The sequence below is a fragment of the Panthera tigris genome, chromosome F3 (assembly GCF_018350195.1).
Source record: "Panthera tigris isolate Pti1 chromosome F3, P.tigris_Pti1_mat1.1, whole genome shotgun sequence".
Taxonomy (NCBI): Eukaryota; Metazoa; Chordata; class Mammalia; order Carnivora; family Felidae; genus Panthera; species Panthera tigris.
Genome location: NC_056678.1, coordinates 66,787,743 through 66,856,636, shown reverse-complemented (window position 1 = coordinate 66,856,636; position 68,894 = coordinate 66,787,743). Strand labels below are relative to the sequence as shown.

Below are 68,894 nucleotides of genomic sequence, written 5' to 3'. Positions count from 1 at the left end.
ACCTCGGGTAGAATTTAATAACAGGAAGATGACGGGAAATTTCCAAACACTTACGGAGGAAACGAAACAAGTCTCCGTAGCGCAAATGTCAAAGAGGGCGCCTGAAGGGAAATATCTCAACATTTGAAGTGAGCGGAAATGAACGTACAAGACATCAAAACGTGGGAAAAGACGCGAACAAGGTGCTTATGAGGAAATGAACATGATTCAAAGCATAGTTTACCAAAGGAGAAATGCTCCAAATTTATAATTTAAGCATTTATCTTACAAATCTATACAAATAAGAGCGAAACAAATGCAAAGCAAGTGGAAGAGAGGAAATAAGAAAAACGAAGGTAGAGAAAATGAAACCGAGTCATGTAATAAAACATATTGACAGAAAAGCCGACAGCGAACGTCACTGTGGAAGGCGGAAAACTGGATGCCTTCCCTTAATGTTGGGGACGAGCCAACGGTGCTTGTGCTCACCGCTCCTCTGCAGCATCTAGGGAAAGTCTCATCAGATGCACTAAGGCAAGAAAAAGAAATCAAGCAAGATATAGATTGGAAAGGGGAAAAGAAAAGCTGTCTTGATCACAGACGTTACTTATGTTTGTCTACGTAGAAAATCCCAGGAATCTACAGAAAATTCCCCAGACTCGTAAGCGAGTTTGCCAAGAGGGCAGGATAGAGGCCAACGGGGAGGGGACTGACGGGCCGTGGTACCAGCAGGATCGAACAGACACGTAACAGTTTGTGCTGCAGGCCGGGGGCGGTCACGGAGGCCCTGAGCCGGTGTGCGGGGGCAGGTGGGGCCATGTGGTCGAGCACAAGGGGATTAAGGGGGGGATGGTCCCCGGTGCCAGGGAGCCCCATCAGGATTGGGGTGGTACCCTGGTCCTGTGTACCTCATGCCCCTGACTCTCTGGTCTACACTGAAAATAAGAATCATTTCAGACTTCAGGTCGGGGCTCCTCTCTCACTGACTATGTGCAGTGAGGTTAATCATACCAACCACCTGCTATAGTTCACGTAGCCCAGCGTCCAGGAGATGCTTTTACCTGCTCCCTGCCCACCAGCAGGGGTGAGGTTTCAGGACCCCGGGGCGGGGTGGGGGAAGAGGCTTGTTTCACAACATTTACTGCAAGGTTCAGACACAGCCCGGCTCTGCCCCCTCTCCGGATGCGGATACCGTTCTCAGATACCTAGAATCGTCCTTTCAGTTGCAATCTGGATGTTTCTGGAAGCCTTAGTTCTGAGGCACGCGCAGCTGCTTGGCTGGAGGCTGGTGTGTGCGTGCTCCCTTGCAGAAGCTGAGGTTTTAGGGGCGATTAGCTCGTCTGCTTTCCTCTGATCTCGGGGGATCCACCTGCTTCCGGTGGAGCCTCAGGCTGAGCTGGGGAGACGGACAGGCAGGGACATTTGAGACCCACTTCTGTCCTGCTTGGATTACTAATTCTGGCAAATAGCAGGCCACTCTGTTCGCATGGGGGGGGGGGACGGGAAGAGGTAGAGATGGAAGGAGAGAGTTTGTGCGTCCAAGAGGTGACCTGAGGCTCAGGTAGGCGACCAGCCTCTCCTCCGAACGGAACACGCACATTCATGGCCTGAAAACACTTTCCCTCCTGTGGGGGCCGAGCCCCTGCTCTGTCTTGCCCGGCCCCTGGATTACAAGAAGGGAAGCTGGGCTGTGAGGGCAGGGAGAGAGGGCGGGGAGGACACAGTGCAGGGGTGAAGAGGGGGAGCCGAACCCACAGCCCCAACAGGCGGGAAGCACGTGTGCCAACCCAGGGTCTGGTCCTGTTTCCTCTTGAGTGAGTGGCAGAAACCGCTAAGGCTTCAGCGTCTCCGGCTTTCCTCTTGCAAGTGCGACAACAAAATAAACTTGTTGCACCCGAGGCGCTTGGCACAGGCCTGGGGCTTCAGAGGCACCGGATCTGGGCCCCTGAGCAGGAAGGAAGGAGTCCAGGGTGTGGCCCATTTCCTGAGAAGGGGCACCTGCTGTGGGTGGAGGTGGCAGCTGATGCGTGGGGGTCACCCCTGGGGGCTCTAGGGGTCCCCGTGAGGTGGGGCCCGGGTGCGGGATCAGCCGTTCAGTAGGCGGAGCCCCAGCCAGGGTGCAGGCTGCAGGGAGGGAGCCAGCAGGGTCAGGGGGACGGACCAGAGAAGGGGTGCCTCAGACGGGGCCTCACGTGTAGGGAAAGGTCCTTCTTAGACACAAGGAGCTCAGTGTCCCCCGTGGGGACAGGAGAGAGAGGGAGGCAGAGGTCAGTAAGCGGTCAGGGAAAAGTTAACTGGCAGAACGAGAACTCACTTATCAACTTCTGCTTTTTCCTGAGAAACAGGAGCCCTGCCAGGTGCCAGCACGACCGGTCAGAAGGGAGGAGGTTTCCCAGGACACGGGAAACCAGACGACGGCTGGGACCCAGGCCCTGGCTGCGGTGCGGCTCGGGCTCCCCCAGCTGTGCAGCCTTGAGACTCAGCCTTTCTGGCCTCCTGCTCCTCGTCTGCAAAGTGGGCACAAGGACACCCAGCTCACACAGTGTCTGCGAGGGCCCAGTGAGTGACGAACGAGGAGGGTGAGGAGATCAGTGCCCGTCACGGGGCCAGGACTCAGCAAGCCCTGGCTAGTGCGACTTTGTATTCTTTTACACAGCTCTCAAGCACAGACTGAGCCGGCTGGTGGTGAACCGGTCGAGGCTGGAAGTTGAGACTTCGTGTCCATGGGTCCCAGAGGCCGAGGGTCCGGACAGGACGACGGACGGGGCACAGACGTGGGGAGAGTGGGCTCCGTTGACGGTTGCCAAAGGGGCTGAGGCTGAGCGGAACCGGACCACAGCTTTGGACTCGTTTAACGACGAAGGTCCCCCTCGATCTGCCGCAATGGGTGTCTTCCGCTCAACTTGTGCACGACGCGTCCGCAGAGAGATTCGCTGAGGTTGGATGAATCCGGTCCCTGCTGAGAGCAGTCAGAGGGGGAGGGGGCACGACCAGGGCCGCAGGCATCACAGGCACAACAGAGGTGTCGGGGGGAGGCTGGATTCCCTGCTTCTTCCAGTTAAATCACCCTCAAGCCCTGGCCTGGGTGGCGGACCTCACTGTAGACTGTCGTGAGCGGTGTCTCCTGTTCGAGATGTGGTTCCCCCGAACCCTGGAACGCAGACAGAGGGTTCCTGCCACAGCTGAGGGACAGAGGGGCCCCAGAGGGACCCGCACAGATGCCATGCCGCTCACCTGACCTCCCCTCAAAGCGCCCAGCACTGCACGGACCCCGTGTTAACTCTGCACTGTCTCGAGAGGGATACAGAGGCAACGAGGCCAGAAACTGCTGATCCCTGGGTTTGACACACCCACACCCAGGCACAGGGACATGGGAGAACCCAGGCTGACCGCCTCGCCCGGCCTTACCTGGTCCCTGCTCTCCCTGGAAGTCTGCTGGCTCAGCTCTGCATACTGGATGCCATCATCATGGTCCCTGTGCTCTTCCTGGGACCCTGCACGAGAGTCCCACCGATGGAGCTTGAATCTGAGCCTTGGAAACCTGTACCCTCCCCCAGCATGCCCCCCTCGGTCACGCCCACACCCACCAGCCTTCTGCAGGGACACCCCTGAGCAGCAAGACGCAGGGGGAAGGGAGCTGAGGGTCAGTGGGGGCGGGGGGAGGTACGTGGGCACGGGAAGGAGAAGTGCACCTGCCTCTCCCAGGCTCCAAGCTCTGCTTCCTCCTACGTGAGCACAGAAGGTACAGTCCAGCTCCGAGGATCAGCAGCACGACCACAAGAGCCCCCAGGATAGCTGGCAGGTGGGCAGACCCGTCCGGCCCATGTGGACCTGTTTGCCTCCCACACAGACAGTGAAGAAGGATGAGACAAGAGACAACGTCACATGCCCTTTGCCAGGCACGTGGAGACATGTGAAGGGACCCCATCTCGGCTGGAGAAGGGGGAACACGGCAGGTCCTGTCGTTCAACCAGCGCCGGGCCCTGCTTGGGGCCGGGGTGCTGAGAGGGACAGGACAGGGTCCATGTGCTGAGCGGCTCAGCCGTGGGGGGAGGGCTGGGAAAAGGCCGAAGGCAGCCAGCCAGGGCCATGGCGGTGCACTAGAGGTTCACAGCCGGTACACGGGTCTCCAGGGAGGGCTTCCCGGAGGAGGTGAGGGCCGGACTAATTTGAGGGATGAGCCGGAGGGAGGAGGGTGAGCGGGAGGCAGGAGGCTCCTCCAGAGGGGTAGCGGTCACTGAGGGACGAGCTTCCCCGGGGACTCAGGGATGCTGAGGCAGCAGGGGGACGATGGGGTGGAGGGACGAGGCGGCACACAGGCAAGCTGGTCGCTGCTCACTCGGGGACATGCTGACGGTGAGCCAGTCAGGTGGGGAGGCCGAGGTGGGACAGGAAGACAAAGCAGAAGCAGCCGCGGCCCCTCCCTCTGGTGCCCTTGGCCACAGCATCAGCTCTCGGTGGGGGGCCCCTGTGCTCCGGAGAGGAGGCGAGGGGTGAGGGTGGCTCAGGGGGGGCTCCTGCAGGGTCCTGAGGTGAGGAGCCCTGCTCGAGGTCGGTGCCTGCTGGACGGGTCCCCAGCGGGGGCTCCTGTGGGCCGGCAGGGGTCACACACGGTAGGGAAACTGCAGGCAAGGGGTCCCTGGACGGGAGTAAGTGGGGGAGGGGAGGACGCGGGACTGGAAGGTCTGGGGGAAGAAGCAACAGCCTGGCCAGAGGCTGAAACCTGGGGAGCCCAGGACACATCCGGGAATCCAGGCGAGCACTTGCGTGGGAAGCATGTCCTCGAGACCGGAGACGGGCACACGAGCCCCGACGCCTGAACCCTGCAGGCAGCGGCTGGCTCGGCCTCCCTCTGGTCGGTGGCACCGACCACTGACTCTCCCCCCTCGCTTGCTGGAAACCTCCCGGGACACACAAGGACTAAAGGATGAGGCAGGGGTGAGGTACCCGAGGGGGCTGCCTGGACCAGCAGGGGTGAGGGGTGCAGAGGAGCAGGAGAGAGACACCGAAAGGCAGAAGCAAGCGGGATGTGCCTGCCAGCCTCCTGGACGGGTGATGGTGGCAGGAGGTGACCTAAACATGGGGGACAGAGCCCGGAACCCTCACCCAGGGGGACCTGAGCTCCGGGAGTCCCCTCCCCTCTGACAGAATGCACTCACCAGGGGCACAGACTTCCCCAAGGTCCTGGGTGGCAGTTTTCCGGTCCCCTGGGTTGCTAACCACACAGGTGATGCTGGGGCTGGGCTGGCTCAGGGGCAGCTTCAGAGCCAGGGTCCAGGGGTTGGGGGCCGGTCCTGGGACCCCTCTCTGCTCCAGCTCCCTGGGAAGGCCCTTGCTCTCCCAGGACACATTCACGTCCTCTCTGGGTCCTGGGGCGTGGCACTCCAGGGTGACATTGCACCAGTCTGGTGTGACGGATGGAGTCTTGTTCAGGATCTGGGGGCGGGGCACGGGCTCTGGGGCAGGAGGGACAAGAGGACACAGGGTCACGTGAGTGGGGAGCATCACGCCTCAGGCTTTCTCGGGCGGAATCTCACTGTCGCCCTGGCATCCTCCCCTCAAGGATGGTGAATCCACTTTACAGATAAGAGGACTTGACCCAAATAGACAGCGAGTGGCTATGAGGACGGGAGCCACTGCGTGAAGCCTCAGGCGTGATGTCAGCTCTGCCTCGACTTGTGGTGAACACACCGCATCCAGTTTCAAGGGAGAAGCCAGAGCCTCAAGGTGGGGTCTGGAAGGGGTCCTGCCAGGGGGGCCAGGGACACTCCCAGGGACAAAAGGAAGGGGTAGGTATGTATTGGGGGAGGAGCCACCACCTACCGTAGACAGTGAGGTGGAAATACCGGTTCCTTTCTCTTCCTCGTGTTAAGGAGACTCGAGCCCAGTACTGCCCACTGTCCTCAAGGGTCAGGTTGTCAATCCTCAGGGTCGTGGTGTTGAGCACATGGACCCTCTTCTCGAGCTTGTCCTGGAAGTTGACCCATTTTGGAACATCTTCCCCAGGAGACACGTGCAGGAGAAGTACGTAGTCAGACTTGTTTTTAATGGCCCAAGAAATCTTCTCCAGCTTGAGTCCTGGAGCTAATTCTGGACTTTGGGTCACATTAAATGACACAGAACCTCCTTGAGTTCCCGTCAGAGAAACCGGGTTTCCAGAATCCTCCACTTGAGATCCAAGAGTTCCAGAACCGTTGACCACAGTGCTGAAGGCGCCTAGGGCATTGGAAACAGACACGGTGAGTGTTTGGTCATTGACAATAAGGAGAAAACCCTAGAACCCATGGCGCTCATGAAATCCGCCCAGTAGGCTCCCTTGACTCCGGGAGGCGGGACAGAGCAAGAATTTGGAGCCATGCTGGAATCGGGTTCTGGTCCTCGTGGGGCGTCCCCTTGAACCCGGTCCTGACCTGCTCTCCCGCAGTGTCCTCGCCGCCTAACTCTGAGAGTCTGGACGTGACGACATCACGGATCGAGAGCCCCCAGCACATCTGGGCCGATGCCAAGTGCCCAGCGTAGGAGGCAGCTTCCACCGTGGCTGCTGCCCACATGCTGTGGGAGCCCCAGCCCTGGAGTGGTGACCGCGCCCTGTGACTTGCTCTGGAGCGGAGTGGATCAAGGTCAGGCTCAGGGAGGCTGTAATACGGGAACCCGCACTCCAGTCGCTCAGGGGCTGAGACAAGGGGAGATTCTGAGACTGAGAGGGGTCCTGTCACACAAGGTAGAGGCATCACGCCCTGGTGGCTGCACCCCTCGGGGCCACAGCAGGGAAGGCACACAGGGGAATCGCCCGTGGGGGTTTCTCTCCCTCCAGAAGCGGCGTGATCTCTGCTCATGGGTTTGGCCACCGAGTCACAGGGCCCTGGCTCCCTACCCAGAACTGGAAAATGTGGGAGAAGATATGATGGGTAGGTGAGCTCTGCTGTGCCTGCCACGAAGACCACGCTTCCCCAGCCGGTCCCTGAGACTCCCTCAATGTCCTTCCTCAGTCACCTCTTGCAGAGCCGTGACCAGAAGGCAAGGGCCTCCGGGCCGCCCCTCCAGACCCCAAAATGCCCCATGCGGCACAGCCCAGGGCACCTGATACCCTGGGTCCTTCTGGAGACCGGGATAGGAAAGAAGGGGACGGGCAAAGAACGACCTTGTCCTGAAAGGAAGACCCATGTGTCCCCTGCAGCAGGGCAGGACCGCCTGGGGGACCGCTGCCTGCCAGGGCCCCAGACGCCTCTCCAGGTCCGTGAGCTGTCCTCACGCGGGGCCTGCCCCCTCACTGTGTTCACATCGTTCCTGGCTCTCCCAGGAAGCAGAGAACCCAGAGAAGGGCTCAGGCCAGTATTGCTTGTAGAAGATTCCAGATCCTTCTACGAAATGATGCCCTCACTAACTCCCTCATTCCGACAGCAGGTGGCTGCATCCCGCCTGACGCTGCCCGGCCCGGACGGCAGGTCCCTGTCCCCACGTGCCAGCTGCTGTGTCCCATTGCGGTTTGGATCTGCTTGTGTCCTTGGCATGTTGTGTCCCATTACTTTAGAGGAGCCGCCGCACCTGTCGTAAGAGAATCAGCCTGTTTTCTAACACAGATAACGTAACTCTTCTCCAACGCGCACATCACCTCTGTCTGTGGACTCTGGCCCTGCTCTCAGCCTCAAAGAAGCTGGATGTACCCGTTACTTGTAAGGCTTATTGGTTTTATGTCTTGCAGAAAAACATCGGCCCCACAGCAAAAGTGTGCTTTGAACTCGGTCTAGATTCCTCCTAGAACTTTTGCAGTGTTGGTGTGTGAATGTGACCGGAAGGGACTGTGCTTGGGTCTCAGACCAGGAGGTCCCTTGCAGTAGGGCGGTGAGGACGGGGGAGGGTCCAGGAGGCGGGAGTCCTCCGCTGTCTACAGCCTGTGGCCTCGGGCAGTCATGTAACCTCCCTGCCTTCTCCTTGAGTCTCTGAGGAGGATACAATGCCCGCGCTCCCCTCAGGGTACCGTTGCCAGGGTCTCAGAAGGCGAGAGCTTTCCCTTAGGTGTGAGCTGTTCCCATCACCACGATGCTTGCTCCTGGCAAGCACAACTGGGGTCCGCCCCGAACTTCCCAGGTCGCGGATGGAGCTCGGTGCTCCCCACCAGCTGCCCTCTCGGGGTCTCCTCCTGGGATCAGGGACGGGCTCCCGGGAGACAGACACCCATGGTGCCACCCCACAGGCGGCCACGGGAGCCAAAGTCCCGCCGGGCCTTCCGCTCAGAGCCATGAAGCTCCCGGCTGTGTCCACGGCAGCTGGTTTCCATGGTCCCTGTCAAGTCCACGCAGCAGGAAACTGAGCACACCTGTGGGGGGGCAGCGTCCTAGAGACGAGGGAGGGCCGGATACTGTGGCTCCACATGGTGTGGGCATGTCCCCATTTCTCTCCACTGGGCTTCCTCGTGGCTCTAACATATTGTGTGTTCATCACAGCTAGGCTACGGATGGTGCAGTTGGCTGAAGCAGAAGGTAGGTGTGGGTCCCCCGCTCAGGCTCCTCCAGGAGTCAGATGCCCAGGGCGTGTATGTTTGTTCAGGCAGCCGCAAACACCATCAACCCGAGCGCACGCAGCATATGTTGGTAATTGCACTTTGAGTTTCCTGATGGCCGGGACAGTGCGCCCTCGATCCTTCCAGTCCTTCTCTGACTGGGCTGGGAGCACTTGCTGGCTCCCTCAGGAATGAATGGACCCAATGAAGTGTCCGGGGAGACCCAAAGGCAGCTCCCCTGTCAAACGGTCAGGGCTGAGCTGATGTGGAAATAGGCAAAGTTGGCTGCAACTTCCATGAAATTCGGAGAAACAGCCCTTGTTGCAACCGGGGTGGGGGTGGGAACGGTGCACTGGGCTCCGGGAGGGACTGCGATTCAGCCTCCACTGTGGTACCTTCCCGAGGGCTGTTCGCCAGCAATTCTGAGCCAACAATGACTGTCTCGTGCCCCCAGCATTGGTGAGAGGGGCTCAGCACTAGGGAAGCGGAGAGAAAGGAGGTGGCATTTTGTGCTGACCACAGGCGGGCCTGCACGGCTCTAGCCGGGCCATGGGTTAGCGGCTTCTTATCGGTTCACCGCTGTGGCTCGTGTCCTGAGCCTGCCGTGCACACAGAGTTTGCAAACACCGGGGAAGGGGCTGCTGGCCTTCACACATGGTCTAGAAGACCCTGCTCAGGAGTGGAGACAGACACAGCATAGGGTCAAGGATTGTGAGCTGAGCTTCGAAGAGACGATATCCTTCCGACCTGGGGGGCTGAGCCACTGACGGCGGAAAGCCTAGGCTCCTGGTTTTGAAGGGTCCTCAGCTGTCCGTCCCTGTCAGCACCCGGGACTAGGACAGGATGGAGACAGAGAGCACAGGCCTTGGAGAAGCCAAAGGAGAGTCCTGTCCAGATGGGGGCACCCAGGCCCAGGATGTCATAGTGGGGAGGGCCTTGAGGGGACCTTTCACAGAGGAAGGGGCTCCGTCACTGGTGAACTTAACCCTAGGTCATGAAAGGCAGAGACAGACCTGGAGCCAGCTTCGCTCTCCCCCAGCCCAGGGCTTCCCCTGCAGGGAGCTGCCTATACCTCTCCCCCTGCCCTACCCTGCCCTGCGCAGGGGCTCATTCTCAGCGGTTCCCAGCAGTCCTGGGCTCTCACTCCCCAGCTATTCTCCTGGGAAAGGGCACCCAGGTACCTGTCCGCCTGTGGCAGGGCAAGACCTCGGGCACCTGCTGGGAAGGAGGCAACCAGGGAGGGAGGAGGCTCAGCCCTCAGGCTTCAGGGGAGGGCCTGCCCCCCAGGCTGGATGGTGAGCCTGGGCTTCAGGAGGCTGGAAGCCGACTCAAGCTGGGAGGAAGGCAGTGAGAGCTCTCGGATCAGCAGAAGGTGCTAATCCCAGAGAGGAAGGACAGAAGGACACAGAGACAGACGGCCAGGGACACAGGTGGCTGTGATCCAGAGAGCCAGGCTTTATTTAAAGAAGATAAAATTGAACATTCAACAGTGAACATAAAATTTTCCATTTCCTCCCTTCCTTCCTTCTTCCTTCCTCCTTCTTTCTACCTTTTTTTTTCTTTCTTTCCTACATAATTTTCCAATCCAGATGTTTATGGAGAAACTCTATGTAATTTCAGATATTTCTCCAGTCAATTAAATTGAAAGAAAGAGAAAGCCTACTTTTTTTTTTATTAACAAAATTATTTGGATAACAGGGATGTCAAAGCCTTATAAGCCAAGCTCATGTCTAATGAGAAACGCCCTGTTTACAGATGCCCCGGAGTCGGGAATTTCCTAGAACCCCTGCATCCCCCTCCCGCAGAGAGGCCAGGGCACTCAAGCAAAACATGGCAGGAAATGAAATTCCCAGGAATCCACGGCTCTCGACCTCGGTCTTGTCCTTTGTTTTTGTTTCGTCTGTTTCACGAAGGCAGATGGTCTCGGGGGAAGTGCTAAGGGGAGTATCTGGGTTTCCTCAGGACAGTCTTTCTTGCAGTTCCCTTTCGGGGACCTGCTACTTCCCTTCCCGTCACCCCGTTCACCCCGTCCCGGGGCCCTGATTATCAGTGCCCTCGGACATCCACACCCTTCCAGCAAGTGGGCGCAGACACCCTCAAATTCCGGAGGCCGCCCTCCCTTCCTGGTTCCTTGTGTCCGTGCCTTCCTCTCGCCCCAGAAGCGGGACCAGCGTCGTCCAGCAACGACGGGGACCCTGGGTCGGCCCCCTGCCCCCCTCACAGCTGCAGAGGCAGCCTCTCCCCTGTGCCAGGCGGGTCCCGGCTCAGAGCCAGATGCCCCCCTCGTGCTCCCTGACACAGTTGGTATTTCGGGCTGTTCCCCACAGACATCAGACACACGGGACCCCCGCCTCCCTGCCCCGCACACCGGCCTCCCACCCGGGGAGCCCGGGCCACTCACTGAGGACGAGGCTGCTGAACCCCAGGAGCCGGGAGGCCCAGCACAGGTGGGGGTCTTCTGAGCGGGCTCCCATCACAGGCTGCCTCCTTCAGGCTTGGTCTGGGCCGAGTTGGCTATGGAGGAAACATCCAGAAGGCAGAGGCAAGAGAAGAGGCGAGCTTCTGCTCAGAACACTCTTAGGCTCTTCCCACCCCAAGGGCGGAGCTAACTGTCTAGGACAAGCTGGCTGGTCTAGATAAGCCATTCAGATGCTTCCTCTTCTCTCTGGCACCTGCAGTGACCCTCGGGAAGGCTGGTGGAATAAACATAGGAACCCCCCCTCGGTGAGGCGCTGTGTGGGAGACGCCCTGTCCTGTGGGCAAGACAAGCCTGGTGATCTCAGCTCCCCAGCTGGCAGCCAGCGGGACCCCTTACCTGTTTCCCTGGGTTCACACTCTGCCCAGGCAGCCCTGCTCCCCAGGGCCAGCCGATGGCCAGGCCCAAAGTCGCACAAACCACTGTACCAGGGACACAGTGACCCCCCTGCTTTGGGCCTGTCCTCTGTCTTAACACCATTGAACGAGTCAAATCTCCTTTCTGATTTTCTCTGCACTTAACTGTCGGGTGTCTAAGGAAGATGCTCTGAGCACAAGAACAAAGCGCTTTGTGGGAAGGGCCCACCCCCACACCCCAGTGCAAACACGGGCATTTCCCTATTGCCGGCACCCCAGGCCCTCCGGGCACCCAGACCCACCCTGCCCCCCCCCACAGAAGGCAAACCCCCCCAACAGGGCATCACCCCACCAGCTGTCCCCCTAAGGCTCTGCCAGCCCTGGGCCCGCTCTCACACACAGGCAGGGGGCAGGGACAGACTCCTCCCTCCACAGGCTCGGCTGCCTCAGACTCACGGCCACCTGCTGAGGGTCAGGCCTCTTCTCCCCAGACGGGGCCCCACGACCTCTGAGAACCTTGTCTCCCGTGAACCCCGGGGGAGCAGCACCATAACTCCTCGCCGGCCGTGCCCTTTCCCCGCCCACGGAGGCTCCCCCCAGCTGCTCAGAGCCTCGGATCCTAAGGCTGGACCCCAGGATGGCCGGGGACACGAACTGAAGGTAGTCAGCCTATGGGCTGGGAAGTCCCTTCTGGGGATGTGGAAGCCCATCCTAAGGGTGTGGACGACCATCGAAGGTCACTCAGCAGGGCGGAGCAGGGTCTGGGCTCCTAACCGTGACATCTGAGACCCAACATCCCAGCCCCCGTCCCTTCCCACCGTGTGGCCTCCAAGAGTCCCCCCGTCCACTCTTGGCTCCCCGACCTGCTCTGCGCTCCTCAGACAAGAGAGCATCAACACCGCCTTCTTCCCCTGCTCCCGTCCCATAACGGGGACGGTCCTTCAGAAGGCTCAGTCCCTGGCCTTGCGGTTAGAAACTCCTCGGACGGAGGCCACACCCGGGCAGCTCACCACTGGTCACTTCGGCGTGATGGGGAGCAAGTTGGCAATGCCCCTGTCCCTGTCCCTGTCCCTGCACCCCCGGGGAGCACCTCGGGGGAAGAGTGTCTGCTCATCCAAACCACTGCGTGGGGTGTGGGGCCCAGGGCCCAGGAGGGAACCCCCAGCAGCTGCAGGTCAGGGACACGGGAGGGGCCGCCAACACACGTGCCACGCCGGCACCCCACCAGGGACATTTCGACCCCACGTGCTGATCTCTGTCACTCGTCGCCATCCTGGGCAGCAAGAGCTAACGTCACCCGTGCACAGCGTGTCTGGTTTCTGCGGTTCCCAGGCTCGGTCCCTGCCAGAGGCAGCGGATATCAAGATTAGCGTCCATTTTACAGATGAGCAACGTCGGGGCCCATTTAGGGTATTTGATGGGCCCATGGTCTGGAAGCCGGGACATGGCAGGGCCAGGCCCACATCTCAGGCTCATAGGCCACTGGTCTGTCCAGACCTCAGTCCCTCCTGACCTTCAGAAGCCCCACTGGAGGGGAAGGGGAAGGCAGGCCAGGCCTGCCCCCGGACAGCCTCTCTCCTTTCTCACACCCCCAGGCAGAGGAAACAGGCCCTGTGGCCTGAACCCTGCAGCCAAAGAGGCCCCTGCTGACCACAGCCTCCCCCCTACACTGCCTGCGTCACATGTGGGCCAGCGCCTCCAGCCCTGCTCACCGTGGGGCTTACTTCTCCCACAGTCAGCCGCTTCCGGAACTTTCTAACCAGACTGGCAGCAGCTAATGTAGATCATGACCCTGAGACGGAGAATGCGCCCTGGGCAACATGGCTTCTGTGCTGACCCGCGGGCTTCGGGCTGGAAACCCTCCTGGACGTGCCGTGGCCACAGTCAGCTGCTGGGAGAGTGGCTTTAGGACCAGACCCAGTGAGAATCTCATTCCCTGCGTGTCCCGGGACAAATGGCTCCACGGACCTAAGCCAGTGAGCTCTCAACACGGAGGGATTTGGAGACGCTCCAGGGGTCACTGGGTTAATCACCGGGACTGTGTGGGGCCAGTGAGGTCACCAATGCTCCGGAAAGCCTCCAATTGTATCTAGAATGCCCGTCTCCAGGAGAAACCTCCTGTGTCCGGAATGTGTTGGCTTTACTCCTGAGCAGATTCCCAGCAGCTCCCCGTCCTGACTCTACATTTCCCTAATTTCCTTTCATAGAAATAGGACTGACCTTGAGGACGGGAAACCCCTGAGGATAGAAACTCCTTCCGTCTCCAGCTCCCATCAGCATTTCAGGTCAGGAGCCCGCGGCCCGCTCCCGTCACAGAAATGTGAGGGTATATTGTAGACGCTCACCAATAGCACAATGGAGTCTCTCCCCCAGGAGACGGAGGCCACTGAGCCCAAACATAACGCGCGCACGTGTGGCCATCGGACGGGGACCGACAGAAGAGGAAACGGGAAATGCGTCCACCTCCCGCGTGCGCCGGAAACAAACGCGAGATACTGAGTCACATCCACCCCAAGGTCGCACCGCCGGGTGGATCCTGAGTGCACACGGGCCCCACGCGCCTGGCGTCTCTAACAGCAATCCCAGAGGGAACGGGACTAGTGATGAGGCCCTCCCGCCCCGGGGTGTGTGAGCAGCCGGGTCCTGCCTGCACTGTCCTCCCTCGGGACACCGGCTCTGACACGGCCCGGGAGCCTCCCCCCGATGAACTTCAGGGCCAGGACCCCAGTCAGGACACTGCCGTCTATTGCCAAACCCCTCAAAACCCCCCCACCCGGGCGTGGAAGGGCCCCTCCCTCCTGGAGATGGCCGACCCGGGGGCGGACCCTGGCCACGTACTCAGACCTGCCCCCGACCCTCCAGGCCCAGTGACAGCGGCCTTGGCCCTTTCCAGCTGGTGAGGGTCCAATACTCTGTCCCTCCCCCCCTTCCTTTCCTGGGCCCCTGCCGAAGGATCCTGGGGAGGGGGGAGGCAAGTCACTGTCCCCATTGTCTGTAGGGTCCCCAGATCGAGGAGGGCCTGCTTGCCAGACTCTGACAATCGGAGCAGGGCCCCGACCTGACCTGGGGGAAAATTACCGCTGAGGATGCCACCAACCTGTCGTTACATCTGGACCTGGAAATAGTTCGACCCACATCCCGGAGCAGACTCCCAACTCTACTGTCCTAACAGAATCTACCTGTGGGGTCTCAATAGGCCTTGTGGGCTGGGGACATCTGGCACTGTGTGTTCCCGAGCAGTGCTGCCTTGCATCTTCGGGCGGTTGACATTATTGAGCGCCTACTGTATGCCAGGTGCCGAGGCCCCTCACTTGACGGAGTCCCGTGTCTCAGGGCACCCGAGCATGATGGACAAGCAGAGCAGCAGGACCAGGACCCCCTCCTCCCCGGCTGGGGGTCCCCGTCCGGCTGGGGGCGAAGTCAGGAGCTTCCGAAGGAAATCGGGGCCCCTGAGGTCCAGGAAGGTCTTTCCATCTTGCGTCCTCAGGTGTCACGCGGGCCATGTGGGTAGTGGGCACGCAATGCATGTTTTCTGGATGTGAGGAAGGCTCTACTCCCACAGACCTTGCAGAAGAATTGGGACAATTCTCTGGGCACCAAGCTTCGTGTGGGTCACACACCGCACCAGATACAAGCAGACGATGCCTCCCACAGGCGTCCCCAGCGATGAGGGCCTGAGGCTCTGAGCTGACCTCTCCCTGAAGGTTTTTCTAGACTCAGGTCAGAGCTCAGAGGCCCTGCCCGCCTGACCTCTGCTCCTCGGGCTTCTGACCACCCAGTTCCCACAGATCCGGCCAGAGAAGGCTGCCTGTTCCCTCCACCACTGTCCTACCCCGGTGAGCACCTGCCTCACCCCTGCCCCAGCAGGCCCAGACCCAGGACCCGGCGCAGGCTCACGATGGGGACAGCGACCGTGGGCTCTGTGCCTGGGGTTTCTCTGACCCTGAGCCCTCACCTCACCTTGGGACTCAGCGAATATTGGAGGAGTGTGGCCAGGTCACCCAGACATTAGCTGAAAAACAAGCAGAGATGACTGAGGGTCATTCTGGGTCCTGCACACCACCCACCCCTACTGGTTTTGGGGGCCCATCCTCCTCCCGATGGGTCTGCACCTCCACTCAACCTCCCATGAGGTCGTCACTCCGTTCTCCAGGGCAGAGGGTCTGTGGGTGCTCCAGGCCCCCAGGGCCCTGTGCTGGACAGCCCGCACCCCCAGACCTCTCACACCCGCTGTGCCCAGCCTGGCCTCCGGGGTCAGTGATCGCCCGTGCTCCCCCTGTCCAGGCAGCGCAGCCCCCTTGTGTGTCCTACAAATCCCTGAGGCCTGGCCACAGCTTCCCCCGGGATGAGCAGGGGGCTGGGGCACGTCCCCTTCTCTTCCTGCCAACCTCTCCAGGTGATTCAGCCCTTAAAGCCTGTTCCTTAACCCACAGGTATATTCAGGAATTCCTCCTGAAACCTGCTGCGCGACTAAGAGACCCACCTTGCAAAATGGCACAAGACCCTGGAAACAGCAGTGGGGACACAAAAGTGCCCTTTTAAAAGACAGAGAAACAGGGGCGCCTGGGTGGCTCAGTCGGTTGGGTGACCGACCTCAACTCAGGTCATGATCTCACGGCTCGTGAGTTCGAGCCCCGGCGTCGGGCTCTGTGCTGACAGCTCGGAGCCTGGAGCCTCCTTCGGATTCTGTGCCTCCCTCTCTCTCTGGCCTCTCCCCTGCTCACACTCTGTCTCTCTCTCTCTCTCTCAAAAATAAATAAACATTAAAAAAAAATAAATTTAAAAAATAATTTAAAGGACAGAGAAACAAAGAGAGGAAACTGAGGCACCCGGCTGTTTGTCCAGCCCCCCCCCCCCCCCACTGCCCTCCCTGAGCCAGGCGGCTTCGCTGCACCCCCACCCCGGACCTCCCACCTTGTACTTCCCTCTGTCTCCACTTTCCAGGTTCATGGTCCTTGCCTCGGTTTCTTTGAAGAAATGTCCCAAGAGCCTCCGTATTCTTCTGCCTCCGAAAGTCAGATTAAACCTGTCCCACGTGCTTGTGTGAAATCACCGGCTGAACCTGCAGCAGCCCCGTCCTGTCCGGGAGGGTCCTGGTGAAGAATCGGGCTGGGACCCAGAGCGGGGCTCCCCTGGGAGAACCTGGTCCTGTTCCTGGAAGGGATCCTGAGCAAGCCTCCCGGGAGGGGAGCCGTGTGGACCGCAGACACAGCTGTGTCCCTGGGGACCCGGGGGAAGGGGCCCGGACTCGCTGGGGGAAGGGGTGGTAGGAGGAGGCTGGGAAGCAGGTCAGTTCCACAGATGGAGCAGACAGAGTGGGGACGTCCCGCCTCCTGGGGAGCCCGGCCCTCGTCATGTTAAGGGGGGCGGGGCACAGGCCTCGAGCGTCCCCCGCGTGCAGGGCCCTGTGCAGGGGGCTCCGCGCCTTCTCCAGGACCCCCTGTGGCTCCGCGGTTCTCTCCTCCCCACCTGCTCTACAGAGGTGCGGGCACCCGCACCAGGACGCGCGGGAAGAAGGTCGGGATCCGAGCGGGAGGGGCCGCAGATGACAGACCACAGGCTCTGTGACCCGCCTTGTGTGCACCCCCAGAACAGGCCGACTCGGCCATCCCGTTCCTGCTGCCTACGGAGGTGGTCCGACTGGAGAGAGGCGGCAAGGGCTCACGTCTGGGGACGGGGACTTTGGGATTCGTGAGGACACAGGGAGACTCCTGGGGGCCGGGGCGTCCCTGTCCTGACCCCTGCTGCTTATGTGGAGTGTTTCTTTAACTCATTCACCTATAGGTTTATGCTGTGATCTCTCTGTATTATTCCCACAACTGGGAAGGTTTTTTTAAATTAAATTAAATTAAATTAAATTTAATTTAATTTAATTTTTTTATTCTTTTTTTTTTTTTTAAAGGGAGGGTCTTTAACAGAGAACACTGTGGACAACTTTTGAGCATAAATTGTTCCCAATATTTTTGGTTTTTCTGCCTTGGGATTTATTCACAGATGTGAGTGACGAGGAACATGCTGGGAACAATTCACACTTCTCCCTACTCACCGCCCTTGTGTGTCTAGAACACCAGTAACTTGGAACATGAGCCCAGGTTTCTGAGCTGCTTGTATTTTCTCTTTTCAGATTTTCTACACTCCTTCCTGAACACGATCCCTTGGAAAATCCTGTCATATGTGGGCTGGTGACTCGTCTACATTGTGTGAAGAGAGGGTCCCTGAGGGAGAAACTACCAAGGACTCAGGGGGGCCTGGGGGAACCGGAGAGGCTTCCGGAGCCTGTAAGGACCTGCTGTCCCTGCGGACGAGGAGCTGTGCGCGTCCTTCCGTTTGGGGCCACTCATCCTGCTCCACAGCAGCGGCTCCTGTGTTGCCAGGGACCCAGAGCCAGCCCCGCCCTCTCCCCCCCCCGCCCCCCCCCCCCCGGCATGGGCAGGAGCAGGTGCACTATTGTGTGCCCGACTCCACAGTGATCACTTTTCTTCCATTTAATGTTTCAACCTGTCCCAAGCAGGCAGGTGCTCTCCCATGACCTGGGTCCTCCCGCAGTTCCCTGCAGAGGCAAACTTAAACCCGAGTCAATCTGGAAGGAGCCCCCCTTCCCAGAGATTCAATGTCTGGAAGGCTCCGGTTTGGGAGAAGAGGCAGGTTATTCAGACGCCCAGGTACCAGAAGCTCCTCTCCTGCCCCTACCTCAGCTCAGTTTTGAGAACGGGACGATCAGAGGGCTCCGAACTGGGGTGCGGAGGGCAGTTGGCCGCTTTACGAGGTCACTCGCCGCCAGGCCGTGGCCTCTCGTGCCACAGCAGCTGCTGGTGTGCTGGCTGCAGGGTCCCCGTGTCCCCTGTTCCTGGAGCCGCAGACCAAGACCCTGGGCTGGGCCTGTGCCTGTGGTTGCTGAGAAGGACCGGAGGGGAAGACTGGGCCCGAGGGCACCTGGCGGCCCCTTCCCCAGCCGGACCCTGGGACACAACACCAAAAGAACCCACAAACGCGCCGCTAAAGGTCCCAGAGGCCAGAGTTCAGGGCTGTCAAGCAGCTGGAAGTTTGGAGGAAAAATCAGAAAGCGTGAGAATCTAGAGGGACTGAGACCCCAAACCAGAAAGCAATGTGCCAACCCCCTGCCTGGCGGCTAAAGTGTTCCCACAAGAGGGAGACCCTGGGGACCCGGTGAAAAGAACAGCACAGCAGAGGGACCACTTACGGACAGATGGAGCCACGCAAACCGGAGCTTTTTAAAAAAATTTTTTTTTTTTGTAATGTTTATTCATTTTTGAGAGACAGAGACAGAGAATGAGTAGGGGAGGAGCAGAGAGAGGGAGACACAGCATTGGAAGCAGGCTCCAGGCTCTGAGCTGTCAGCACAGAGCGGGGCTTGAACCCACGAACCGTGAGATCATGACCTGAGCCAAAGTCGGACGCTTAACCGACTGAGCCACCCAGGCATCCCATCTCTCATAATTTTAAATGCACGTGGACTGTATGAGTCAGAAAATCTCACTCTTGGTTGTTGACTCCAAAGGCCCATTCCCAAAGAAATGAAAACCAAAGCTGAGGCCAGCGGAGACGAGATAGGTGTCCAGGGAGGGAAATTTCCCCCACCCGGGGCCGCTCTTGCAAGACCCCGAGAGCGAGTGCCTCCTTAAAGCTTGCACCTGATGCCTTCCCTGCCTCACCCTGGTCCCAGCCCTGAGCAAACGTGGCCGCACGAAGACACGAGTGTTCGTGGCATCGGTGTGTGTAACAGCCCAAATCGGGAAACAGCTCGAGTGTATCTGTTGGTGGGTGGGCAATCACGCTCTGGTGCATCCACACAGGGCAGCGTTATTCAGCACCAGGGAGACGCCAGCCACGAACAAGCACGGAAACGTGGGGGGCTCTCCGAGGCACGATGCTAAGCGGAAGGCGTCAGACACAAGAGATCACAGACCGCATGACTCTATTTACATAAATTTCTAGAAAAGACAAAATTACGGAGTCAAAAAGCAGATCGGGCGTTGGTTGCCCGAATCCAGGGGGATCCAGAGGGAGGGGGACGGATTGTAAAAAGGGTTAGCGATGGAAATATGCCCCCCCTGCATGGGATGGTGGCTCCCTCACTGGGTACCTCTGAACAAATGCGTGCATTACGCATCCTTCAAGGCAAACAGGATTTGCTGGGGCCCTGAGACAGGCTTTCAGGCCCCGAGGCTCACGGACAATCTCGACCACGGGGGGAACCGATCCAGACGCCAGACAAGGGTTTGTCCAGCCCTCTGCGTCTCACCTTCCCAGGACCGGGTGAGGGGTAGCATGCGCTGGGAGAGTGAAACACGTTAAAGAAACAGACGCACCCGTCCTTACTCACAAACAGCAAATGCTTCCGAACCAAAGCAGAGGATTCCAGGGGCCAGTGGAGCCCGGGAACCACCGAGGGAAGGGCGTGGAAAGGCGCAGAAGTGGGGGGAGCAGGGTTTGTGCTTCATCAGCTATTTTTTTTATTGATGTGTAAGGTACGTAGAGTGGAAGTTACCAATTTTAAGTGTACAAGATTTTCTCGTGTTTCCCGGGGGGGGGGGGGGAAACGTAACTTTCCTACAACTCTGTCTTAGATTCATTTAGGTTTTTTACTTCTTGGGTTGCCGTGGGGACAGTTTGATCTGCCACGTGCCTCAAGATATGAGTAGGCACGCCTGGGGGGGCTCAGTCAGTTAGGCGTCCGACTCCTGATTTCAGCTCAGGTCATGATCTCGCGGTTCGTGAGCTCGAGCCCTGAGTGGGGCTCTGCACTGACAGAGTGGAGCCTGCTTGGGATTCTCTCTCCTTCTCTCTGCCCCTCCCCCACCCGCACGTGCTGTCTGTCTGTCTCTCTCTCTTTGTCAAAATCAATAAAATTTAAAAAACCTTAAAAAAAGATATTTTGAGTAAAACTGTGCCTCCCCTTTCGGTTTGGATCCTCCTTTCAGAACCATGTGGTTGGGCCGGATGTTGATGTCTGCGGCTACTCAGTTACTGCGACAGGTGGGTTTAGACACGGGAGGCCATGGGCTGTGAGCTTAGTCTGTGGATTTGCTCTGAACTTGCTAGGAGAACTTGCACTTGAGGCGAGTGGCCTGGGCTTATGACGTGGTTCCATTGCATGGTGACAGGAATGCCCTTTTGATTTGTGTGTGTGTGTGTGTGTGTGTGCGTGTGTGTTCATTTTTGCACGGCCCTTGTGTAGCCAGCACCATTGGCATCATTATCTCTAGGAGCAGAGCCTGGAGAAAACAGCACGCTGGCAAATGTTGCTTTTTTGCAAACCCTTCTGGGAGAAATTGTTGGGTGAGATAAAGAGCTTCGCAGAAGTTACAAAGTTTCTTTCTTCCTTCCTTCCTTCCTTCCTTCCTTCCTTCCTTCCTTCCTTCCCTTCCTTCCTTCCTTCCTTCTTTTCTTTCTTTCTTTCTTTCTTTCTTTCTTTCTTTCTTTCTTTCTTTCTTTCTATTTTACTGGAAAAAACCACAGCAGACTGTCTAGGCTGCCACAGGGCTAAGAGTTACGTTCACTTAGAATCAAGAAACTCCCCACACTTGAGACGCTCGTTGGTGTCTGGGCAGAGCACCCCCTCCCCGCCCCCGCCCCAGCACGGTGGCAAGAGTGTGGAAGTCACAAGGTGCTGTTTGGAACTGCCCAGCGTCACGCGTCTTGTGCGCACTAGCACCGTATGAAGGCAGTGGGAGCTCAGGCGAGCTGGGGAGGGACGCTCCTCACCTCCTACTTTAATTTTCAGAGGCTACGGTGTGGGTGGCGCCCACGCGGATCGCCAGCTCTCCGGTTGTCGTCCAGCATTCTACAGTCTTCTGCTAAGGCCCCTTTCAGACTCTGCACCTTGAGGTCCAGAGCTGAGGCTGCAGAGCTGAGCTGAGCCGAGCTGGGAGGGGAACCCACATTCTTGGCCTCGCAGGCAACACCAGCGGCATCGTCTCCTGGCTCTGGGGTCAGTGGTCTTCGATGCAAACGCCGGCAGAGGCGGCTGTGGTGAGGGCCCTGGGGCTGCGAGGGGCTGTTTGGCTCCTGGCCATCTGGGCCCCGGCCACACCTCGAGGAGGCGCAGGAAGGATGGAGGGGACCTGGCAGTTCCTTCTTGCCGAGGTCCCCGAGATGTCTTTGGCTGCCGAGTATGAGGAAGGTATTAATAATAACTGGAACGGCCAGTATTTATATAACTCAAAGGTCATCAGCATTGTAATGAACCAGTCCTGCAAAGGGGTGTGTAAAATGGGGTAGGAGTGGATTGCATTAGTGAGGTTATAGTCCTCCATTTATTGGGTCATCAAGAGAATGGGTTGATGACTTAAAGTGAGTCAACTTCTATTTTTAATTTTTATATTAAACCGTTGGAAAATTTTTTACATGTTTTATTTATTCTTGAGAGAGAGAGAGACAGAGTGTGAGAAGGGGAGGGGCAGAGAGAGAGAGAGAGAGAGAGAGAGACAGAATCTGAAGCAGGCTCCAGGCTCCGAGCTGTCAGCACAGAACCCGACGTGGGGCTCGAACTCACCAACTGTGAGACCGTGACTTGAGCCGAAGTCGGACGCTCAACCGACTGAGCCACCCAGGTGCCCCTAAAATGGGTCAGGTTGAACCTAAAAAATGACTCAATGTATGGCTGATCATGTTGATAGTGAATGGCCTCAAGTAACCAGTGGACCAAGAAACGTGACTGCTCACTAGTCCCACGAAATTCCAAGTCCCCGATTTAGGTCCAGCTGGCATAACATCAGCCACGGCATTGAATCAGCTTTACCTTGCATTTTATTGCTGTGTGTCTGGTTTTATGCTTCAAATTTTTGTGGTTATTCGAGAAGCAGAAGGCGTAGGGGTTTCGTACTTGCCCACATTTGGGTCGTGTGGTAATCAAACTGCAAATCAACGCTGAGTTCAAAGTGGGCACCGGGAGTTTTTTTTTTTTTTTTTTTTAACGTTTATTTATTTTTGAGACAGAGAGAAACAAAGCATGAACGGGGGAGGGGCAGAGAGAGGGAGACACAGAATCTGAAACAGACTCCAGGCTATGAGCGGTCAGCACAGAGCCCGACGCGGGGCTCGAACTCACGGACCGCGAGATCATGACCTGGGCCGAAGTCCGCTTAACCGACTGAGCCACCCAGGCCCCCCGGGCACCAGGAGTTTGAAGAGGATCAGAGATCCTGGCGGGAAGGCCTGTGCTTGTGGTGTCAGCGACACCCGGTGGCGCGAGGCGGAACTGCAGCCCCGCTGACCGGTCCTTCCTGGATACGCTCCCCTTTCTAGGGAAGGAGTCTTGACACGGGGTGACCAGCCGTCCCTCGTCTCTGCTGTCCCGTCTGTGTGCACTGCGGTTCTCCGGCCACTGGAAGCAACTATATGGAGAGAAGTGGGCGTCATGTGCCTTTTAGAGGAAGTTTCCAGTTAGGCGTTTCCAAGAACCACGGTGGTCCCACGATGCACGCGGCGTGGCTGGAGTCGCGCCGGACCGATGTTTTGGGGAATCAACGCCCTGCCAGCAGAAGGGCTTAACCAGCATCTGAGCAGACGCTCACGGCGCCCGTCCAGCAGGGGCGGGGACGGGCCCAGGCTCCCGGCTCCCATCGGAAGCTGACCCTCTGGGGAACGGGGCTGGAGGTGTCCTGCCCGGCGGCCAAGTGCATGACGTCAGGGCGTGAGAGCGCCGCGCTAACGTGTCTGGAAGCGGCCCTGACGCTCTGGGGACCTTTTTACAATGAGACGTTGAGCCCTGGCGCCGGCACTCTGACCAAATAGGGCAAAGAAACTGACGTGCCTCTGTGTCAACGAAACTCTGGCCCGTCACCACGGTGCCACCTTTCCACCATCATGGTTGACAAAACACGTGTTCACCGAGGGGCGTGGGCTCCTGAGCCCTGCTCGCCTCTTGCCCCCAGCTGGAAGAAAGCCGCGCGGGTCTGCTCCGGACCCGGCTGCCTCACGTGGGACACAAGGGCAAGTCTGTCACCTTGTGCCCGGTTGCCGCCCGAAGACCGGGCAGAGGCCGGCGCTCCCACCTTCCCCAGCGGCTCTCTTTCCGGATGCTTCTGGGCTTTGACGGTGAGTGCTTGCTGCCCTCCTTCCCTTCCAACGCCGGCACGCTCCCTTGCTGAGAGCTCCCGGAAGGACTGGAAAAGCCCCTCGTGGAGGACTGTCGTCCCTGTGGGCCGAGGCCACCGGCTGCTGTCCCTGCAGACGCCCGTACGCGCCATTCTGCCCCGTCAGGCAGCTTTCCGCCTGTCCAGAGCTCTGCCGAGGGCCCTTCCGCCCTCTCATGTAGCTGGCCAGACGGGAGCCACGGTCTGGTTGTGGGCGACAGACTGTGCCAGGGGCTCTGTTACCCAGAGCCAGACTTGGTTTGAAACACTCAGTTTCGACTGTTGCGTATTTGCTTGGTGTGTATTTTTCTCAAGCTTCGTCTCCTTCATTTCGCGCTTGTGGGGAGGAAAAAATCTTGCTCTGAAGCCAGGTGCTTATCGTCACCAGCCCTTCGAGAAAACACTGTTGGCGACGAAGCCTGCCTCACTCACTGGCCACACAGCCGCCACGCGTCCTGCTGTGTGTTGGTCCCTTGAGCCTTGCACCTGTCGTGTTTCCGTGTCCCTGCGAGGGTGCCTGTGCAATCCGTCCCCACCACACGGGGTCACTGGCTGTCAAGGGCCGCATGTAAAGCACAGAACTGTTCTTTTCCTTCTGAAGCTGGTGACCTCGTGAATGTGGCCCAGGCCCAGTGGGACCGAGAGTCTCAGGAGTGTCTGGGGGTCTGACCAGCCTTCCTGTGAGCTATCTCGGCCCCTCCTTCCCTCCCACGGGGCCCCCGGCCCAACTTGCCCTCCTTTCTCTGAAGGCGGCTTTCACCAGCCACTTAAATGTGGGTTTCCTCCTCCCTTGTCCCTGACTTTGGACTTAGCTCCCTTGTGCTTGGATATTCCTGGGCCTCTTTCAGGGCTTTACTGGTTTTTCATCTGGGGACAGAGACGAGGGGCACAAAATAGGCAAGTTACACAATTCAAGAACTCCTGGGGCGCCTGGGTGGCTCCGTCGGTTAAGCGTCCAACTCTTGATTTCAGCCCGGGTCATGATCTCACGGTTCGTGGGTTCGAGCCCCGTGTCAGGCTCTGTGCTGACGGTGCGGAGCCTGCTTGGGAGTCTCTCTCTCTCTCTCTCTCTCTCTCTCTCTGCCCCTCCCCTGCTCATGCTCTCTCTCTCTCTCTCAAAATAAATAAAAATAGTAAAAATAAATTAAAAAAAATTAAATGCTTAAGAAAATTCAAGAACTCCTATAGATGTGACCTGAGGCTTACCAGCAGCTGAGAGTTTTTGTGAAAACCACACAGGCAGTGGCTCTGGGGGAGCTTCCAGGGGGACGGAGGGGAGACCGGGTGGGGAGATGGTGGCCAAAACCTCCGGGTGTCCTTCTCCACTGTTGGTGGGAGCTGGGATCAGTCAGGTCTTGTTTAGGTATGAAACAGGAAGTTTCCGCAATAGGAAGCCTATGTTAGGTTTAGTTTAAAAAGAAAAAAATTTTTTTAACGTTTATTTATTTTTGAGAGAGACAGAGACAGAGCGTGGGGGTGGGGGAGGGGCAGAGAGAGAGGGAAACACAGAATCGGAAGCAGGCTCCAGGCTCCGAGCTGTCAGCACAGAGCCCCATGCGGGGCTCGAACTCGCGAGCTGTGAGATCATGACCTGAGCCGAAGTCGGACGCTCAACCCACTGAGCCACCCACGCGCCCCTAGGTTTAGGTTTTAATAAAAAAAATTCAGAAATCCCTAAAATTTTTGTTTTGCTGGAAGAGAGCAGCGGAATCACTCCTCTGGCACGATGATCCTTCCAGCAAGTCCCCCAGCACCAGGCACTGGGGCCGTTTGACGAGCAAGCTGCCGAATCATTTGTGCAGACCTCCTTCGTTTTCCAAATCAGCTCTAACTTTTACCCTAATTGGCTTCTTATGACATCACAAACTTATGTAAACACCTCACCCTTTACACTATTGGAACACCAAGGTTTTAATGTGTATGATTCTGTAAAAACAAAGGAAGCGTCCTTGCATCAGGGGGGTGGTCTTCTCTTTCTGTGGGTCGTTAGGAGTTTGAGGTGGGAACAAGAGGAAAACCAAAATCAAAACCAAAGCGCAAACAAACCAAAGATTTTTCCTTTTTCTTTAAGTCTCGATAGCAGGGACTTTCCTGGTGACGAGTGGTCTTGGCCGCCTGGGGCCGCTGGGTTAGCCGGGTTCTCCGGGGGAACAGAGCCAACGGTCCAGGCAGACCCACCGCCAGAGGGGAAGAGTCGCGTTATGAGGGTTGGCTCGCCATACGCCGAGGCCAGGGAGTCCCCGTCGGCGGGACTGGGGGTGGGAGAAGGCGGGCGCCCCACTCGAGGACGGGTGGATGTGCCCTCCGTCCCCCCGTTTCTTCTTCTGGTGGGGCCTCAACCGATTGGCTGGTGCCCCCGGCGGTGGCGAGGGTGATTTTCGCTCCGTCTACGGATGCAAGTGCTGTCTTCTTCTGGGGACGCCCTCGCAGACGCACGTGGGAATAAGGCTGTGCCAGTTCTCCGGGCCTCGCTCAGCTCAGTCAAGTGGACGCATAAAGCTAACCATCACGGCCGCCATCGGGCCGGGGGGCTTAAACCGCACGCACCCCGTGGGTTCGGGGGCTCTGGGCTCATCCCCTAAGTGGCTGGCGGAGGCTCGGGGGCCTTCGCCCGGGCCTCCCCGAGTGGCCCATCCCTCGCCCACGCCATTTCTCCACAACCACTTTCTTCACGTTGACCACAGACGACAGACCAGACCAGAAGAAATGTGGACAAACCGAGTGTCCAGGAGGGCGAGTCTGGGCACCGGATCCCACCGTCCTGCCTCCGTCACAGACACCCCAGCCCGGGACCGAGGCTGCCCAGCAGTGCCGTCGTTTGTCACTGCGGTGACGCGTGCGGGGGCCGGCCAGCACGTGCACACAGGCCCAGCCTGGACAGAAAGAGCTTGAGAGCTCCCGGGTCGTCCTGAGGCAGGAGACCACACGGTCCTCCCCACGGGCCCGTCCCCTCGGCAGGGCTGAGCCCCCCAGGGTGGGACAGGCCCTAGTCACAGGGTGTCGGCCGCAGTGGCCTGGTGGCCCTGCACCCGCCCCGTCTGGTCCCTCCTTGGGTTTCCGAGAGGCCTCTCTGGGCCCGTGCGGTCAGAACAACATGACCGGGCTTTGGCTGAGCCTTTGTCGTTGTGTGTGTGTCCTTGAGCCGGAAGAGGAGGGAGACCGACTTTCGTCACCCCCAGGGCCGTTTGTCATTTTATTTTATTTTATTTTTATTTTATTTTTTTTTATTTTTGAGACAGAGAGAGACAGAGCATGAGCAGGGGAGGGGCAGAGAGAGAGGGAGACACAGAATCGGAAACAGGCTCCAGGCTCCGAGCTGTCAGCACAGAGCCCGACGCGGGGCTCGAACTCACGGACCGTGAGATCATGACCTGAGCCGAAGTCGGACGCTCAACCGACTGAGCCACCCAGGCGTCCCCGTTTGTCATTTTAATAAAGGTGACAGGTGCACTGGCATCATCGCGGCCCCCCCCCCCCCTTAAATGTGATCACAGGCGATGGTGCTGTAGCTGCTGCTTGAGGAGCCCTTCCACGCGCCCGGCCCGCTGCGAACACCAGTCCTGCATCGCTCCCAGACTGCCCCGGGAGACCCCGCACCACCTGCCCGTTCCCTGGCCAGTGCCTCGGAGCAGGCCTTGAACTTCGCCGAAAGGCAGGCCTCCTTCAACTTAAAAGCGTACATTCCGTTCAGGGCGTGGTCTGGGAGTCTCGGCAAGTATACACAATCACGGAACCCCCCCCCCTCGCGGTCAGGAGAGAACATTCCACCCCTGCCACGAGCTCCCCCGTGCCCACCGTGGGGAGCCCTCCCCCCACCCCGCCAACGCCGGCAGCCGCCGACCTGTCCGCTGCCCCTTGCGAGGACATCGCGAAGACGGGGGCGTGCCGCCTCCAGGGTGTGCAAGTGGCCTCTTTCGCTCGCTGGGACGCGTCCCGGGTTCAGGCCCCTGGTCACACCTGCCGGGAGTCTGGTCCGTTCAGGGCTGCGTGGGATTCCGCCGTGTGCCGTTTGCTCCTTCCATTTATGAGTTTACCGCATCAGGGATCTTTGTTTGCGTTGTTTCCAGTTTTTGGTGACTGTAATCAAAACTGCTAAAACCATCTGTGTGCCGGTTTGGGGTGCAAATGGTGGTTTTCGTTTCCCTCGGGCAAGTACACAGGGGGCCGGACGGCTGGCTGGTGCAGTAAGTGTGGGTTTAACTTTATGGGAAACGGCCAAACCGAGAAAACTTTTTTTTTTTGTTTGTTTTTACAATTTGTACATCTTCGTGCTCACCCCAACCGTTTGGGGCAGGTGCTCTCGTTGTCCCGCTCTCCAGGCGAGGGCACTAGCACCCCCCCCCGGGTCAGGCGGCCTGCCCAGGGCGCACGCCGGCCCTGCGGCAGATCTGGGGAGCTTGGCCTCAGCCCTCCGGCCCGATGCCATTGCGTCTCGCTCACTGGCGTCTGTCGCTCTCACGCTGCTGCCTTCCCCCGCCTTCCCTCCTCACGCGGGCTGGCCCGGCCCCGCCGTCCTCGGGCCCCTTGTCCGTCAGCGTGCCCACCAGCCGAGCCCCGGTGGGTCCTCTCTCTCCTCCTGGCCTTGATCTTGCCTGCTGCCGGGGGCCGCGAACCCGGGAGCCGCAGGCGTGCCGGGCACCGACGCGAGGCCCTCCTCGCTTTTGTCAGTCAGAGCCCCCAGAGAATGCATCTGGAGAAGTCACTCCTTCGCTTCTGTTTCTCTGGAAAATGGCCAGATAGCCCCCAAAGCACGGAAGTCCGTTCCCGAAGCGCTGAGCACATCCACTCCTACGCCTCCTCCCGGATCACCCTGCTCTCGCGTTAGAAAGGACGCCGAGTGCTCGTTTCGGCAGCACATCCAAAAAAAGGACACGGGGTCATCTTCCACCGTTTTCTCTGGAGCATCTTTGTGGCAGTTCAGCAGCTGCTTCCTTGTAAACGATGAAGCAATAAAGGCAAGCGAAACCGCGAGCACGGGCGCCTCACTGCCTGCTCCCGAGAACACCTGCTCCTTGTGTACGTGAACACTGTCCCCACCTGTAATCCAGTCAAGCAGCTGTCGCCACTTCTCCTATTTTGCGGATGAGGTGGCCAGAGCCCGGGGAGGCCAGATGGGGAGCGGTAGGACCTTCGGACTCCAGGTCGATCGTGCTTCACAAATGCCTCTGTCCACACGGGACGGGTGACCCATGAAGCCTGCCGGGGACGTTGGCCAGGTAGCGAAGAGTGTGGGCACTTCTGGCTCCGACTGACCGATGCGTGGCCTCGGGCAAGTGGGGTACTCTCAGCCTCAGTTTCCCCGTCTGTAAAAGGGACGCTGACGGGTACTTGTTGCACGGACTTCCTGGGAGGGTCGTGTGATTGATGCAGAACGCCTCACGCGCTACCCGATGCTCATGAATAATAAATAGTAGCTGCTTTTGTGAGTTAGGTCTCTGTCGGGCGGGCAGTACTAACCAGCGGGGCTGAGAGGACGGGAGCGACCACGAGGCTGGCTAGCTGAAATAGAAGAGGTTAACTCAGGAGACGGGGTGCAGGTCAGCGCACTGTCACAGAGGAAGACGGACCTCGGGGAGGCACAGAAAGCACACAGAAAGAGAAAGCAGCTGTGACCCGGGAGCGGTCGACATTCTCTTAACCCGAAACGTGAGGGAGGCCAGGCAGGCACCCGTCCTGTTCGAGGAGACCCCCCCCAAATGAAGATTCGTTGTTCTGAGCTGACTGAGGAAAACATCCAAAGGTCTAGTGGAGGCAAGAGGCCACCGTTATGATCGGGGTGGTGGTTTTCGTGTGTCAATTTGACCAGGCCACAGGGTGCCCGGATATTTGGACGTTGTTCTGGGCGTGTCTGTGAGGGTGTTTCTGGAAGAGGTTAACATCTGGATCGGCTGGAGTGAAGCAGATTGTTCTCCTGAGTGTGGGTGGGCCTCGTCCAATCAGGCGAAGGCCCGGCTGGGACAAAGAGAGCTGAACCTCCTCCGAGTGAGAGGACAACTTCTCTTGCCTGACCAGCTCCGAGTGCGGGCATCAGGCTCCTTCCTGCCTCGGACTCCGACTGAAATGTCGGCTCCTCCGGGCTCTCGAACCCGCTGGCCTTTGGCCTGAAACCTTACCAGCTCTGAGTGCTCGGTTTGCCAACTGCCAATCTCGGGACTCGTCAGCCCCCATAGCCCCACGAGCCGGTTCCTGACAGCAAATGAACACCTATGTCTCTGCATCTCCCTCTGGTTCTGTTTCTCTGGAGAAACAACTAGGAAAGCTGAGGCAAGAGAGCCCAGCGGGCCGGCCGGCCGCCTGCTCTCCGGGCTGGAACCTACGGCAGCCCGCCCCAGGGACAGCCTCCGCCTCCAGAGAAGACCCGGGGATCCGACTGGGCGGGGGGAAGGAGGAAGGGAACAGATCCCGGTGCTCAGGCCGTGCACAGGGCCCCGGTAAAGATCTATCATCACCCGCTAACTGGGGAAGCCTGAGGGGTGCTCGGGGAAAATTCCAGCGTTTCCCTAGCTTCTTGTTGGGCCCGTCGTGCTCACCCTTGAAGCCCGCAGCCGGTCAGGGGTGAGGTGGGCAGAAGGAGTATCCGTGCCGACCCCACCACTGCAGGGTGCTCCCCCAGACCCGACGTTCGACCTCTGTGCGGCCTCCTCCCGGGAGCTCCCCGGCAGTGGGGTTTTGTCCCTCGACACTCCAGCTCCAAAGCGGGTCAGAAGGGCAAACATGTCAGAGGCCACTCCAGGTCCCTCGGCACCCGAAGCCGAGAGCCCCTCTCTGCCCCGCTCCCCTCCGCAAGTCACTTCGTCTGAATTCCCTGCCACGCGAGCCCCAGACCCCGCCAGGGCACCGCCCCCCCCCCGCCCCTCCACGCGAGCCCCGCCCCTCCAATGCCCGTGGCAGGTGCTCCGATGGTGGGAGCCAACTGTTCCACCAGGAAAGCCTCAGGGAGGAGCGACGGGGAAGGGAAATGTTTTCACTGCAAAATCCCCGCCCGCCTCCTCCAGGTCTTGCCGGGCTCCCTCCCGAGCCCCTGGTGGCGGGAGGGGGGCCGGCCCGGGTGGCGCCCCTCAACCGACACCCGGGGTCCGACGCGCTCCGGGCTCCACCCTCAATGTTTTAGTTAAAAAAATGAAATCTCAGAAAAGTTAACAGAATGATACAACCGATGCCGTATGCCCTTCTCTGCATTCACCAGTTGTGGGTTTTGCCACGTTTGTGCTCTCTCTGTACACACACACGCACACACAAATGCACGCGAAGACAAACACACTCGAACACAGACGCTAACATGCACGTGAAAAAATGTTTACTGAATCACTTCAAGGTATTTCAGGTATTTTCAAATATTCTTAAAGTAATGCCAGGTTATTGACTCAATAGTATCAGTAATATATAGTTCATATTCAGTTTTCCCTAACTGCCTCCGAAGTTTCTCCTGTGGCTTTTTCTTGACCCAGAACCCGGTCGAGGTTCCCACCTGTCGGGCCTCCTCCGTCCCCCCGATGCTCTGAGGTGCCTCTGTCGGAATGTGCAGGTGTCCTCACGGGGATCAGGGCGAGCCTCCCGACAGGAGCTCTGCGCAGGTGAGACGCGTTCCTGCACCCACACCGGAGGGCTCACGGGAAGGGGATGTGAGCCCACTGGCAGGGGTGTGGGCCCGCATGCAGGGGAGAAGCTCTCGTGCTGTCAGGGGCTGACCTTAACGTCCCAGGCAGGTGGGAGGCAGGAAATGCAGCCCCATGGTGTGGAGGGAGGTCCACAGCCAGCTGCGCCCGTCCCCACTTGGTAGAGTGCCACGGTAGCCCCACCAGACAGAAGAGCGCTGAAGAAAGGAGCTGCAGGGGAGCAGGTGTCCGCGGCGGGGGGGGGGGGGCAGGTGTCCAGGGGGAGAAGGTGTCTATGGTGGAGGTCTCTACAGGTGACGGGTGTCCACAGGAAGGGGGCAGGTGGCCTCCTCGAAGTCCCGGAGCAGGCTCCACTAGGAGCGGCTGGCGTGTGCACGGGAGTGGGACCCAGAACAGGGACCGTGGCCGAAGCCCGCTAAGGAAGCCAGGGGACGGGATGGCCCCGGGGGGAGCAACGTGTCACCAGACAGAAAGCCCGTGAGGTGCACGGACTTTCACTTGCAAAACGGCAGCGTCCCACAGTCCCGTGCTCCGGTCACAGCGAGGGCAGAGGCCAGGGGACGGGGCCTGGACCCGTTCAAGTCACCCCATGCCGATGTCCTTGCCCCCCAGCATGGCTTGGGACGCGGGGCGTGTGTGTGGACTCAGCTTTGAGGAGCCACGGAGGCCGAGGGTCATGCCACCTTCACCTGGGAGTAGATGACAGACGAGCCCGGGGGGTCGGAAGGCCGGTAGCTGGCGGCCTGGCCATGGGGGGGCAGGTGGGTCCGGAGGAGCCCTAACACGGAGTCCGGGTTCGCTGAGGGAGAAAGAGCACTGGTCAGCCGGCAAAGGAGGCCCGGAGCTCCCCGTGCCCCAGCCCCCGTGTCCCCGTCCCACCCTGGCGCCTCTCCCCACCCACGCGGCAGCCGCCCTGTACCGCCGGGGCCCTCTCCTGAGCCCTTGGCCTCTGGCCGGGCCCGGCCCCTCCTCGGCCTCACTTCCCACTCTGCTCCCCACGCCGCTCCCTGGGTCCCCGCGAGCAGGAACCTCCCTCTAATCTTGCGAGTGCTTTGAGCGCAGGCCCCTGACCGAGCGGGGCGCTGTGCCCCTCTGTGGCCTCGGACGGGTGGCCGCCGCTTCTGCCCTGGTGGTCTCGTCCACGGGGTGGGAGCGGTAACGTCACCCGCCTCCAGGGTCACTGTGACCTCACGTGAGCTCACGTGTGCGCGCGCACCTTCCAGCGTCTGTCACGTGTCGCGTGTCTGCTGTGTGCCAGGTACGGTGCAGACGCACACGTGTGCACGCTTATGGCGTATTCACGTTTAGCACTTAAAACTACTTGGCACACAGGGACTTCGGAACACGTGTGGATGGGACGTCAGACGTTATCGTTACTTGCACACGGTCTTAAGCTGGAACGGAATAGGGCAGTCTGCAAGCAGGCTCTGTCCTCGTGGCTCGGTGTGGCCCTCCAGGCTTCCTGGAGCCACACCGAGGAGCAGAGCTCAGTCGGGAGCTGGGACTCCGGAGACAGACCGTTCAGTGATGTGCTTGCTTTGCGACTTCGGGCCAGTCGTTTCAGGTCCTCTGCCTTAGTTCCCTCGTTTCCAAGATTGAGGGAAGACAGTACTCGCCTCAAAGGGGGTTGTGAGCGGGTGTGAGTCCCTGTGTTACAGGTGCGCCATTGAACCAAGAATGGGCACAAACACGGTTCATCTGACTTTATACAAGAGGATCGGAAAACCAGAGAGGGAAGCAGAACGGCTAGAGTCACACAGCACTCTTTACGGAGCGCAGCTGGGAGCGGGTTGTCTCCCTGACGCCGGAGGGGTTGGGCTGGGACCGGTCCTGGCAGACCACTCACGAGCGGGCAACGACACAGCCAGACCACCAGCGGTCAGTCACCCTCAAAGCTGCTGTAATGGCATTTCCGCATCTGCTCTCTCACCCCCATGAGACAGTGTGGGGGTGCAGAATAATGCCCCCAAGATGTCCATGTCCTGATTCCCGGAACCTGTGAGTGTGACCTTACAAAAAGGGACTCTGCAGATGTGATTAAGATTAAGGATCGGGCCGCCTGGGGGGCTCCGCCGGTTAAGCGTCAGACCTCAGCTCAGGTCGTGATCTCGAGGTTCATGAGTTCGAGTCCTGCGTCAGGCTCTGTGCAGACAGCTAGGAGCCTGGAGCCTGCTTGGGATTCTGTGTCTCCCTCTCTATCTGCCCCTTCCGTGCTCATGTTCTCTCTCTCTCTCCCTCTCCCTCTCTCTCTCTCTCAAAATAAATAAACATTAAAAAAAAAAAGATTAAGGGGAAATGATTCTGAATTAATCCAGGTGGGACTTTGAGAACTTTAAATCAGAGAACGTTTCCCAGCTGCACCCAGAGGGAGACCTGACTTGGGACAAAAGGTCAGAGATGTAGCACTTTGAAGACCGAGGAGGGGGTGTCCTTGAGAAGCAGGAAAGGGTAAGGAAATACTTTCTCCCCCGGGGCCTCCAGAAAGGAGCGTGGCCCAGGGAGACGCCGGTCTGACTTCTCCTCCCCCCCACCCCCCACCCCTCCGGAGCTCCTGGCCATTTGCCACGACAGCAGTAGAAATCGGACAGAGGCAGGACAGGGACAGTAGCCCTGTGTCCCGAGACAGCTGCGAGTGCAGAAGCCCTGATGGCGTAGCCGGTCCTCAGGCCATCCCGCGGCGTCCGTGGTGAATGGCAGAGCGGCACCGCACGGTGGGCCCGGGGACCCCAGCAGGGCAGGCGGGCGCCGGTGAGGGCGACCCTGCGTGAGGGCGGCTCCGCGCCCGGTCTGCCCCAGACCTGCCCGCAGGACGGAGGCGGGGCCGCGCGCGGCCAGTGCTGTCAGAGCCCAGGGTCCCCAGGTCTTACCTGCAGGTCTGCTCCCCTGCGGAATCCTCTGGACTTCCGAGTACACAACTTCTCCTCCTTTCGGATTTACTGGAAAGAGATTGCAGTTTGAGAGACTGCAAGGCTCTTGCCTCTGGTCTGAGTTACTTCCTCCTCCCCCAGCTGGAGTTCGCTCTCTGCAGGGACACGTGTCCCCTGGGCGTCCGCACGGCCCCCCCCCCACCCCGTCCTCTCCTGCCCCACCCCTGCCGGACCAGCCCCGGCTCGCTGCCCAAACAGGGGCACCTCGCTCCTCACCATTGCTGTATACTGGCTGCAGTTCCAGCCAGGCTGGTGCATTGTGGTAGATGGGCTCTCGGATGTCGGAGTCTGAAGGGCTCCTGTGGGACAGAAACGGCCGTGTCTCCCAGGAGCCCTGATGAAGGAGCCAACGTAATAATCGTGCCCCATTGGCAGGTCTTTGGGCAAGGTGGCTGCCAAGCCCGGAGACACAGACGACCGCGTCCCGGGTGGTTTGCTGCTATGAACGAGTACGTTACAAATTGCAACATGTTCCCGGACGTGGTGGGCACGTGACAATACCGGGCACTGTGCTGATGCTTGTAACAGTGTCAGGGCGATCTATTATTATCCTTCTCTTATAGATGGAGAAAATGGTGGTTCTGAGAGAGAAAGTGACTTGCTCAAGACCGCGTAACTAGACAGGGCGAACTAGAACCTGGCTCCAAAGCCTCCCCTCTCAGAGAGATCCGCATCTCAGAGGAATCAGTCATGATGAGCACTCAGGAACTCCCCATGGTCAGGATGCTGCCGCCATGGGCTTGCCCGGAGAGGGTTTTGAGCTGCGGCGTGCCTCCCAAGGTCAGCCGCCGGGATCCAAGATGGGAAACCTTCTTCACTGGCTCCGCGTCTGGCTGGCAGACCGCCTCTCTGGACGGCCAAGTCGCGTGACTCCATCTCCTCGGCTGTCCCCACGGCAGGTGTGGGTTAGGTTGCTCACATTCAGAGATTTCCAGGCCGGCTGAGCTAAGATTAGCTTCGGGCACGGATGGATCCAGTGTTTACAGCGGTCACGCAGACAGCCAAGGCAACCATGGTGCAGGGTACAAGTTAATAAATGAAAAGGAACTGGCCCTTGACGCAAGGAGGCCCAGGTAGCTAAGGCAGCAGTGAATTGCTACCTGGGAATTGCCTTGACCTACGCCAAGGGAGACCACAGTGTGCAGGCGGCACAACCTGTCTGCGTCCTCAGCGGTCACCAGACCCAGGTCAACTTTTATCCCCTGCGGGCATCTCCCGGAGCACACGAGATCATAGCCCGGGTCTTACCTGGAGGGGTCAGAGGTCGGCCTTCCTCCTGCAAAGGAAAGCAGAGCATTTGGAGCCACGGGAGGAGGGGGCCTTGCCCGGGAGCACGGCCGCAGGGAGGGGCAGGCTCCATGAGGCGGACCCTTCTCTGCTAAGCCCGAGGGAGGCGGCAGATGGCATGAAAATTCCTGAGCCTGGCTTCCAGAGGGGCCGAGTTGCAATGTGAAAGGGGGCTCCGTAAAGAGCAACGCTCGATGGCTGCAGGGGGGAAGCAGACCTGATGGGCTGTGACAACACTGCCCGTTGAGACACTCAGCAAGTCACGAGGCCCCACTGGGTTTCTGTCCCCACTCCCGTTTCTCGGTCTTCCTTCTCTTCCTCCCAATCCTTGGGGACCTCGTAAGGGTGGAGAGGGGAGCGCACGCAAGGGTATGGTGCTGGATAAACTCCTCTCCTCTGGGCATCTTCCACGCACTAGGGCTATTTGGGGAACTCTGTGTTTGTGAAGAGGAATTCCGGGGGACCAGGAGGGGGAGGGGGGACCGGGATGGTGGTGGGGGCAGCGGCTGAGAGCTCAGCACGAGCCTGAGGGGACAGGACGGGGAGGGCAGGGGCTCCCGCAGAGGTGACCCACCTGCTTTCCTTGGGAGCCGGCAATACAACAGCAGGGCCACGACCCCAAAGCCCAGGGTGCTGAACAGCCCCCCGGTGACACCCGTAGCAATGGGGCCACTTCTGCTCCCGGTCAGCCCTGGAGAGGAGAGCCCACGCATGAGCTGGAGGGAGAGGCTTGTAGCCTTGACCTGCCCTGACCCTTGGAGATGGTGCCCGGGCCTGGAGGAGGAGGGGAAGAATCTGGGGAGCCAGGACTCCCGAGGCAGCAGCACAGGAGACAGCTCTTCTCTTTGAGAGGAAGCTCCTGTCTGAGGCTGGGGCAAGGGTGGGGGGCCAGGGTGGACAGAGCCCATCAGTGAGCGCTAAAGTCAACGATCCTCTCGGGCCTCCTGCTCCCACTCAGGTACCAGCACTCCAGAAACGCTTCAGAAAATGACAAGTTAGAGAACTCCCAGCTTTGCGCACCTGCCCCTGAGAACGTCCTGGTCAAACATCAGCAGGGGTACCAGAACATCCTTGGAGGAGGTATTCTGTCCACATCTGTGGCCTGGGAACAGGAAACTTACCTGACATGCTGAGTGGCACCGCCTCGCTGCGCCGGGCCCCCAGGCCGTTGTCGGCCTCGCAAGAGTAGTTTCCAGAATGTTCTGCGGTCAGAGAGAGGTTGAGGGACGCTCCTCCTCCAGAGGGGGCCGAGCTGTTCCCCAGGGGGACGTCCTCATGATAAAACCGGTACTGGATGGGGGGAGAGCCCCTCTGGGCCACGCAGTGAAGCTCCACCATGTCTCCCACCTTGGCCTGGGCCCCGGGCGCCCTGAGGGTGAGGGTGGGGTGCGACGCTGGGACTGAGGGAGACAAAAGCCAATAGAAGTTCCTACTTCTAATGTATCCATAAAGGAGCAGTAATTATAAACAAATGGCAGAAGTCAGATCTTGATCTTGGAAAACAGGCTGAAACTCATACGGCAGACAAAGCTAACGACCTTAATCTACAAATGCACAAAATACCCAATAGAAAAGTGTGAAAGGGTATGAATCACTAAAAACTTGAAATAGCCAATGAACAATTGTTTTCGTTACTAATTAAAGACGTACAAATGAAAACACCCATCAGATGGGCAAAACTTAAAAGGACAGACGATACTGATAGAGTTATGGAGAAACAGGTGCCTTGAGATGCTCTAGACGGGAACGCAAATTTGAGACACTTTCTTGCACGGTGATTTGGCCACACCTGCCAAGTTCAAAACGCACATCAACTTTGACCCAAAAATCTACCTCTAAGACTGCTGCCTTTAGGGATACTGACATCAGATGTGCAAAGGTCTTTGTGCAAGGATTTCTATGCTAGAATTTTTATAATAGCTAAAAACTAGAGGTAGCCTGGTTGGCTGACTAAAGAAACACAAGAGATAGCCAAGATCTATTTTTTAAACTAAAGCCAAGATGTATGTTTTAAGTGAAAAACGCAAGTTGCATCATTATGTATAATCTGATGCTGTGAAAAATTTTATACTTTTATATTTATAATACATTTGAATACTTCTAGAAAAATGCCCATGAAACTATTAACAGTACTTATATCTTGGAAGTACACGGACATAAAAGTGTGTGGCTGCAGGTGGAGACCTTCACTTTTTATGTTCTCCCTGCTGTACCGTCGGTTTTCTTACGAAGATTTATGCATCCCTTCAGAATAACGAATTGTTAACAACTCGAAAGTTGTGCTGAAACACGGCCACGAAGGATGAAGGAATGCCACGGTGGAGACTAGGGCAGGCCCATGGAAGCCCGGCTTTCCCATCGCTAGCTGTGTGCAGACTGCCTGCTTCCCACCTCCTGAGTCTCATCTTGCTTTCCTGCAAATTGGGGATAACGGCGGTTTATCTCCAAGATGAAATGGGATCTCGCATGCCAACTACTAAGCACAGGGCCAGGCACATGCAAGGGCTCAGTGAGGATGATGATGATGACAATGACAAGGACAATGATGGCGGTGGTGGTGAGAAATCTCTCCCTTTCCCGCAGTTCTCTGTGATCGGTACCCTTGTCGCAGAGCTAAGACATAACTCACGGAGTCCAGGCAAGGAGTCCCTCAGGTGTGATGGCAGCAGCAGAAATAGCCTGCATCGTGTGAAGGAATCATAGAAACAAAGGCATGAAGGTGAGCAGAACGTCAGGAATACTGAGTGTGGCGGGTACGATGCGTGGTCCGCTGTGTTGTGAAGAGAGAGGGAGTGGCATTTAGCTCACGTTACACGCCTGCATGGTGGATCTGAGAGGTAAGTGTGTAAGAGTCTCTGGAGTTTCTCCTTTTGAATAGCTCCTTCCAGGAAACTTTGAGTCCAAAATACTCCACAGTCACTGTGCACCAAAATCATAGAATTTTAGGGCTGGGGATGACCACAATGGCCATCTAGTCTGATTTTCCCACTTTATGGGTGTGGATATCGAGGTCAACGTACGGGGAAATATGCTCGGCCAAGGTCATGCGGCTAGTTGCCTGCAGAGCTGAGACCAGAACGCTCACCTCTATGGCCCTTAGCATACTTGTGCTACCCTCCCCCAGGTCCCCCGGAACAGGAGGTTGGAGGTTCGGTCTGTAGGGCTGTCACAACTGGTTCAGAGCTCACAAGAAGCCGTTTCCCTTTGGATTCAACACTGAATGGCAAGTGGTCAGAGGGCAGCATGGAGAACGGAGGAATTTGGTGGAGGGTGGCTCGTGGCATCCATGCTGTCCTGTTCTAACCTCTCTGTGCTGCTCTCCCGCCGCCCCACTGCTTTAAGATTCACTTTGTAAAAAAAAAAAACAAAAAACGTGGACTGGTTGTGTCTCCTAAAAGGCCACGCACAGAGCTAATGTTAATATGGAGTTTTTAATATGGAAGTCTGAGGCGTATTTATATTCCTGGTAATAAAGAAGTATAAGAATAGGGTCAGGTCATGATCTCGCGGTCCGTGAGTTCGAGCCCCGCGTCGGGCTCTGTGCTGCCGCTCAGAGCCTGGAGCCTGTTTCGGATTCTGTGTCTCCCTCTCTCTGCCCCTCCCCCGTTCATGCTCTGTCTCTCTCTGTCTCAAAAATAAACGTTTAAAAAAAAAAAAAAAGAAGCATAAGAGTAAAGGCTTGGGGGGGGTGGGTCAGGAGAGAAAAACCCGGACAAGGAACAGCCAAACCTGTTTCTGGAGCAGAGAGACCCATAGTCTCCCTTTGTAATCTTAACCACAGATCAGAATATAGTCTATGGTGTAAAAACCCTTTGCATTTTTAGTGAGGAGTTTCGATGCCACTGAGGAAGACCGCTTGGGCTGGGTGGCCACGAAGGTCCAGGTTCTTGTAGGGGAAACCACAGGGAGGATCCTGGATGCACAGAGGGAGGCTGTGGCGGCAGGAAGTACTGGGGGCCCGAGCCGTCCCGGCAGCCGGGGGGAGGACCTCAGCTCCCCTCCAGTGGCCGGTCCTTGCCTGTGCTGCTGGTGGGGCAGGACGAACTCACCGATGACACTGAGTGACACCACCTCACTGCGCTGAGCTCCCAGGCCATTGTTGGCCTTGCAGGAGTAGTTTCCAGAATGTTCTGTAGTCAGAGACAGGTAGAAAGACGTTCCTCCCCCAGAGGGGGCCGAGCTGCTCCTCAAGGGGACGTCCTCGCGATAAAACTGGTACAGGATGGGGGGAGAGCCCCTCTGGGCCTCACAGCGAAGCTCCACCACGTCCCCCTCCACGGCCTGGGCCCTGGGCGTCCTGACGGTGAGGACGGGGCGGGACGCTGGGACTGAGGGAGGAAAAACAGTTAACCATCAGTTCATGCTGTTTGAACATCTCCCTCCACAGGAAAGACGTTTCAAACCAGAACCTGTTTTCCTCGGTCTTTAGTGACCTTGTGACATTATCAAAGCCCAGTGATGATTTCCTCAGGTCTGAGGACACAGTAAGGTCCATGTGGTGCTGTATCCAGTTCAGAGAACTGGGATACACAGTCTCCAGTGTGTTTGGGGGCCTGAAGGCAAAGGTTACAGGGACTGCCAAGAAGTCAGGAGACAGTTGGGGGAAAGGAAGGACAGGAGACCCGTGACTCACACAGCCAGGGACGTCACGGAGCCTGGGCCGCGTCGGAAACGAGGTCCACAGAGAATGGGTACTGATCACCTTATTAGCTCATTTCATAGTCATTCACTCGTCCAAAATTAATGGAGCACTGAGTAAGTCCCAGGAAGTGCGCCATGTGCTAGGGATTCAAGAACGAGAAAGACCCCGTCCCAGCCCTCCCGAAGCCTCAATCCAGGGGACGGGATAGGCAGCGATCACGTGAACGGCAGGTGCAGAACGAACACAGCGATGACTGATGCAAAGTGGAGACTAATGTGCTGTGAAATGTGTCATCCCAGGGACCCGGTCTCGCAGGGGCTGGTCAGGGAACGCTTCCTCACAGGGACATCTGAAATCAACCAGGTGAAGAGGAAAATGCAGAGCGTGCCCGGCAGGCAGACAGCATGTGCAAAGGCCCTGAGTTGGAAGAAGGCTAGAGCCCTGGAATTACTGTAACAAGGTGGCAGCAGCAGCGAGAGGCGGTCTGAGGGGTGGCATGAGTAGGAGAGGGAGGCTGGGCTCGAGGAGCCTCGGGGAGGACACTGACCCCCCTTCACACAGCCGCAGGAAGTCGCTAAGTGTATCTGTACAGGGCTGTGAGGTAATCCGATTGGTCCTGACTCATCATGCTAAATAAATGTCCGGGGAAAGGTCCTAGAGAGAGGGAGACACTGGGAGAGGAGGAGGAGGACAGAAAGGGCTAATCGGTGTGCAAATGTCGGGAATGCGAGAAAGACAGAATCCAGGGATCAGGTGGAGACTCATGGAGGGCAGAGGCCTCTCCTCTGGGCCTTAGGCAGAGGACGGAGGGGTCACCGTGTGGGCACCAAGACAAGCGATATGGCGGTGGAGTCGGGGGCCAGCGTCCGGGAGGGAGCGGACAGGTCGGTGAACTGGGGCTCTGCTGGGGTCTGAGGACAGTGGTGGCCAGAGGGGTTGAAGCAGCAAGCAGGGCAGGTTGTTGGAGTGGCGCGTGTGCAGGGGGGTGCAGGCTGGCGTGGAGCAGGTGACGAGGCGTGGTGTCCAGTCGCCAGCGGCTACACATCAGAGCCATGGCCTGATGGCAGGATGGAGGGCAGAGCTGTGGGTGAGATGCTGCCCTGCGGGGAAAGGGGCATCTCGGGGAGGCCAGCCCGCGACGGGGCCAGGTGCACACACTGGGACACGGTGGTCCAGCCCCAGGCAATAGGGGCGGGGACAAAGTCGGGAGAAGCTCTGGCAAGTCTCGTAGCCAGAGCTCCGGGAGGGGGCCGGAGGAGCCAGTGGGAAGTTCAAGGGCCAGTGAGACAGTGAGGCGGCCTTTGTCCTGATGGACAGACAGAGGAAACCCCACCCCAGCCTCTTCTGGGCTGAGACGCGCCCATGTCAAGTGTCCTTTCCTGCCCATCACTGTGGACCAGGATGCGGTCTGTGGTCTGAAAGCCTTTACTTCTACGTGAGGGCGTTCTTGGTCACAGTGGCTGCAGGATGGCTTCTGGGGAACACACAGCAAGGGGAAGGTGCAGGTTCCTGGAAATGGAGAGTCCAGACCTCCCAGATGGAGGCTGTGCGGGCAGGGCCTGCTGTGATGTCATAGCAAACGGCCCCGTGGCACCTCCAGCCTGGGCCGCCGGGAAAGTTGGGGGCACGGTCGGCCCCTGGTTGTGCTGTCGTTAGAAGACTCAACTCACCTGTGACGTTGAGTGACACTGTCTCACTGCGCCGGGCCCCCAGGCCATTATCAGCCTCACAGGCATATTTTCCAGAATGTTCTGCGGACAGGGGGAGTTTGAAGGACGCTCCTTCTCTGTTGTGGACCCTGCTGCTCCCCAGGGCGTTATCCTCGTGATAAAACCGGTACAGGATGGGGGGAGAGCCCCTCTGGGCCTCACAGCGAAGCTCCACCACGTCCCCCTCCACGGCCTGGGCCCTGGGCGTCCTGACGGTGAGGACGGGGCGGGACGCTGGGACTGAGGGAGGAAAAACAGTTAACCATCAGTTCATGCTGTTTGAACATCTCTCTCCACAGGAAAGACGTTTCAAACCAGAACCTGTTTTCCTCGGTCTTTAGTGACCTTGTGACATTATCAGAGCCCAGTGATGATTTCCTCAGGTCTGAGGACACAATAAGGTCCATGTGGTGCTGTATCCAGTTCAGAGCACTGGGATACACAGTCTCCAGTGTGTTTGGGGGCCTGAAGGCAAAGGTTACAGGGACTGCCGAGAAGTCAGGAGACAGTTGGGGGAAAAAAGGGACAGGAGACCCGTGACTCACACAGCCAGGGACGTCACAGAGCCTGGGCCGCGTCGGAAACGAGGCCCAAGTTGGAAGACTCAACTCACCTTTGACGTCGAGTGACACTGTCTCACTGCGCCAGGCCCCCAGGCCATTGTCGGCCTCACAGGCATATTTTCCAGAATGTTCTGCGGACAGGGGGAGTTTGAAAGACGCTCCTCCTCTGTTGTAGACCCAGCTGCTCCCCAGGGCGTTGTCCTCATGATAAAACCGGTACAGGATGGGGGGAGAGCCCTTCCAGGCCCCACAGTAAAGCTCCACCACGTCCCCCTCCACGGCCTGGGATCTGGGCCTCCTGATGGTGAGGATGGGGCGGGACACTGGGACTGAGGGAAGAAAAGTAAGTTAGTTGACATCCGTATCTTGTCACATTTCTTGTATTTTCATTTTTCAGACATGACCTCTGCGCTGTATTGATGACGTTTTCTAGATCTTTCCCTGTACCAGAACACTCATGCATATCAACACATCAATAGACACATAAAAGCATACAGGCACGCACATGCACAGGACCACAATATACGCACTGGTCTATGGCCTGGTCTTTCCTTCAGGAACGCAGCACGAGCATCTTTCCACGTCATTGCTTAAAGATCTACCTCATTTGCTTTTAGAGATCCAACTTACTGTGGTACGATTCACACGCCACAAAATGCAACTCTGACATCTACAATTTGCTAACTTGGGATAAACATTGCCCGATTACGTTAATAACCGCAAAGCATTCCAGTGCATGGATTCACCACGGTACACTGAAGCAGTTCCCCACGAGCAGGTGTTTATGTCCCAGCTCTCCTACGATGTCACGTCCCACAGTCCTGCATACACGTCATGGTACATTTGCACGTGAGCTTCTGAGCATGAGTTCTTAGAAGCGGACTTTCTCGGGTGAGGAATATGAACATTTCAAGTAACCATATATTATGCTAGATCGTTCTTCAAAAACTTTGGACCCTTTTCCCTTTGCATTAACGGAGGTAAGAGCTCCTGCTCCCACACTGTCATGAGTGATAGTCACAGAAATGCAGAGGCTCATTTTTATTATTTGTCTCTTCCTAATCCTAAATTCTACAGTTATTCTTTTAATGATTATGTATTTTTGAGAGAGAGAGAGAGAGAGAGAGAGAGCGCGCAGGGGAGGGGCAGAGAGAGAGGGAGACATAGAATCGGAAGCCGGCTCCAGGCTCTGAGCTGTTGGCACAGAGCCCGATGGGGGGCTTGAACTCACAAGCCGTGAGATCATGACCTGAGCCGAAGTCAGATGCTCAACCGACTGAGCCACCTAGGTGCCCCTACAGTTATTCTATCTGAACAACTCCCCCGTGTATCCTATGTGACTCTTCTGTCTACTTGTTGATTTTTCATGGGCTGCTGGTGAACTGTAATCCATGAATGAGAAGTTACTGCCTGCAAAGTATTCAGATATTGCTTACAAAATGGAAAATTTGACAGCTGTCATTAATTTTTCAAAATGTATCAAGTCAATTGTTTTTTGTGCTCCCCTATGAAATAACAGTAGTAACCATGAGAAAATTCTTGTTCTTTTATTTCTTTTTCCCCATCTGGCCAACTAGCTTTTCTTTGTTACATATATTTTTTTACACCTTTGGCACTCTCTGTGACCATAACTCTCACAGTTGATTAGGCTTGTTTTCATATCTGATTCAGTGGTTTTCAACCCTATGTGTACAATATTCTTAACTAAGGATGTGTTAAAAAAAAAAAAAAAAGAGAGATTCTGAGACCACATCTGAGAGGTTCTGAATGTAATGGGTCCAGAGAGATGACTAGTAATGAGCCTGTTTTCAGAGCTCCCAGACTCTAGCCTGCAGCCAAGGCGGGGCTCCTTTTGAGCCCTTTGTATCGATTCATATTTTGGCTGGCTGGATTTTGTCATCATATAACTTGTTCGGGAAGGTTTAATGGATACTAAGTTCCCTGGGTCCCTGCATGTTTGAGGATGTCTTTTGGATTTGGTATAAAATTCTCCATTCTTTTTCCTCCTTCGAAAGTGCAAATCTGCGGAGAAAGAGGATCTCTTTTGCATCGTTGGTGGGAATGCAAGCTGGTGCAGCCACTCTGGAAAACAGTATGGAGGTTCCTCATAAAACTAAAAATAGAACTACCCTACGACCCAGCAATTGCACTACTAGGCATTTATCCACGGATACAGGTGTGCTGTTTCAAAGGGACGCATGCACCCCCATGTTTACAGCAGCCCTATCGACAATAGTCAAAGGATGGAAAGAGCCCAAATGTCCATGGATGGATGAATGGATAAAGGAGATGTGGAGGATTACTCGGCAATCAAAAAGAATGAAATCTTGCCATCTGCAACGACGTGGATGGAACTGGGGGGGTATTATGCTAAGTGAAATTAGAGAAAGACAAAAATCGTATGACTTCATTCATATGAGGACTTTAAGAGACAAAACAGAGGAACATAAGGGAAGGGAAACAAAAATAATATAAAAACAGGGAGGGGGACAAAACAGAAGAGACTCATAAATATGGAGAACAAACTGAGGGTTACTGGAGGGGTTATGGGAGGAGGGATGGGCTAAATGGGTAAGGGGCACTAAGGAATCTACTCCTGAAATCATTGTTGCACTACATGCTAATTTGGATGTAAATTAAAAAAGAAAGAAAGAAAGAAAGAAAGAAAGAAAGAAAGAAAGAAAGAAAGAAAGAACGAACGAGCAAATCTGGACATAACTCTTCTCTCCCAGCATTGGTTTCTGTGCAAAGTCTAAGACCAATCTAATAATCTTTCTTTCTGAGATGACCAATTTCATTTATTTTTGCCGTGATCACATGTGCACGCACACCCACACACAATGCATGTGCATGCACACACACGCACGTGCACACAACAAACACATGCACACACATGTACACACGTGTGCATATATAACCTGGAAATTCAGTAACCTTATCAGAGTATGTTTTTTTTTAATTTTAAATGTTTATTTATTTTTAAGACACACACACACACACACACACACACACACACACACACACACACACAGTGGGGGAGGGGCAGAGAGAGGGCAGAGAAGCCGAAACAGGCTCCAGGCTCTGAGCTGTCAGCACAGAGCCCAACGCAGGGCTTGAACTCATGAACCGTGAGATCATGACCTGAGCCGAAGTCAGACGCTCAACCGGCTGAGCCACCCAGGCCTTTCGATCTACATATTCAATTTTCTTCACTTTGGGAAAATTTTTTATTACATCTTGGACTTTTGTTTTTTCTCTTCAGTTTGGTTTCCTCTCTTAGGGACATTCCACACGGGGGTCTTCACTGGTCTCCATATTTCAAACACTTTGTTGCTTTCGTTTCTCTTTTTCTACTTTGCATTCTGTCATGTTTTCTCAAACCAATTCTCCCTTTGATTAACGGTTTTCAGAAGGATACATCCTGTTCTTAAGGCTTCAAACTTGGATTTCATTTCTAAGAGAGCTTTCTGGGGGTTTTTTGGCTTTTCTTCTGAGCTCTGCTAATTTATAAAATGTCTTCTGTTTTCTTATCATGTCTTCTTTAACCTGTTTGTTCCTTTTTGCAGTTTTTTTTTTTTCCTGGAGTCCGTATTTTCTTTAATTGTATTGAGAATAGTTAGAAGAATTTGTGAGGTTTTTTTTGTTTCCTATGGCAATTCTTTTTAAAAGTATTATGAATTACGTGTCCCTTCTTCCCCTTTTACAGTTTCAAATGCATCAATGCAAAACTCCCACATTCTGCTTCTTTTTGCTTATAACTAATCCTTCAATGGATGGAGGTATATTCAGAGTCTTGTATCTGCTTGAGAATGCTGTGTGTGTGTGTGTGTGTGTGTGTGTGTGTGTGTGTGTGCGCGCGTGCGCGCACGCGTTGTCTGTGTGTGTTTCGTTGACCCAGGGCTGGCGATCAATGCCAAATGGGTATATCTTATCAGAACACCTTCCCGCAAACTGTCTTTGTCGTTTCTTTGGGGCACAGTCCCTTAAAAAAGTACATAGTTTTGTCAGAGTATCTGCCTGGCTCACAGTGAAGCTTCCCAGCTCACAGACAGTTGTCTGTGAATCTAGGGCTCATGAACTTCTGCCCACATGCAGGAGTGGATGCAAAGATCAGTGTTCTCTTCCTCATCTTGCCTCAAAGGCTTTTTGTTCATTGTTTTATGAATGCCGACTGAGGACCTGCACTGTGCCAGGTGCCAAGTAGGCACAGGTATGTGGCGGAGACTCAGAGTGACAAGGCTCTGTTCTTATGAAGCTTACAATGTGGTTTTGAGGGAGGCAGGCAAGAAACAGGAGATAAAGAAGTTTGAGGCATTGCTAAATTTGAGAAGAAAATAAAACGTGGTAACGGGATGGACGGCGCCTTAGGGCTGGGGCCTTTCCTAGGTAGGTTACATTCCGGCTTTGGAGCCTGGGTCTCACGACACTTAAATTTCTTAACTAATCTCTTGACCCCACAATTTACGTTGGGGGAATGTCTGCCTTTGGTCATTCGTGATTTCTGTGAGCTGAGACAGAGGTTGTCCAGGAGCAAGAGAGCCTTCAGATCTGTCTGTTCAAAGATAAGACAACTCCACCCGGACTCACGTGTTCCTAAGACCAGCACGTTGCCAGTTTACACACTCACCAGCTGCTGCCTCCAGCCGCAATCGTGCTCCGACTCCTGCCCACTCCCATGGCCCTGGCGGTGCCTCCCCTCGCGCCACCGGGAGCGACGGTGAAGCCGTCGGGTGGCGCTCTCCCCCGGGGGGCCGGGCACATGGGCCCAGCTCGGCAGCACGTCCCGCTCTGCCCCCGCTGTCTTCTCTGGGGCTCGGAGGGATGCTAATCACCATCTTGCCTGACTTCCAGCATATGGTGGAAACAGTAAGACAAAGGCAGTTTACACATTTTGCCCGAATTACGAACCACATTTTCATAGCCAGAGCCAGAATTCAGATTTTCTGACTCATACTTAGATCGGACGACCCAAGTGTTTTCAAGTATGCTGGCTCTTTCTAGGAAACCCCGGAGTCCCTGCCGTGCACACGGGTCCCTAAAACAAGTATTTTCTGAACCGTAGTTTGTGCTGTGTCGTCTCCACGCTTTTGTTGGGCTGGAGGTGGGCAGTGCAAGGCTTGCGGCCCCCGGGGCCTGGCTGCCCGCCCGGTCCTACCGCTGCCTTGGCTCGAGCCACCCGGCCCTGGAGGCCGGGCAGAGGCTGAGATACACGGCAAGGAGTCGCAGCCAGAAGCCGAGAAGTTGATGCCGGCATGGCAGAGGTCACGAGGTGGAGAGAAGGGAGGGCGCTTAGGGGCAGCAGGGGTGACGGTGGGGACACAGGAAAATAGCTGGTGGCCTGCGAGCAGAGTGAGCTTTGAGCTCGTCACAGGCCAGTATCACCTGCTCTGGAGAAATAAGTGATTTTCTGAGAGATCTCCCAGCTCTTCCTTGTGCCTGCAAGTGTTGTCTTGTTTTTCTCGCTCCCTGGACGTACACGAAACAACCCTCCCCTCTGGGGACACCCGGTCTCAGTTTCCTCATGACGTAGAATGGTCTGGTGAACCCTGCTCATGGTTTTTCCATCATCCTTCTATTTCTCATAAAAACAGATAAACCAACAGGGGCGCCTGGGTGGCTCAGAGGGTTGAGCGTCTGACTTCGGCTCAGGTCATGATCTCACGGTTACGTGGGTTCGGGCCCCGCCTCGGGGTCTGTGCTGACAGCTTGGGGCCTGGAGCCTGCATCCGATTCCGTGTCTCCTTGTCCCTGCCCCTCCCCCACTCACCCTCTGTCCCTCTCTCTCTCTCTCTGAAAAATAAATAACATTAAAAAAATTAAAAACAAAAAAACGGCCAAACCCACAAACAACTGGGCTTTCACTCCCGAAGAAGCAAAGATCCAAGTATAAACAGAAGCAACTTCACTCCAAACGTGATGCCACCTATTTGGGTGGTTACATGGGTCACCATGAGCTGTATGCGTCTGATTTGTGCGCTTTTCTGAACGTATGGCATATTTCAACAACAACTTAAAAAATGGGATACGATAAAATGAAACTTATTTTCACGGATTCAGGCAAAAGATCACGGCAACTCCAGAAAACCCTTCCTCCTTCCCTCGTTGACCCTGCCGTGAGTGCTTCAACGGCTTGGGAACTCTGGACCAGTTGAGGGCTTGCCGGCTACTTGGCTGCGTGACCCTGCTCGCAGCCAAGTGCACGCTTGAGTGTTAGTGCTTCCGGGCACTGGGTTAAGAAAGAGTCTCCTGGGGACGGGATCTACAGAACATGTGAAAACCTCGGAGGGAGTGCATTCCTCTGGTAAAAGCTGGGGAGTCCCTTGAGCTATCCAGGGGTCAGGCTGAGCCAGGGCTGGGAGGGCCGAGGCCCACAGCTGGCTGCCAGGGGCGCCAGGTTGGGGAGGTGGAGACTGCGAGGAGATCCGTGCAGACTTCTGAAAGGAAAGAACCCTGTGAGAGGCAAGGACTGAGTCAGTGCCCCCGGGGCTCAGCCACAAAACGCCGCATGCAAAAGCAGAAGACACAAAGGAGAAGGGAGTCTGGGTGTGACGGCTGCCTCGCCACTTGTCGCATCGGGCCTCAGTTTCCTCTTCTGTAACACTGGCAAAACAGAGACGAGTGGCTGACAAGAATGCAGGGCTTACCTTTGACAGAGAGGCTCTTGGCCTCACTGCGCTGGGGCCCGAAGCCATTGTCAGCGGTACAGAAGTAGTTCCCAGAGTCCTGCACCGTCACAGTGACACGGAGGGACACTCCTCCTGCAGACAGGACCGACCTGCTCCCCAGGCTGATATTCTCGTGATAAAACTTGTACAGGATGCGAGGCGAACCTCTCTCGGCTTTACAGGTAAGCGTCACTGTATATCCTTCAGGAACCGAGGCCCCATGGGGGCTGAGGGTGAGGACGGGACGAGACATGGGGACTGAGGGAAAGAATCTTCAGTCAGCGGGTGCTGGGCCTCCTCCCTGCGCATTTCCGGTGCTGGCCAGGCTTCAGCCCCTGCCTTCCACGCGCCCCCTTCTCCCCATCCGCCCCCCTTGAGGTGACCCCACTCCTGTTTTCCGGTGTAAATGACGCTCTTGTGGAGGAAGTCCCTTCTTTTACCCCTCCCTGTTCCTTCCTGTGGCCCTGGAAGAGCTGCCCCCACCTGCCCACCCCAGACGAAGCCTCCTCCTTCTCCACCTGCCTCTGTCCCACATACAGGTTCTCTGGCTCCACCGGCTTCTTCCAAACCCCATGTAGACGTATTTAATCCTCTCCACATTAGAAAATCAGCAAAGCACGGGGCGCTCGGGTGACTCGGTTGGTTAAGCGCCCAACTCTTTGTTTCGGCTCAGGTCACGATCTCATGGTTCATGGGTTCGAGGCCCATGCTGGGCTCCGTGCTGATGAAGCCTGCTTGGGATCCTCTCTCTCTGCCTCTCCCCGGCTTGCTCTCAAAATAAATAGATAAACTTTAAAAAATTTAAAAAATCAACCACAGAAAACCTTCCGCATCTCTGTGTCCTCTTCCCCGTCACCCCTTTCTCCTGTGGACGGATTTCTGAGCGAAGGGGCCTACATTTCCTGTCTCCATTTCTTTGCCTCACACTCCTGTTTTTGTCTGTGAAAACCTGCTTTTTTTTGCCTTATCGCCACCAATCTATAACGTTGATCTTCCGCCTTTGTGATTATAATGAGGATATAGCGCTGTCACATCTGCATCTGCTGTACGGGTGTCTGTCGTGTATAATTTGTAAACACATGCATGCAGGCACTAATTATCAAACAAGCCAATGGGGCAGGTGCTATTACTGCCCCTATCTTACAGAAGAGGAAACTGAAGCCCAAAGCAGTCAACCGCGCAGCTGGTAAGCGAGGCAGCGGTCACACCCAGACTCCCTTTTCTCCTCTGCGTCTCCTGCTTTTGCATGCAGCGCTTTGTGGCTGAACCCAAGGGAGGTGACTCAGTTCTTGTCTCTCATCAGCTGGCAGCTCTGCTTTGTCTGAAGTGGCCACATCTTCTGCTTCAAATACGTTCTTCCCTTGGTTTCTGCGGTTTCTGGGTCACGGCGCCTCCTCCCACGAGCCACGGTGCTCAGGGCCCTTCCCCTTCGGCGGGGCTGGCCTGAGGTCCTGTCTGGCCTCTCTTCTGGAGCCCCTGCTCTGCTCCTGGTGGCTCCCAGGGCGGGCTCTTCTCTTTTCTGCCATCCATTCGTCACCCCGGTGGCCCGAGTGATCTCTCCGGTGTGAGTCCCGATCGCGGAGTCCGGTGCTCCCTTTGGAATAAGGCCCAAGCCCTGAGCATGGGTCTGAGGCCTCCTGCCGCCCGTCCTCCGCCCCTCGGCCCTTCCACGCTCGCTGCACTCTGCACCGCCAGCCTCCCGCCGGGTCCTGGACGGGTCCCTCGTTTCCGCTGCGGGTCCTTCGAGGCCTGCCTCCGCCCGGGTCCCAGGCTCTCTCCCAGCCCTCAGCTCCCCCGTGAGCTCTCCTCGAGTCCTGTCCCCGGCAGTGCAGATCGGGGCGCCCCCTTGCCCCCACGGCCCGCAGGTACTCGTGGGCCTCGGCCCGGGGCTGGCCGGGGTGCCGGTCCACACCCGCCGGTCGCCCCCAGAACCGTGCGCAAGGCCGGGCCCGGCTCGCCTCAGGCCTCTGCAGACGGCTCGCACCCCGCGGCGCAGCGCTAGCCGAGCGCATGCGCCGTCACGTAGGCACTTCCGCCGCGGCGGGCGCTTGCGGTGACGTCACTGCCCGATGTCCTCGGGCCTCTGGGTGTTCGCAGCGCGGAGCCCCTGCCCTCCTGGTCCGATGCCTCCGTCGGGGCTCCCTGGCCGAGTTCCGTACGACCTTCTGCGCAGGAGCTGCGGGAGCGGCTGCACTCTGGCTCGTCGCCAGCCTGGTTGTGTGTTTTCTCCAGAAGCGGAAACTGAGGCTGCGCGGGTCCTGCGCCGGGACCGGACTGCGCATGAGTACATCCCCGCCCCCAAAGGTGCGCCCGGAACTCGTTCTGCGTCGACGGTACAACGCAGAGACTCGAGGCTCCGCAGAAACCGGGTAGGTTCGTAACTTTTTCGACACTCGCCTTTGTCACCTTGGGGGCCTTAAGGCCATCGGGCGGGGGGGGGGGTCATCCGTGCCCCCCAGACTCGCTCTCCCCTGCACTCCTGCTCCCCGGGGCCCGCGGAGGAAACGCTGATCGCGCCGCGCGGGCTGAGTACCTTTGGTGGCTCTGTACCCCGCTGGGATCCATACGTGACGTTCGAGAGCCAAGGGATCAAGGTGTGTGGTGATCAATAATTGACGTCACCTCTGGGCCCCGGGGACTGATTCTGCAGTTACTGAGAGCACGTGCGAGGATGGGGCCTCGCAGGACGAGGGGTGGGCACGAGAAAGCACCGGGCTCCTCGGGTGGGGCCGGGAGGGGGGCTGCGGTGCGGACGTCCCGGGCTCTGAGGGAGCCTGCACTGTGCCATCGACCAGGCGCAGAGAGGCAGGCAGCTGTCCCCGGGAACATCGGTGGGCCTTGGAGGCGGGAGCGCACCCCCGGAGGGCTGGGGGAAGGAGGCCGAGGATGGAGGGCCGCAAGCCCAGGACTTACCAGTCACGGTGAGGTACACGGGCAGGCTGCGTTGGGCACCCAGGCCGTTGTCCGCGGTGCAGTAGTAGTTTCCAGAATGCTCTGCCCTCAGAGACATGACGGACTTCATGCTCCGAGTGGGCTCCATCTTCTGGATGACGACTTCTTCGCGAAGGAACTGGTACAAGATTGGGAAGGAGCCACTCTCGGCTTTACAGGTAAGCGTCACTGTATATCCTTCAGGAACCGAGGCCCCATGGGGGCTGAGGGTGAGGACAGGACGAGACACAGGGACTGAGGGAAAGAATCTTCAGTCAGCGGGTGCTGGGCCTGCTCTCTGCACGTTTCCGGTGCTGGCCGGGCTTCAGCCCCTGCCTTCCACGCGCCCCCTTCTCCCCATCCGCCCCCCTTGAGGTGACCCCACTCCCGTTTTCCAGGATAGATGATGCTCTGGTGGAAGAAGTCCCTTCTTTTACCCCTCCCTGTTCCTTCCTTCTGCCTGTGACCGTGGAAGGGCTGCCCCCACCTGCCCAAGCCCTGGGGTCTTCCGCTCAGTCCCTGTTCTCCGCTTCTCCACTCGCTGGGGCTGGGCTCAGTGCACCACCCTTCATCCCTTCCAGATTCACACACTGTTCCAGGACCCCCTCCTCTGTCCCCGCACTCTCCCCGCATCCATCCTGACCCCCTCTGTTTCCCTTGGAGAGAACAGGGTCGGGGAGAGGATGGGAGGCCTGTGTGTTTCCAGACGCCAGGACTGGGGTCTGCCTGCTGAGTACTGGCCCAGTGCTGAATGAAGAGTCTCCTTAGGCCGGGCTGGGTTAGGCAGCCATGACTTCCCTAAGGGCCTTGAGTGCCCTGGTCAAGGAGTGGTGGTTTCGGGGGTCCTCCTCACCCCCGACTACATCTCTGGAGTGGCTGCGATGTTATTACCCATCTCTGTATGCTACGAGGATGTGTGTGTTGGTTATTGTCAAAAATTAACTGCTAATTGGGGAGAGATACTTCTGCATCCCTGGGAGAAAGAGAGATGGAGACAAACAGGGAGGGAGGGAGAGAGAACGAGGGAGGGAGGGAAGAGACGCTGTGGACACATTGAAGGGCGTGATGGTCCTGGGCTGGACAGAGCACGAGGCCCACGATAGACAGAGAGAGACTCTTGTTCAGAGATGTGGGAGACAGCAGAGACATCAGGATGTCACTGGCTGCACCGTGTTCCTCCAAAATGCCTGTGTGGAAGCCCTAACCCCAGAGGTGGCTGTATTTGGAGACGGGGTCTTTGAGGAAGTAATTCAAGTTAAAGGAGGCTATAGGTGGGGCCCTAATCAGGTCAGATCGGGGCTCTGTTAGGACTCGGTGAGAAGCCCAGTTAGGACTCGGCGAGAAGCTGGCCAGCTGCAGGATGGAAAGAGCTCTCTTGAGACACCAACATACTGCTCCTTGATCTTGGACTCGTAGTCCCCAGGGCTGTGAGAGAATGCACTTCTGCGTGCAGGCCATGCAGCCTGAGCAGACCCACGCAGGTGACTTGGGGAGGAGGCAGGAAGCGGGTAAGGCAAGAGATTGGTTGGGAGGCAGTACAAGGCCCGAAGAAGCCGGAGGGGCTGGGCTCCAGTCGACCAGCAGGACAATCAAGCACTGATGTGCCGCTCCGCCTGGCTCCTGCCCCATCCCCAGGTCCTGGCGGATCAGAACCCGCTGACACTCACCCTGCACGCGTAGCTGAGATTTCTGGCTCTGTTTGCAGACGCCGGAAGACCCTCTCTGGGCCTCGCACCAGTAATACGGCGGGTTTCTGCTCCTCGTGGTGAGGGTCGAGATTTTCAGAAAGCTTTCCAAGCCCAACTGCAGCATGTGGTCGTCTTTGAAGAAGCGGAACCAGAGTTTGACGTCTGACCTCAGCGGAGGGAGCTGGGTCTTGCAGGTCAGGGTCACTGACTTCCCAGAGACGCTCGGTGAGAGGCTGGCTGTCAGCACGGGACGTGGAAACAGCTCTAGAGAAGGATCACAGCGGTCCCCAGAGCAGTGAGGCCCGGAACTGCTCTGGAGAGAAACACAGCCCGTCTGCAGCAGCCGCGGAAGGTGCACGGCAGGCAGGGGGGAGGCCGCTTTCCATCCGCAACCCCCTTCAGCTCAAAGCACTCCTGCGCTTCCTCCGAATCTTGCAGGAGTGAGCCCTGAGGTGCGGGGGTATCCCAGCCCACCCTTCTCACCCTCTGCTGCCTCAGGGAGCGTCCTTTCAGCAAGCCCGTCTCGCAGATAACGAAGGCTTTACCTCGGACTTTGATGTTGATCGTGTTGGAAAAGTAGGAACAGCAGCCATTCTTAAATCCGGAACAGTGATAGTCTCCGTTATCTCTGAGACTTGCTTGCTCGATGCGGAAGTCGGAACTTTCATCAGAGACGCTCAGGACCTCGCCCTGCCTGTGCAGTGTCATGGTATCCAGAGTGATTTCTGCATTTGCTCGGCATCTCAGAACCACAGAGTCGCCTTCAAACACGAAGGGGGGAGCCTGCAGGATCAGGTTCTCTGCAAGACAACGCGAGCCTGGTCACTCGGTGCCTTCTCTTGATTAGTGTCCCCAACGGATTTTCTAGGATTGGGATGGGGGAAAAGAACGCATAAAATAACTACAGTCCGCTTTTATTCTGATTTTAGAGTGAACACGTGTCCTGAGAAGACTCGGAAAGCAGAAATGCAAGTACAGATCCCTTCCCGCCTCGCGGCCCAGATGTGGACGTGCACGTGTCGGGTGCCCTTTTCCGTGGGCACGTACGTGCGAGTCTGCCGTGCTCTCTTTATGAAACTGCAGCAATGTTTGTGTCTTTGACAACCTGCTCTGCTATGAACCCTTCTCTAGGCCGTCAGTCTCGCTACCGAACCTGGCTGCTAACGGCTGCAAAGTTTCCCTTCAGTGCGATGCCATGTAATTTACTTAGTGAGCTTGCTTTTCTTGACCGTTCAGCGTCCTTCGGTTTGGGGGGAGTGTGTCTATGATTCCAGTAGGTAAATTCTTTTTTTTTTTTTTTTTAATATTTATTTTTGAAGCAGAGAGAGACAGAGTGTGAGCGGGGGAGGACCCGAGAGAGGGAGACGCAGAATCCGAAGCAGGCTCCAGGCTCCCAGCTGTCAGCACAGAGCCCGACGCGGGGCTCGAACCCGCGAACCGTAAGATCATGACCTGAACTGAAGTCGGCGGCTTAACTGCCTGAGCCACCCAGGTGCCCCTCCAGTAGGTAAATTCTTAAGAGGGGAATTGCCAGCTCAGAGAGGATAAGCATCTTATTTTCTCCTTGTTACCATACTGCTTCCTTGTTCATGAAATCAGAGAACATCATAACCTGCTTCGAATTCAAACAGGTGGCTTTATTTATTATTCTTTCTGGGGTGCCTGGGTGGCTCAGTCAGTTAAGCATCAGACTCCCGATCTCACTCAGGTCATGATCTCACGGTTGGTGAGATCGAGCCCTGTGTTGGGCTCTGTGCTGGCGGGGCAGAGCCTGCTTGGGATTCTCTCTCTTTTTCTTTTTAATTCAGAAGGAAATTACACCAAAATAAATCAGAATCTCTTTACATAAAAAAACAAAAACCAAAAACAGGTGGCTTTAGGACACAGGGAAAAAGAGAAATGTTTCTTCTTTTTTTCTTGTTGTCTGTATACATTATACCCTTGCACAACATGGGGGTAGGGCACCGACCCCCCCGTGCAGTGGAAAATCTGAGTATTATGCATTTTGTGACATTAACATGTATTTTGCGTGTTCTCTGTATCATAGACCGTATTGTTGTAAGGAAGTAAACTGGAGGGAAATGTTATTAAGAAAGTCTTCAGGAAGAGAAAATACATTTACAGTCCTGTCCTGTAGAAAGTCTGCTGGGAAGGGGACCCATGCATTTCAACCCTGTGGCATTCATGGGTCAGCTGTACCTCTGTCTGCCTATCCATCTGAAAAATCCTCATGCTGCTTATTATTCAAAATAAATTTTATAAGTTTGAAACTACACATGTGGGGTGCCTGGGTGGCTCAGTCAGCTGAGCGTCCAACTTCAGCCCAGGTTGTGATCTCACAGTTTGTGAGTTCAGGCCCTGCGTCGGTCTCTTTGCTGACAGCTCAGAGCCCGGATCCTGCTTCGGATTCTGTGTCTCCCTCTCTCTCTGCCCCTCCCCTGCTCTCACTCTGTCTCGCTTTCAGAAATAAAAAATAAAACATTAAAAAAATTAAAAAAACCAAAACTATACGTAGATTCAGAAACCATTCAAATAATTTGCTTCTCCAATTTTCTTTGACCTGAGCAACAAATCTCGGGGTCTCATCTGTATAGATTATTATCCTGTAAATATAGGCAGCTTCTGGGTAACTGTGTGGTTTCTAAAGAAACTGTGGTTTCTTTGTGTTCTTTCCTTTTTTTCTCACCTGAAGAAAAGGTCAAGCTCACATGGTCACTTGGGAGCGAGTCCTGGGTCTGGCATCTGTACTGTCCGGAGTCACGGACCTCCAGGGTGTTTCTTGGGGTTTCGCGTAGCATTCTACCCTCGAGGTACCAAAGGAACCGTTTTATTTTCTCTGGAGCGTGGAAGTGAAATACATTGCAAGTCAGGGTCACTGTCTCTCCTCTGAAGGCGACGGTCCATGGAGGATGGAGGGAAATCACGGGTTTGGACGCAGCTTCTGAGGAAGAGAGAGACAGAGCCTGAGATGGGGACGCCTGTGGTCCCCGCCGCGGCCGTCTGTGTGGGACGGACCCGAGGACCAGGCTTGGGGGAGATCCCCAGGAAAGCCCCCCGGGAGGGTCAGTGGTTGCTCACGGCTGTTTGTGGACTGGAGCCCCCAGGGGATGGCAACGAGGGAAATGATTTCACGCCGACAGTATAAGCAGTGGGGTTCATCGCCGAATGTCAGTGGGATCAATGGCCAGTTGGCTTTTACGGGCGCTAGAGAAGGCCGCCCCTGCCCTCCTGCTTCATCACGTCCACCGACTCATGGGGACCTCCCAGGGAGCTGTGCACGTCACAGGTGTGCACTTTCTCTCACGGGATAAATCCTATTTTCCGAAGGCTTTGGCACTGAGTAAAGCTTGAGAGATTAACTTGTCTAGCACCTTCGTGTCACAGATGATGTTTCAGATGCCCCGAGACTCTTGTCACAGCTGATTGTGGCAGAGCAAGGAACAGACAGGTCGTTTGCTGGAATCCAGAAGTGAGCCAGACAAGGATGAAATCCCGGGGCAGCTGATTTCGGGCAAGGAGAGAGGTTGTATTGCCGTTCGCGAATCCTCAAATATCCAGGACATTCTCTGACCCAGGGGAATGGTGGTGGGAGTCAGAACTAAGAAAATGTGTGACACAGATAATATGTCTTCTCCCCCAATTCCTATTTTGGGTGCATTTCTTCTTTTTGAGGGCCTGGTTGCTGGATGTTCTTCTGGAGGAGGAACATTTCCTGCAGGATTCTACTTCTAAACGTGTAGAGAACGTAGTATTCCTGCTCGTGTCTTCACAGTGCGATGCTTACAGAGACGTTTTTCGAGCTTGCTGACGGGAGAAAACCTTATCCCAAGCCCTGCACGTTTGCCGTGGAGTTGAGGACGTCCTGCATGGTCAAGTGGGTTCCATCTGTGGTAGGGTTAAGTTCAGGGTCTACCAGAGGCCAAGAGCCGCTTGTGCATTTCTTAGTTCTTCCAGGGAGAGGTGGGGGGGGGGGGTGGGTGGGCGGGGCGTGTGGCCGTCCTGGCCCTTGGGTGATGCCAGTGGAGCACGTGACACTTTCACATCCCTTCTGGTCTCGGCAAGAACAGGAGCTATTGGAGACCCTCAGACAGACATTGCAAGCACCTCGTGTTTTTTAGGGAGACATTCTTATCCAGGGACACCCAAAGAGCAAAAGAGACGAGAACTCACCAGATTTTCCACGGACAGGAGCTGCAAAATAAATAAATTAGCCAGAGATGAACACAGAGCAAGGATTCTTCGGTTTTTCAAAAGTCATGGCTGTTGTTTTCTGTTCATTTTATTATTTCTTTCAATAGAAATTCATTAAAAAAAACTTAACAGACACTTGTCAAATGTCTCCTTCTCCTTGGACTTCTAAGATGAATAAAAAAAAAAAAACGGTACCTGCTGGCAAGGAGTTGACGGCTGGGGGAGCAGAAGCGCGAAGCAAAATAACGTAGTGCGGAATGGAAGTTCAGTAGTAGAAACACACACGGGCGTCTTGAGGGCGGAAGGGCCAGCGGGGCCAGTGTGTGTGTGTGTGTGTGTGTGTGTGTGTGTGTGTGTGGTGAGGGGGATGGGCTGTGACACGTACCTGAAAGAGTGATCCTTGAGAAAACTGAATGAAAACAGGAGTCAGCCAGGCAAGGGTGTCTGTACCTGGCAAGACATGGCGGAGAAGGTAAGAAAGGCAGCAAGGGCACAGAAGTGGAGAAGTAGCACTGGTGTTGAGGGGGGCTGAGACGGAGTTCTGGAAGGAGGGGAGTGAGGAGGAGTCGGGTCGGAGAGGCATGCAGGGCTCACGTCATGGCTGGTAAGTAGCTGTGGTTTTCTTCTAAAAGCTGCAGTGTTCCCATCATCAACAGGGAGCCATGGAAAGGCTTCAAGTAGGAGAACGGTCGGGTTAGCATTTGTAACTTCGATGGAGCATTATGACGGTGGGTAGACGTCCGAGAGACCGGACGTGAAGCAGAGAGGCTGATGAGAAGGCAGGGGCGAGAGATGATGATGTTTACTTTTCTTCAGAGTGTTTATCCCAGATTATTTGCTTGTTTACTTTCCCACCTCTAGAATAGACGTTCTGTAAGAGCAGGGGCTTCTTAGGTTTGTTATATGCCCTCCTGGATCTACAACAGTGCCTGGCATTTAAGAGACATTGCGTAAATATTGAATGTGTATTTATTAAGTAATGAATTAAGTAACTAAGTGAATAGAGGTAGGAGGTACAGGTTTGAGAAATGGGTAACAGGAAGACAGAGGAGGCAAAGTTGTAAACTGCCTAGACACTCCAGATGAGGGACCGTTCGTTTATTCAACAAATTAAAAAAAATTTTTTTTAATGCGTATTTCATTTCTGAGACAGAGACAGAGCTTGAGTGGGGGAGGGGCAGAGAGAGAGGGAGACACAGAATCGGAAGCAGGCTCGAGGCTCCGAGCCGTCAGCACAGAGCCCGACGCGGGGCTCAAACTCACAAACCTGAGCCAAAGTCGGTCGCTCAACCGACTGAGCCACCCAGGCGCCCCTATTCAGCAAATTTTAAGATGCCGACTATGTGCCAGGGCCTGGATAGGACAGAGGAGATCCAGCAGTGAGCAAGCGGTACTGTCTGTCTCACATGAGGCTGGCGGGGAGAAGTAATCCAGACCTACGAGCTTTAGAGAGAACAGCGGATTATTTCCCATTGCCCAAGTATCTTGGTCACCGTGGATTTCGTATTGTTTTAAATGTGGCTAAAATTTTCCCGAGTATATTCTACGTGGTAGATGTTTACCTGTAGTGTTTTAGGTGATCTTGTCAACATCTCTGTGAAGGACGTTCTAGGATCATCCCTGTTTTACAGGCTGTAAACTGGTTTAAGTAGCCAGTAGGCAGCAGAATGGAGTTTGGGGCCATTTGTCTGAACACGGGCTATTTGGCCCCAAAGCATGTGCTCCAGGCCATCACCCTAACGTGTCCCTCTGTGTTGGCACAACGTTGGGATGTCCTTCTATTTCTGGAGTGTTTGGTGCAGCTTTTTCCTGCCACTGGGCCCCACTGCACGTCTGCCTCCTCTAGCTCCTGCTCTCTGTCTGTCTCCTGAAGGCATTACCAGCTCCTGGGCATGCAGTGTGGTATTTGCTTGCACCACTGCCGGTAACTTTGGACATTTATTTAACTGGGCTCTTGTTAGGTGGATGTTTCTTGTACACTGGGTTTGCTGGAGGCCTACTTATTTATTTATTTACTTACTTATTGTGTATTTATTTTGAGAGAGCACAAGCAGGAGAAGGGCAGAGAGAGAGGGAGAGAGAAAATCCCAAGCAGGCTCCGTGCTGTCAGCACAGAGCCTGATACAGGGCTTGAACTCCTGAACTGTGAGGTCATGACCTGAGCCGAAATCGAGAGTCGGATGCTTAACCGACTGAGCCCCCCCAGGCGCCCCTGGAGGCCCTTTTAGATCATGAGCTTTCTGAGCACAGAAATGCTGCCTCCCATGCTTTCCCATCATTCTCAGCACCCCGTACAGGGCTGTGCATCCGTGTCACTAAAAATTTTTGTGAAATACATGAATAAATATTTTATTCTAAGGTTTTCAATGTTGGTAAAAACAACCCCCTTTGTGTGTGTGAACTGATAGAGACTGAAACACACCCGCAGATGCAGTTAGTGCCGTGTACTAGAAAAATGACACGAGGGGCGCCTGGGTGGCTCAGTCGGTTGGGCGTCCGACTTCGGCTCAGGTCATGATCTCACGGTCCGTGAGTTCGAGCCCCGCGTCGGGCTCTGTGCTGACAGCTCAGAGCCTGGAGCCTGCTTCGGATTCTGTGTCTCCCTCTCTCTCTGACCCTCTCCCATTCATGCTCTGTCTCTCTCTGTCTCAAAAATAAATAAACATTAAAAAAAATTAAAAAAAAATGACACGAGTGAGATGATGGAATAGGAGTTCTCCAACCTGTGTCTCCCACAGAAGCAAATGTTTGGCAGCCATCCATAGATAAAAGCGGGGAAGCTTTGGGACCTGGGCAGGAGATTGCACAATCCCATTGGAGCCCAAGACCAAGGAGGACCACTTTGAAAAGGCGGGCACATGCCCTGGTAGAAGACTCACTGACTATGAGCCCACCTGCAGACCTAGAGCTGCCTCGTCTTTCTGGGGACTCAAATCTGGTCTCATTTGTTCATGGTCTTGCATCTAGATCCTATTGCCGAGAGACTCGAGAGGAACCATCCCCTTCTTCGCCCCAGCATCATGGCCCACTGAGCTCAGACCCAACTGTTGTTGCCAAAGTAGTCCTGTGACCCCAGCTCCAGTGCCATTCTGCTGCAGTCTAGAGGCAGTCTTGGCCATCTAGGAATCAGCCTAACTCAGTGGGAGAGTACTCAAGGACCCAGCAGAAATGAGATCTGTTCATACCCCTGGCAATGGAACCGCCAACTGCGGACCCAGCAACAGCCGTGAGATCCAGCTCCAGCTCTGTTCAACCATATCTTGGAGGCAGCCTTATAACCCCAGGGAAGCCGCAGAAGGTATTTACCTTCCAAAACCAGTCTGTGAAGGTATCAGCTCTTCTAAATAGAGACACCAATGCAGAGTTGCACTGATCATGAAAAGTCAGGCAAATATGACAACATCAGTGGAAACGAATAAAGCTCCGGCAACTGACCCTAAAGAAAAGGAGATTCATGAACTATTTGACACAGAACTCAAAATAATAGTCTTAAGGAAGCTCGGTGAGCTATAAGAGGACACAACTAAATGAAATCAGGAAAACGATACACAAACCAAATGAGAAGTTTAACAAATAGAAAACATGAAAAAGAATCAAACAGGAATCTTGGCACTAAAGAATACAATGACCAAACTGAAAAATTCAGTAGTGGCAACAGCATAATTGGTCACTTAGGAGAAAGAATGAGCAAATTTGAAGACAGGCTGTTTGAAATTACCCAGTTAGAAGAAAAAGAAAAAATGAAAAAGTGAACAAAGCTTCGGTGACTTCTGGGAAAACAATAAGTGAATCAATGTACCTATCACTGAAGTCCCAGAAGGAGCAGAGAACAAGAACAGAAAGATTATTTAAAGAAATAACGACCAAGAACTTCTCAAATCTGGGGAGGGAAATCTGTATCTAGGTTCATGGTTCCCAAATAACCCCTACAGGCTGAACATCAAAAGGTCTAAACTGAGGCACGTTATACTCAAATTCTCAAAAGTCAAAGACAAGGAGAATTTTGAAATCAGTAAGAGAAAAACAATGCATCAAAGAGTCTCATACAAAGAACCCCCCCGTAAGATTTATAGTGGATTTCTTTAGCAATATCATAGGCCAGGGTAGAGTGGGGTCATATATTCGAAACACTGAAAGAAAAAAAAAAAACTGCCAGTCGAAATACTATACCCAACAAAATGAAGGAGAGATAAAGACTTTCCAAGACAGGGGCTCCTGGGTGGCTCAGCTGGTTAATCATCTGACTTCTGCTCAGGTGATGATCTTGCAGTTTGTGAGTTTGAGCCCTGCGTTGGGCTCTACACTGACAACTCAGAGCCTACTTGGGATTCTCTGTCTCCCTTTCTCTCTCTGCCCCTCCCCCATTCATGCTCTTTCTCTCAAAAATAAATAACATTAAAAAAAAACTTTCTGAGACGAAAGCTGGGGGGAATTCACCACCACTAGACCTGCCTTATAAGAAAAGCAAAAGAGTTCCTCAAGGGCACTAAAGCAAGGACACTAATTAGGAACATAAAAACACACACTCCCTGGTGAAGGTAAATGTATAGTCCAATTCAGAATCCTCTAAATATGGTACCTTAGTGCATTCAGTCTGCTATGACAAAAAATACCATCGTGGGTGGCTTATAAACAAGAGAAATGTATTTCTCACAGTTCTGCAGGCTGGAAAGTCCAGTATTAAGGCACCAGCAGATTCATCTCTGGTGAGGGCCTGCTTTGTCATAGATAGCCATCTTCTCATGTAACGCGGCAGAAGGGTGAGAGAGCTCTCTATGGTCTCTTTTATAAGGGTACTAGTCTCATTGCCTTGCAAAGCCCTAAAGACTTAATCACCTCTCAAGACCTCACCATCTCCTAAAACTACCACCTGACAGGTCAGAATTTTAACGTATGAATATTTGGGGATGCATATATTCAGACGATAGCATACTGTGTGGTGATATATAATCACTTTTAACTGTACCATAAATTTAAAAAGACAAAAGTATTACAAATGACGATAGCTACAATCATTTGTTAATGTATGCAGAATATAAAAACAAGGAGATTGTGACATTAATAACTAAATGTGGGGAGGGAGAAGAAAAAGTGTAGAGTTTTTATATGTGATAGAAATAAATTTCTTAGCTTAATTGACTGTTATGTTTAATATAAGCCTCACAAAGAAAAAAATCACAAGGAAATCACAAAGAGAAAAAAAAAACTATAGTAGATTACACAAAAGATAAAAAGAGAAGTTAAAGCATACCACTACAAAAAAAAAAATCATCAAATCACAAAGGAAGATAGTAGGAGAAGGAAGAAAAAAAAGGAACTACAAAATAGTGGGAAAACAATGAACAAAATGGCAATAGTAAGTCCTTACCCATCAATAACTGCCTTTAATGTAAAAGGATTAAATTTTCCAATAAAAAACGTGGGATATTTGAATGAATAAAAAAATCCAACTGTATGCTGCCTACAAGAGATTCATTTTACATTTAAGGGCACACATGGGCTCAAAGTAAAAGGATGGAAAATATATTCCATGCAAATGGTAACTGAAAGAGACCAGGAGCAACTCTACTTGTATCAGACAAAACAGATTTTAAGTCAAAAATTGTAACAAGAGACAAAGAAAGTCGCTATACAGGGGTAAAGTGGAATTAGGAGGATATGCAACCATAAATGTACATGCACCCCATATGAAAGCACCTAAATATAGAAGACAAATAAGAGAACTGAAATAAGGAATAGTGATAATACAATAGTAGTAAGGGCCTTAATACCCCATTTTCAACAGTGCGTAGATCATTCAGACAGGAAATCAATAAGGAAATGGCAGGCTTGTACAAGATTCTAAACCGGAGAGTTTGCATATCTAACATGTACACCTGATGGATGTATACAGAACATTCTATCCTACAGTAGCAGAACACACATTCTTCTCAGGTGGTCATGAAACATTCTCCAGCACAGATTATGTATTTGGTTATAAAACAAGTCTCAGATTTGAGAGGATTGAGTTTTCTGACCACAATGGTATGAAACTAGCAATCGTTCACAGGATGAGACTGGAAAATTCACAAATAACGGAAGCGAAGCAACACACTCTTGAACAATCAATGGGTCGAAGAAAAAATCTAAAGGGAAATCAGAAATTATCTTGAGTGAAATAAAAATGGAAACACATTGTAAAACCTATGGGATATAGCAAAGCAATTCTGAGAAAGAAGTTAATAGTCATAAATTCCTACTTCAAGAAAAAGATAAAGCTCTCAAATAAAAAAAACCCCTAAAATAAAAAAACCCCTAACTTTATACCTTGAGAAGCCCAAAGTTGGCAGAAGAAAGGAAATAATAAAATTAGAGAAGAAATAAATAGAAGATAGAAAATAGAAAAGAAAACAAAACTAAGAGCTATGTTTTCAAAAGATAAAGTAAATTGACAAACCTTTAGGTAGACTAAGAAAAAGGGAAGACTCAAAATCAGAAGTGAGAGGAGGCATTGCAACTGATAGCACAGAAATATTTAAAAAAAGACTCCTATGAACAGTATATCCCAACAAATTGAATAACTTAGAAGAAATCAATAAAGTTCTAGAAACATGCAATCTACCAAGACTGGATGGATCTTGAAGAGATAGAAAATCTGAACAGACCGATAACAAGTAAGGATATTTAATTGTTAATCAACCCCTCGCCCCCCAACAAAGAAGTCAGATGACTTCACTGGTGAGTTCTACTAAACACTTAAAGAATTAACTCCAAACCATTTCAAAGGCCTCCAAAAAAAATGAAGAGGAGAGAACATACTTGCAAACACACTTTGTGAGGTCAGCCAAATAAGCATTCTATAGGAAAACAAAATTACAGGCCAATATCTCTGATATACATAGATTTAAAACAATCCTAAAATGGAATGCTAGCAAACAGAAGGAACATGTGAGATTTGCCCCTGGGATGACCCAATGTGTGCAATGCAATAAAGGTGATACACTACGTTAACAGAATGGATGATAAAAATCATCAGATCATCTAGGGGCGCCTGGGTGGCTCAGTCGGTTAAACATCTGACTTCTGATCAGGTCATGATCTCACCTGAGCAGATGAGGTTCCTGAGTTCAAGCACCGTGTTGGGCTCTGTGCTGACAGCTCGGAGCCTGGAACCCGCGTCGATTCTATGTCTCCCTCTCTCTCTGCCCCTCCCCCATGCCTGCTCTGTCTGTCTCAGTCTCTCAAAAATAAATGTTAAAAAATTTTTTTGAAAATCATAGGATCATCTCAATAGATGTATAAAAAGCATTTCACAAAATTCAACACGTTTTCATGATTAAAAAAAAAAACTCAACAAATTATGTCTAGAAGGAAAGGATCTCAACGTAGTAAAAGCCATAAGAGATGAACCTATAACTAACATCACAGTTAATGGTGAAAAGCTAAAAGCTTTTCCTTTCAGTTCAGGAAAAAGGCAAGAACGCCCACTCTTGCCACTTACATTTGTTATAGTCCTGGAAGTCCTAGCCAGAATCATTAGGCAAGAAAAAGAAATAAAAGATGTCCAAACCAGAAAGGAAGAAGTAAAACGGTCTCTGTTTGCAGATGGTTATCTTATATATAGAAAACCCTCAGGACTCCACGAAAATACTGTTAGAACTGATAAGCAATTCAGTACAGTGGCAAGACACACAGTCAATGTACAGAAAAAAGTTACATTTCCGTATACTAGCAACAAACTATTTGAAAAAACAGGAAAACAACCCCACTTCCATTAGCATCAACAAGCATAGAATATTTAGGACTAAATTTAACCAAGGAATCGAAGAATCTCTATACTGAAAACTATAACACATTGAAAGAAATGAAAGAAAACACAAATAAATGTAAAGACATCCTGTGTTTACGGCTTGGGACAATTAATATGTTAAAACACCACATTATCGAAGCGATCTACAGATCTGATGCAATCCCTCTCAAAATTCCAATGGCATTTTTCACAGAAATAGAAGAGAGGACCCTAAAATTCGTGTGAAGCCACAAAAGATACTGAGAGTCAATGCAATACTGAACAAAAACAAAACTCGAGACCTACTCCTTGACTTAAAACATATTACAAAGATATAGTCATCCCAACTGGCACAAAAGCGGACATATACAGCAATGGAACAGAATCGAGGACCCAGAAAAAAATCCACACATTTACAGCTGACTGACCTTCAACAAAAGTGCTAAGAACACACAATGGGGAAAGAATAGTCTCTTTTGTATACTGTGCTGTTTTTATTTGTACAAAAATAACTCAAAGTATATTAATGACTTACATGTAAGACCCCAAACTGTGAAGCTGCCAGAAGAAAACATAGGTAGGAAGCTTCTTGACATTGGTCTGGGACACAATTTTTTAGATATGACCCCCAAAGCACTTGGGAACAAAACCAGAATAGACAAATGGGGTTGCATCTAAGTAAAAAGCTTTTGTACAGCAAAGGAAACCATCAACTGCATGAAGAGGTAACCTATGGAATGGGAGAAAGTATTTGTAAGTCATGATTCTGATAAGGAGTTACTATCTACAATGTATAAGGAACTCTAACAAATCAACAAGAAAACAAATAGCCTCACTGAAAAACAGGTAAAGACCTGAACAGATATTCTCAATAGAAGACATACAAATGGCCAGTAAGTACATGAAAAGATGCTCAACATCACTCAGTCATCAGGGAAATGCAAATCAAAACCACAATGAGATATCACATCACACCTGTCAGAGTGGTTATTATCATGAAGACAAAAGATAACAAGCATTGGTTAGGAAGTGGAGAAAAGAAAACCCTTGTGCAGTGTTGGTGAGAATGCACTTAGTATAGCCATTATGCAAAACAGTATGGAAATTCCTTAAACAATTAAAAATAAAACTATCATACGATCCAGCAATCCCATTTCTGGATATATATCCAAAGGAAATGATACCAGTACCTTTAAAAAAAATCTCTTTCCTTAAGTTTATTTATTTTGAGAGAGAAAGAGAGAGTGGGGGAGGGGCAGAGAGAGAGAGGGTGCTTCACCTACGGAGCCACCCAGGTGGCCCGGAAATGTTACCAGTATCTTGAAGAGACACCTGCGTTCATTCCCACGTTCACTGCCACATTCTTTGCAATAGCCAGGATATGGAAACATTCTAAGTTTCCATAGCAAGGAGTATGGAAGTCCACCAACCAAGGAATGGATAAAGGAAATATGACATATATGTATATATATGATGGAGTATTACGCAGCCTCAAAAAAGAAGGAAATCTTGCCATTGTAACAGCATGGATGAATCTGGAGGACACAACGCTAAGTGACACAAGCCAGACCCAGAAAGATGGATGCTGTGTGACCTCACTTTCACGTGGAGTCCAAAGAAGTTGGAACTCACAGAAGCAGAGAATAAAATGGTATTTCCCAGCTGGTGGGGGAGCCAGGGAGGTGTGGATCCAAGGAAATGAACTTTCACTTACGAGATAAATAAATCCTGGAGACCTAATGCACACCACGGGGCCCATAGTTAATAAGAACAGACACTCGAAATTGGCAGGGAGAGTAGATCCTGACCGTGAGTTCTTACCACACACGCGCACAAAAGGTGAAGTGAAAAGATAGAAATGTTAATTAGCTCAGTTGTGGTGATTATTTTAACAATAGATGTATGTCAAAACATCATCTTTTGCATCCTAAACATGTACAGTTTTTATTTGCCAGTTAGACTTCAGTCAGCCCCGGGGGAAAGAATGTTATGTGCCCCAGGCTGTCCCCGAGCCTCACTGCCTTCCCTCTGGAGCCCTGCTGTCCCCCTCCCGCTGTGATCTTTATCTGCCCATCACTGCCGGGGTTTGCCATGGTGTAGGGGAAGGAGACATCGCTGTGTTAGAAACCGTGCCCTTCCGTGCCCAGGACCAGGATCTGGGCTGGTCATACAAGCAATAGATGATCTCCTTTGCAGAGAAACAAGGAAGGTCTCCTCTGAATCAGGCAATAGGAACAAGCAAACAATACATTTTCTGGACTTCATGAAGTAAGATTTATCGCAGAAAAACAACGAATAGATCCTTCACCGTGTGGTCACCGGGTTTCCTTCTCTGTAAGGGTGAAGGTTTATCCCAGCTCCCTTCACTGCTTCAGACTCAAGGGAGAAACCCCTGAGCTGGATGGGGAGTCCCGAGAACAGTCTCCCCTCGCAGGAGAGAACGTCTGAGCCCCATGAAAGGGCCGGCCCCGGGGTGGAGAGAGAGGCTGTCCCCGTCCCACCTTGGTCCCGCGTTGGGCACTTGTACTCACCCAGGACCAGCACTGACACCCACAGAAGCATGAAGGCCCGGCCTGCCCCGGGATGAGGCCAGACGAGGGCTTTTCTCAGGAGTAACAGGGCTGGTTTTGATTCTTGAGAAGCACAGCTCCACAGCAGCCCCGAGGAGCTCATCTGAGAAAGTTCTTTTTCGAAGAGCAGGTCGTGCTAGTGAATTAGAAAGAAGGAAGTGGCACTACCCTTCTTTAACTGAGAATCAGAATGTCCTGCCCTATGACCAGGGTGAGAAAATAAATTCTAGGCTTAAAAAAACACACACGGCTCCGTGACCCCACATCTCTAAGGCTGGGAAATTACCTTAAGGGAAGTATGTGCAGATTGTCTAAGAGAATGTTTACAGCGGTGTCGTTCATAACTGCCCAGAACACTGAAAGCACGTGAAAGGTCATGAATACGGGACCGTGGATGAAGATTCTGTACATGTCTGCGGCAAGATGCAGTGCAGCCGTTACGAAGGAGATCAGCCCACATGGAGAGGCATGCAGCACCCTGGTGAGTGGGAAGAGAGAGCCGAGGAGTGGGTTGGTACTCGTAATATCGTCCCAGCGGGGTAGATGTGACAAATAGAACACGTGTGTGCAAGCTGATACAAATACGCTGTTTTTTTTTTTTTCCTGGAAAGTATACCTAAGATAGTAGTTGTGTTGATAAGAACTGTGGATGGAAAGGAAATACTTCATTTTATGGCTTTCTTTACTGTTTTTTTTGTTTATTTTTTTTAAATGTTTGTTTATTTTGAGAGAGAGCGTGAGCCAATGGGGGAGGGGCAGAGAGAGAGGAGCGAGAGGATCCCAAGCAGGCTCTGCTCTGTCAGCACGGAGCCCAACGTGGGGCTCGATCCCACCAACCGTGACACCATGACCTGAGTCGAAATCAAGAGTCGGGTGCCACCCAGGCGTCCCTATATTGTTTGAGTCATAAACAACCACTATGTTAATA

At 54.4% G+C, this 68,894-nt stretch overlaps 2 protein-coding genes and 2 long non-coding RNA genes across 8 annotated transcripts in view; 2 read left to right on the top strand and 2 right to left on the bottom strand.

The window, feature by feature from the left end:
• The window catches only part of LOC102970324 (SLAM family member 9-like), an 11,364-nt gene extending 11 nt beyond the window's left edge, over positions 1-11,353 (bottom strand). The window contains exons 1-7 of one of the 4 annotated variants that reach the window (XR_006213850.1): positions 10,881-11,170; positions 5,803-6,195; positions 5,139-5,435; positions 3,676-3,810; positions 3,388-3,473; positions 2,294-3,130; positions 1-1,375 (exon numbers count right to left, since the gene is read on the bottom strand). The exon at positions 1-1,375 is cut by the window's left edge and continues 11 nt beyond it. Coding sequence is in view for 3 of the 4 variants with exons in the window: in XM_042975955.1 (XP_042831889.1) it covers positions 3,038-3,130; positions 3,388-3,473; positions 3,676-3,810; positions 5,139-5,435; positions 5,803-6,195; positions 10,881-10,953 (1,077 nt within the window). In the remaining variant the exon portion in view is untranslated. Of the gene's footprint in view, positions 3,131-3,384; positions 3,474-3,671; positions 3,811-5,138; positions 5,436-5,802; positions 6,196-10,880 lie in introns of those variants that run through there. The other 3 variants (XM_042975955.1, XM_042975957.1, XM_042975958.1) reach the window with 3 other exon arrangements.
• On the top strand, positions 6,048-7,521 carry LOC122235804. Its single transcript, XR_006213851.1, has 3 exons — positions 6,048-6,218; positions 6,404-6,599; positions 6,794-7,521. It is a non-coding gene; the product is annotated as an uncharacterized LOC122235804 (long non-coding RNA).
• A 19,342-nt stretch (positions 11,354-30,695) lies between the features above and the next one.
• FCRL5 (Fc receptor like 5) lies at positions 30,696-68,094 on the bottom strand. The gene is made up of 16 exons (XM_042975563.1): positions 67,928-68,094; positions 57,608-57,628; positions 56,124-56,378; positions 53,983-54,237; positions 53,417-53,701; positions 51,732-52,004; positions 48,798-49,076; positions 42,204-42,482; positions 41,552-41,830; positions 39,289-39,567; positions 36,361-36,639; positions 35,814-35,930; positions 35,201-35,228; positions 34,169-34,251; positions 33,893-33,961; positions 30,696-31,824 (listed from the first exon to the last, which is right to left on the bottom strand). Exons 1-16 carry the CDS (start codon positions 68,067-68,069, stop codon positions 31,700-31,702), a joined length of 3,048 nt encoding a protein of 1,015 aa, XP_042831497.1. The 5' UTR covers positions 68,070-68,094; the 3' UTR covers positions 30,696-31,699.
• On the top strand, positions 50,887-54,761 carry LOC122235746. Of its 2 annotated transcripts, none has more exons than XR_006213771.1 (4): positions 50,887-51,191; positions 51,823-51,928; positions 53,455-54,266; positions 54,367-54,761. It is a non-coding gene; the product is annotated as an uncharacterized LOC122235746 (long non-coding RNA). The 2 variants fall into 2 exon arrangements; XR_006213770.1 differs by lacking the exon at positions 50,887-51,191 and adding an exon at positions 51,240-51,412.
• Positions 68,095-68,894: the final 800 nt, after the last annotated feature.

Bases quoted from the DNA above. Each gene is read 5' to 3' on its own strand.
- FCRL5 (XM_042975563.1), bottom strand. From the start codon at position 68,069: ATGAGCTCCTCGGGGCTGCTGTGGAGCTGTGCTTCTCAAGAATCAAAA. The intron at 42,483-48,797 runs GTAAGCCCTGCA...TTCTTCCCTCAG, and splicing joins CAAGAGCCTCTCTGTCAAAG to TCCCAGTGTCCCGCCCCATC. The intron at 35,931-36,360 runs GTAAGTTTCCTG...TCTCCTCTCCAG, and splicing joins GGTGCCACTCAGCATGTCAG to GGCTGACCGGGAGCAGAAGT.